We start from the raw sequence: 72,089 nt of genomic DNA, 5'->3' as shown, positions 1-72,089 counted from the left end.
AGAACTGCTTGTGCAATGTTAAATGCCAACACCGTATGCTGTCGGCATTCAGCGATGTCTGGTGGACAGGATCCACTATAGCGGATCATGTCCGCCAGACATTGATAAATCTGCCCCATGGTGTTACTGTGTTAGCCAGAAGATTTAATATTTTCTTACAAACTTAAATCATGATCACACTGACTTAAGAAGGTATTTTTATTCACAATCACTACAGCCCCATTAGGAAAGATTTTTTTGTTTGTTTTTTGCACCTACAGCCAAAATTACTGAACAAAAATGGAAGCAGAATATATACTTAAGTCTTCTAGGTCTTTTTATGCTGTTCAATAGTAGCTAAACTTTTGAGTTTCAAAGTCAAACTATTAAAATTGTCATGCTCAGGTATGCTGTGAAAGATATGATGAATAGTAGTTTTCTTTCTTAGTGACAATTTTTTAAAGGATGAAATCATATTTTTGAAGGTGTTTGTGTGTTTATGTATGTATGTAACTGTGCATGCTTTTTTGTAGATAAGTATTAGTAACAGAATCAAGTCATATCTAATTACTGAACAAATCCTTAAACTATATTCAAGGATCTATTTTTTAATTATTTTGGGTTCAAAATAAGCAACATTCTTGGAGAACATCATTGCATAATTGTACTGTATAAAAGAGGGTGTTTAAGCGACAGTAAATACCCTTTAATTACAAAACATTTATGTTGTGTTGCTATAGAATAGCATATTAGCCAAGTCTATACGTTTTAAAATAAACTATACTAAAACTATGACCATGGTTATCCTTGTATAAAGAATAAACCCAGATTGGCTCCTTCAAATAAGGCAGATGGGTGGAGTTTGGCTATTAAAAAACAATTAGTAATAAAGGTAAAAATAAAGTACATTGTTTTGCTGAAGTTATCAAGTAAGCCAATTAAAAAGGGACACTAAACCCACTTTTTTTCTTTCATGAATCAGATAGAGAACGCTATTTTAAGCATCTTTCTAATATACTTCTATTATCAATTTTTCTACGTTCTCTTGGTATCTTTATTTGAAAAGCAAGAATGTAAGCTTACAAGCCGGCCCATTTTTGGTTCAGGCCTTGGGTAGCACTTGCGTATATATATATGTAGTCAACAAACAGCAAGCGCTATTCAGGGTACTGAACCAAAAACAGGCCGGCTTCATAGCTTAGATTCCTGCTTTTTCAAATAAAGATAGCAAGAGAATGAAGACAAATTGATAATAGAAGTATATTAGAAAGTTGCTTAAAATTGCACGCTCTATCTGAATCATGAAAGAAAAAAAAATTGGGTTTAGTATCCCTTTAAGGGAAGATGTGGAGCAGAGATAGCTTTAAATTTGAGCAGGGTGCAATTCTAGTTCTGAAAATAAGGAGACATTTTTAATTTTAAGAGTTGAATTACGTGAAAGGGGGCAAAATAAACAATGAAAGTATATTGGTTTCATTACACATAACTGAACATTTTATTTAAAACAAAAATAATCAAAAGGTGGTTACTGTCACTTTAACCCCTTAATGACCAGTGCCATATCCTGCATGGTGTTGATGTCCTGAGCTGTTAGCGCACCTCTGAGTGCTCTGGCTGCACGCTTGGGCTATTTATGCATGCCTCAGGAGTGAGGTAGTGCACAAAAAGCACAATGGATGACACCCCAGGATAGCATTCGCAGGGACAGGATGTCCTTGTGATCCCATGCCTGACAGTGGGGTGCCTCCATACATGAGATGCACACTGTGATCAGCAAGTGAGGCGAGCCAGCAGCAAAATGACAGCTACTGTGTATGCAATCACTGTGACAGACAGCTACAGTAGTTGTATACTTAAAATGGGGCCTGATACCAGCATGCCCCAATGCATGTTGGTATCAGGCTCAGTGACCAATCACTGGATGCCTCAGGTGTGAGGCATCCAGTGATTGGCCATCTATCCAGCTACCCTATAATAAACAGATCCCTTAGTCAGTCAGCTCATCACATTATAGCTTCCAACTTTAAAACGTTTCCATATAACTGAGTAAAGAGAGCTTGCTTACCTAACAAGATATGGTGACTTTAATCGTTAACACAGATACTGATTTTATTAAACCTTTACCTACCAGAAAGTTTCAACATATTGCTATGCAACACTTTTACAGCCCTCTAGAAATTAAGGTGTTAAAAAATGTTTTAAAAGGAAGATCTTTATTAAAGGGACACTGAACCCAATTTTTTCTTTCGTGATTCAGATAGAGCATGCAATTTTAAGCAACTTTCTAATTTACTCCTATTATCAAATTTTTTTCATTCTCTTGGTATCTTTATTTGAAAAGCAAGAATGTAAGTTTAGATGCCGGCCCATTTTTGGTGAACAACCTGCTGATTGGTGGATAAATTCGCCCACCAATAAACAAGTGCTGTCCAGGGTCTAAACCAAAAAAATAGATTACCTTATTTTTCAAATAAAGATAGCAAGAGAAGGAAGAAAAATTGATAATAGTAGTAAATTAGAAAGTTGCTTAAAATTGCATGATCTATATGAATCACAAAAGAAAAAATTTGGGTTCAGTGTCCCTTTAAGCAATTGTTTTGAGTGGAATCTGTTAAAGTGAGGAATGTAAGATTTTTTGGCATTAAAGTGGCTTATGGTCAGTCACAAACAGTCAGTTTGATGTACAATCTAATTTAGAGGGACCATTTGATTATTAAGCCACATAATTATATCTGCCAGTAATGCATGTTTTTTTTTAGGACTTTATAGGCACCATCCCACATATGTTTAAAAGTATTAGGTGTCTTGCATCCCAGTCCTGAACTGATTCTTTTTGAACAAACAGTCAGTGATCACATGTCAAAAATGAAACAGAAAATACTGCTCTACATTTCTGTGGAATATATGTAATTATGCAATTTGCATTGCTGCTAAGATACCCGACTAAGGCCTAGTTTCATTGAGGTGGTTTGGAAACTGATGTTATAAAGATTTTTTTTTATATCACCAGTTTGCAAACTTTACCACCTCAATGGAAACTAGGTATAAATTGTGTGATAAATATATTTGATGTTATGCAATATGAAGATGCATTTGAACATTAATTTGTTTATTATAAAATGTTAGTATTTTGAGACTTTCTAGTTTAATTGGCAGCCATATGTAATTAAATGGTTTAGCCAAGTGGCTAATCTAGATGTTAAATTATATATCATCTAACCCTAGACACCTAAAGCTATATAAATAGATTTTCTGAAAATGTGTTCTGTAGAACAAACTGTTGAGACAATTCAAACAAGTTTCTATTGACATAGACAAAAAAATACAAGTGAATAGAACAAAGGAAACAAAAGACATCCCTGTACACGAATTGGAGTTGATGATCTTTGTGTATTCATTCTCTTTGTGTCTGCTGATCTAGGTGGCCACAGGCTATCCTATATCATGGTCACTCATTAGGTGTTATGGTTCCCAGGAGCAGTTGGTAGTTCACAAGGTCAAATGTCTTTCACATATCAATAAAAGGTTCTTGAACCTTATCCACAAGTGGAGGAATGGTATTTGTCACTATATTATGAGCAGTTGTTGTGAAAGGATCTTTAGCACAATCTGATCAGATGGAAGTTAAAAAAAATGCTAAAAGGTCATACAAATGTATTGTGACAGAGTGTCTTGGCAGATGGAGAAGAAGATCTTGACCCTAGAGCTGTTATTTCTTTTTGGGTACTGATCAAGAGTCTTAAATGATATTATTTTCCATTAAATAACCTCACTGAAAGTCAGCTAAGTGTTGCTTTCTGTTTTGAAACAATAAAATCAATACGCTATTTAAGATAGGTTGTAACTCTAAATTAGCTTTTATATATATATATATATATATATATATATATATATATATATATATATATATATATATACACAGTATACAATATACAGTATAATGACACGTGTATATTTTTATATGTTTATATAAATATATAAAAGCTATGGGGAAATATATATATATATATATATTGCCCTCTGATGAAGCGAATCGAAATTCACGAAAAATGTAAGGGCGGAGCTTATTCAGCGTGTGATGTAACATCCGGTCCAGTGGTCTAGGATTATTGAGACCAATACCGGAGCTGCTTTTCTCTACTGCCAGCAGGATTTCTTATTCAACAACCATCCAGGAGCCCCTCATTGAACCTACACAAACCTGACTACCAAGCGATAAGTATACAAGATTAACTGAAAGTATACTTTCTTGGCAAAGATTGGTTTTGTCAGTTTGTTTGTTAGCTTTTGCATAATTTCTGCTTTGGAACCAACATCTTTAGCAGATTGAATTAGGGGACAAAATATACAGGATTCATTACAATTATACTTTATTGGCACATATTGGATTTCATTACCTCAATTGTTCAATCTGTTTACCACTGCACTTTGAACTTTACCTCGAGTTGACAACCAGCTTATTGGAGGTTAAAAACCTTGGAAACGTAACTCGTACCTGCACTTTAACGTTAACCAGATTAAAGGATATTTGGCTACTTCAGGACCACTTATCGCCTCAGTTTTTTTTTTTTTATATTTTTTACCATTTTGCAAATCTTTTTTCACTGTGCCTCATAAACATAGCTGACTTTTTGTGAGTTTTAAGCCACAGATCCATTTCTACTATTTTTTGGAATCTACAATTTTGAACCATTTGTTAATAAATATTAAATATATTTTTTGGACAATTTACTACTAATATATTTTCTGGATTTTGTTTTTAATAATATATTCACAATAGAAAGTGAGATTAAATAACAACCGCAATTAGATTGTTATATAGATAGACAGGGATTTCAGCACACCTTTTTTATGTTATGGATGCTAAGCAAATGCCAAGATCCGCAGTTAGCGGTAAGTGAAGTCTATTCTCATTCACCACAGACCAACAGGCCATTCAGAGAGATTAACATATTAAATTATTTTATCAAATAAAACACATGAACCAATAAAGCAAAGGAAGCATAGATAGATTTATGCCTTAGCACAGTTAACGCTGTAAAAATTTATTAAATATATACACATAGAACAACAAATAGATCGATGAGACTGTGAACGATAAGTACTGACAACACCTCCACTAGAGGGTGGTTACGTACTAGACGTAAAATCCGCCACCATAGTGATCCTTGAGGATCTATGTCAGTGCAAGTATCAGTATAAGTAATCTAAATCAAGCAGCATAAACACATTAGCAGCTGAATCATACGTTGTGGAGTTAGAGTGTAGCTCTAAGTATTGAGCACAATACGTAAATTTGCCGGCATATTACATAGTCATCTCCAATTCACATAATAAGGAGCAGTTTAGACTGTAATGGGTTAGAAAACAACTCCAGTAACAGCGGACACCACCAATAAAATTAGAGGTATCAGGTGTCATGTTATTGTGGATCTGGATCTATGTTTGTCAACCCCAAATTACAGACTGACTGGATGCTAGCATAAAGATTTAGACATTCGTGTTCTTTTACAGAAATTATTTAAGACAAACAAGACTGTGGGGGTGGGAATAAACAACTCCAGTATTCAGCGGACACCACCAATACGGTAAGAGGTATCAAGTGTCATGAATATGCAAGTGTCTGGATCTATGTTAAAGCAGCCCCAAAGCGAGTCATTTTGTCTTTCACAGTAAATATTATGCAGATAGTGTTAATAAAGTATCTTGTGAAATCTATCAAACATAATGCAATAGTAATACAAGATGGATGGTTGCACACAAGTAATTGTTGAAGTGGTGTAAATAGAACACCCACAGACAGTCTTTGATTTGTCCAGTATATAGAGTCGTGTTAACAAATAGTGCATCAAGGCACCCTCCGGTATCTAGAGAAAATAACGGACTGAAATATCAAAGTTTTGAGTATTATAAGTTCAGCTTGTTATACAACCGTATTTTACTTTCAGCAAATGTACTTCCCAAATCCTTTGCTATGTAGACTGAATCAGCCTTAGGGGTTCACCATTGGATCAAGTTTAGAACAGCGTGAACGCCACAGCGAACTGTCCTTCAGGCACGTCCACCTCCACTTCCTACGTCACTGCCGACGCGCGTTTCACCCCCACGTGACCGCCAGTGATCACAGGGGTTTCCTCAGGGCAAAGCAGATCTCTCCATGCCATGGAACCACTTCTCAACTCCTCCATTATTATTAACCATAACCATGGCCTCCCATCACCACTATTAATTTTACTTTACCATGACCCCAAATGCAATTAAAAGTGACAGTATACTATGTATGGTAAGCAGCATATAAGAGTTTAATTTACTTATAGCTGATTCAGGAATACCTTTTATAAGAGAATTTCGCTTTAACCTCTGCAATCAACATGTTAAAGGGACACTGAACCCAAATTTTTCTTTTGTGATTCAGATAGAGCATGACATTTTAAGCAACTTTCTATATTTTGGTGAACAACCTGGGTTGTCCTTGCTGATTGGTGGATACATTCATCCACCTATAAAAAAGTGCTGTCCAGAGTCCTGAACCACAAAAAAAAAGCTTAGATGCCTTCTTTTTCAAATAAAGATAGCAAGAGAACAAAGAAAAATTGATAATAGGAGTAAATTAGAAAGTTGCCTAAAATTGTATGCTCTATCTGAATTATGAAAGAAAAAAAATTGGGTTCAGTGTCCCTTTAAGCCTCATTTTCAGTACTTTTTCAGATTAAACTGTGTGTGGAGATAAAGCATTATATATCTAACAATAGCATGTGAAGCAACCCATATTTAGAACCCTATAAAGGACTTTTAAAGGTCTAGAAGTCTCATTTTTATAGAAACTCTAAAGATCTTGAAATCTGCCCTTCTTAATTATCAGACAGTTGCACTTTGCTTATCACACAGACAGAGTCTTTTTATTTTGCATTTTTTATAGTGATATAGAGGAACTTAATTTTTTTTGCTTTGTAAGGCTTTGGAGGTGTTTTTGTAATGATGGTGTCCTTCACAATGGAACCTGTTCTATATCTCAAGAGGTGAACCATTACAAGAGCGTTACTTGTGATGAGAGGCAGGTACAAATCTTTATGGATTTCACAACATTTTAATTATGATGTTGCATCACGTTTTTTCCTGAGATATGGGAGGTAGTTATCAAGCCGTCAACCTCAAATACGCTGGAATTCCGCAGCGTATTTGTGGCGAGGCTGATTCGCCTTAGTTATCAAGCCCTAGATACCGGCAAAAGTAGAATTTTGTGACGTAAGCTTCGATCCGCCGGACTCAGTCCGACACAGATCGATTCTTACGTCACTCCAGATGTTCCGCACACAAGTGCGGCACAATCTGACTACTTTTGCTAGTTATCAAAAAACTAGCAGGTACGCTCGGCACTTTTCCGGCCCAGCGTACCTGGTTTCCAATCCGCCGCCCCCGAGGCGGCGGATCCCATAGGAATCAATGGGAGTGTGACCATAGCGAAAGTTCATGTTCGCTGCTGCCAGACATCCCATTGATTCCTATGGGAGCTGTCTACACCTAACACCCTAACATGTACCCCGAGTCTAAACACCCCTAATCTGTCCCCCCTACACCGCCGCAACTAAATAAAGTTATTGTCAGGGTAGGTAAAGTCCAGAGTTAGACCCAAATGCTAGAATGAGGTTAATAACACCCTAGCACAGTGAGTATATACCAGGATCTGACCCTGCGACAGCTATAGTATAATATACTCACAGTAATAGACTGGAAGATGGTACAGCAGGGTCAGGAGAAGAAACTTAGTGTAGATAGGGTTAATCAATAGAATAATCAAGCAAGCAATGTCCAGCAACGTGTAATCAGGCAGGTAGGGGTTAACCAATAGAATAGTCAGGCAAGCAATGTCCAGCAACGTGTAATCAGGCAGGTAGAGGTTTACCAATAGAGTAATCAAGCAAGCAATGTCCAGCAACGTGTAATCAGGCAGGTAAGGGTTAACCAGTAGAGTAATCAAGCAAGCAATGTCTAGCAACGTGTAATCAGGCAGGTAGGGGTTAACCAATAGAATAGTCAGGTAAGCAATGTCCAGCAACGTGTAATCAGGCAGATAGGGGTTAACCAGAAGAGTAATCAAGCAAGCAATATCCAGCAACGTGTAATCAGGCAGGTAAGGGTTAACCAATAGAATAGTCAGGTAAGCAGTGTCCAGCAACGTGTAATCAGGCAGGTAGAGGTTAACCGATAGAATAGTCAGGTAAGCAGTGTCCAGCAACGTGTAATCAGGCAGGTATCGGTTAACCAACAGAATAGTCAGGTAAGCAATGTCCAGCAACGTAATATCAGGCAGGTAGGGGTTCAGGGTTCAGAATAAAGTAGGCACAGGTTCAGAATATCACAGATATAAATGGTACTCACTTAGCCAACGAGAGAAAACAAACAGGCCCCGAGGAGAGGAGACGCCGGAATAAGAAGGCCTCCTGACGTCAGCAGAAGGGGCCGACAGGAACAGGGTTGCTAAGCAACCAAGAAAGCGCTACCGCACTGACACAGAGGAAGAAGGAAGCGATCAACAGCTGAGCGATCACGACAGTGCCCCCACCTCAAGGACCCCTCCGGGAAACACGAACAGGCGTTGAAGGATTCAGAGCATGGAACTGTTTGATCAAAGCAGAGGCACGGACATTAGAAGCAGGTTCCCAAGAACGTTCAGTGATGGGATATCCCTTCCAATGGACCAAATAATATAGACGGTTACCCTGTAATCTGGAATCAAGAATTTGACTGATTTCAAATTCTGAAGTACCATCCACAAGGAACGGAGAGGGAACTCTACATTTGGTGGAAAACCGGTTAGAGACTGCTGGTTTAAGAAGAGATATGTGAAAGACAGGGTGAATCTTCAATTTGTCTGGTAAAGCCACCCTGTAGGCAGTAGAACATACCTTGGAAACAATCCTGAATGGTACAATGTATTTGGGACCCAATTTAGCACAAGGTTGTTTGAGTCAAATGAATCTGGTGGAAATCCAAACCTTGTCTCCAGTCCGAAAAGAGGGTGCCTTCCGGCGTCTGCGATCAGCAAATAGTTTATACTTTTGAGTAGAGAGAAGAAGAATTTCCCAATCTTCTTTCAGTGTTTACAAAGACTTCTCACTGTACGATCTGCTCCAGGAACTCCAGAACCTCCCGAAGACATAGGAAAAGTCTGAGGTTCAAATCCATAGGCTGCCTTGAAAGGAGAAGTCTGTAATGAAGAATTGAAGCAGGAATTGTAAGCAAGTTCTGCTAAAGGAAGAAGTTGAGACCAATTGGAGTGCTGATGATTAACATAGTGCCTGAGATAGGACTCAAGAGATTGATTTACCCGCTCAGTTTGACCGTTGGACTGAGGATGATGAGCAGTAGAAAGAGATATGGTAACTCCAAACTGTTTGCACAGAGATTTCCAAAATCTTGAGGCAAATTGAACTCCTCGATCAGAAACGATGTCTAAAGGAAAACCATGTAATCTGGTGATATGGAGGATAAACAATTCAGCGAGTTTCTGGGCCGATGGTAATCCAGTTAATGGAACAAAATGAGCTGCTTTGGAAAACCTGTCTACCACAACCCATATGGTCTTGTTTCCGGCAGAATTAGGAAGATCTGTAATAAAGTCCATGGAAACATGAGACCAGGGATAATACGGAACAGGCAGAGGTTGTAAGAGACCAAGGGGTAAAGATGAAGACTGTTTATTAGAGGTACAGGAATGACAAGCTGCAACATAATCCTTGACATCTTTGCCCATGGAAGGCCACCAGACATGTTGTTTGAGTCTCCACAAAGTATTACGCACTCCTGGATGTCCAGACAGAACATTATCATGAGCCCAACGAAGAAGGTTTAGGCGGAATTCTGTAGGTACAAACAAGATCCCAGGAGGTATGTTACAGGATGAAGGAACAGAAGCTTGAGCAGACTGTTATGCTTGTAAAGGAAACGTAGATAACTGAGCCAGAACTTTAGCAGGGCGGAGAATGGGTTCAGAATCCAAAAATGTAGAATCAGAAGCCAGAAATTGTCTAGATAAAGCGTCTGCTTTCGTATTCTTAGAACCAGGAATATAAGAGAGGACAAAATTAAATCTGGAGAAGAACAGAGCCCATCGGGCTTGACGTGAGTTGAGGCGTTTGGCAGTATGAAGATACAGAAGATTTTTATGATCTGTGAGAATAAGAAATGGTTGAACAGTGCCTTCAAGCAGATGTCTCCATTCTTCCAAAGCCATTTTAATAGCTAACAGTTCTTTGTTACCAACGTCATAATTCAGTTCGGAAGTATTGAACTTCTTGTAGAAAAATCCCACAGGAAGAATCTTGCTAGAAACAGGATTTCGCTGAGATAGTACTGCCCCAGCAGCAATCAGAGAAGCATCCACTTCAAGAATGAATTGGAGAGTCGGAACAGGATGGCGAAGAATGGGAGCCGAAGTAAATGCAGACTTCAGAGATTCAAATGCCTGTAAGGCTTGATCAGACCAATGCTTGCAATCCTGACCCTTTTTAGTAAGAGCTGTAAGGGGTGCCGAGATGTTAGCAAAGTCTTTTATGAACGTACGATAGTAATTGGCAAACCTCAGGAACCTTTGAAGAGATTTTAAGGAAGTGGGTCTAGGCCAATCTAGAATAGCCGACAGTTTGTCAGAATCCATCTTGAATCCAGACGGAGAAATAATGTAACCCAGGAAAGGAATAGATTCTTGATGAAAAGAACACTTTTCAAGCTTGGCAAAGAGAGAATTTTCACGTAATCTCTGGAGTACTAGTGTAACATGATGAACGTGATCCTGTAAAGTCCGGGAATAAATCAGAATATCATCAAGATAGATAATAACGAATTGATTAAAATAGTCTCTGAATATTTCATTAACAAAATGTTGAAAAACTGCAGGGGCATTGCATAACCCAAAAGGCATAACTAAATATTCATAGTGTCCAAACCTAGTGTTGAAGGCAGTTTTCCACTCGTCCCCTTTACGAATTCTGACCAAATTATATGCCCCATGAAGATCCAATTTGGTAAAGATGGAAGCACCCTGGAGACGATCAAATAATTCGGGAATGAGAAGGAGTGGATAACAATTCTTGATTGTAATTTGATTAAGAGCTCGATAATCAATGCAAGGACGAAGACCCCCATCTTTTTTTTCCGCAAAGAAAAAACCTGCCCCTACTGGAGAAGAAGAAGGGCGGATAAAACCTCGGGCCAAATTATCCTTGATATATTCCTCAAGTGAAACATTTTCTTGATGAGAAAGTGGGTAAGTTTTACCCTTAGGTAGAGGTGCTCCTGGTAATAGGTCAATGGGACAATCAAAGGTCCGGTGTGGAGGTAATACTTCAGCATCTTTTTTAGAAAAGACATCACAAAAAGAATGATAATGTTCAGGCAAGGAATCAGGAATGTCCAAAACTGCCACAACTGTACTAGAAGTTTTGGGAGCATTCCGTAGACACTGTTTGAAACAAGAAGATCCCCAAGCAACAAGCTCTCCTTTAGACCAGGAAAAAACTGGATCATGTAGTTGAAGCCAAGGAAGTCCCAAAATGAGAGGAAACTGTGGGGAAGAGATTATGTCAAATCAAATGGTTTTGGAATGAAGTACTCCCACAGACATGAGAAGTGGTATGGTAGAATATCGAATGAAACCAGAACCTAAGGGTTGACCACTGACAGTAGTGACCTTAATTACTTGGCTCTTGGAAAGCAAAAGAATTTGAAAAGCATTGACAAACTCCGAATCCATAAACATTCCTGCAGCTCCAGAATCGATGAGTGCTTGAGCCTGAAATTTGGTGTTGCCAAAGCGGACAGTAACTGGAACAAACAGCTTGGGATTGAGGGTAGAAAAAGATCTTTGGCTTAACTCAGTCCCTCTTTCTGGAGTTAAGCCCTGGCTTTTACTGGACGAGTTGGACAATCTTTTAACATATGCCCCTTAATACCGCAGTAAAGACATAGTCCCAGATTACGCCTTCTGAGACGTTCAGCTTCGGATAATTTGATTGCATCAACCTCCATGGGTTCACTTGACTCAGAGATAGAAGTATTTGGAGTAGGAAGGTTTGGTGAATGAGGCATAGGACGGAAGGAAGATCTGATAAAGGATCTTCTGTTACGGTCACGTTCATGGAGACGCTCAGAGTAACGAGCATCAAGCTTGATACATAAATTGATAAGTTCTTCTAGAGAATCAGGAAGATCCCTATAAACCAATTTGTCTTTCAAACGATCACAAAGACCTTTACAAAATGCTGCACGTAGGGCCCCATGATTCCACATAGTTTCAGCAGCTAAAGTCCCGAATTCTATAGCGTATTGTGCTACAGAAAGAGATCCCTGTCTTAAATCTAAAAGTCCTGCTTCAGCAGCCGCTGATCTACCAGGTTTATCAAACACAGAAGAAAATATGGATACAAAAGTGTCAATATCCTGGAGCAAAGGATCATCCTTTTCCAACAGTGGAGAAACCCAAGCCAAGGCTTTACCCTTCATAAGAGAAATTAAAAAGGTGATCTTGGAGGAAGAGGAAACAAACATCTGAGGATTATTTCTGAAGTGAAGGCGGCACTGATTAAGAAATCCTCTACAGTCTTCAGGATTGCCGTCATATTTATCCGGTAGTGGAATTCTGGGGATAAATTGTTCTGCAGGTTGTGGTGGATTAAATGCAGGGTTAGAACTGGCCGCAGGAACAACAGGTGTTGCAGGGACTTGAGAAGGTGGAGAAAGATTATGCAAAAGAGCAGTAATTTGATCCAATTTAGAATTCAGGGATTGCAGGTGTGCAGAGTGGTTTCCAAGAAGCTGTCCCTGTAGAGCCACAGCTCTGGATAACTCACCAGGGTCCATTATATGGCCTGTTTGTAATGTCAGGGTAGGTAAAGTCCAGAGTTAGACCCAAATGCTAGAATGAGGTTAATAACACCCTAGCACAGTGAGTATATACCAGGACCTGACCCTGCGACAGCTATAGTATAATATACTCACAGTAATAGACTGGAAGATGGTACAGCAGGGTCAGGAGAAGAAACTTCGTGTAGATAGGGTTAATTAATAGAATAATCAAGCAAGCAATGTCCAGCAACGTGTAATCAGGCAGGTAGGGGTTAACCAATAGAATAGTCAGGTAAGCAATGTCCAGCAATGTGTAATCAGGCAGATAGGGGTTAACCAGAAGAGTAATCAAGCAAGCAATATCCAGCAACGTGTAATCAGGCAGGTAAGGGTTAACCAATAGAATAGTCAGGTAAGCAGTGTCCAGCAACGTGTAATCAGGCAGGTAGAGGTTAACCGATAGAATAGTCAGGTAAGCAGTGTCCAGCAACGTGTAATCAGGCAGGTAGGGGTTAACCAATAGAATAGTCAGGTAAGCAATGTCCAGCAACGTAATATCAGGCAGGTAGGGGTTCAGGTTCAGAATAAAGTAGGCACAGGTTCAGAATATCACAGATATAAATGGTACTCACTTAGCCAACGAGAGAAAACAAACAGGCCCCGAGGAGAGGAGACACCGGAATAAGAAGGCCTCCTGACGTCAGCAGAAGGGGATGACAGGAACAGGGTTGCTAAGCAACCAAGAAAGCGCTACACAGAGGAAGAAGGAAGCGATCAGCAGCTGAGCGATTGCGACAGTTATTACCCCCTAAACCGCCGCTCCCGGAGCCCACCGCCACTCTAATAAACTTATTAACCCCTAAACTGCTGCTCCCAGAGCCCACCGCAAGCTATAATAAATATGTTCATATTTGTTATCAGTTTAATACAAAGTCCATTTTATACATTATCTATCATTACCCTGTGTCCACTAGGGACTATCTATGTTTTTAACCAGTTTTTCAGACAGTTAAGGGGTTAAAATTTCCCTTCTTTCAGCCTATAAATTGTCTAGGTTGTAACATAGACGACAATCTATGAGTAAGCGCCACTAGGGGGCGCGAAACACGTAAGACCTCTGTCCACCCTGTCTGTCAGTCTGCCTTTTTATCTTTGTATTCGTCTTCAATAAAGGATTTATTTTTTACCCAATTTTTGTGGGTCTTTTCTGTAGTGCCTGCCACCTTTACCTTTTTTGCTGCCATTTCTACCGGTCTCATCCACCGGTTCTCGGCTACTGCTCTCCGTGAGTTACCTGGGGTCCTTCATCGTGTCCTCTCCTTGAGGAATCTACTTCCGGTTCATGCCGAGGACGCCTCAGCTGCGGCTAAACTCTCTCTAATAAATATGTTAACCCCTAAACCGCCTCTCCTGGTCCCCGCCGCCACTATAATATATTTATTAACCCCTAAACCGCCGCTCCCAGACCCCGCCACCACCTACATGATACCTATTAACCCCTATCCTGCCCCCCCTATACCATCGCCACCTATAATAAAGTTATTAACCCCTATTCTGCCAATCCCGGACCTCGCCGCAACTAAATAAATAGTTTAACCCCTAAACTGCCGCTCCCGGACCCCGCCGCAACCTATATTAAACTTATTAACCCCCAATCTGCCCCCCCTACACCGTCGCCACCTATAATAAGTTTATTAACCCCTATCCTGCCCCCCCTACACCGCCGCCACTGTAATAAAATTATTAACCCCTAAACCTAAGTCTAACCCTAACCCTAACACCCCCTTAACTTAAATATTAATTAAATAAATCTAAATAATATTTCTCTTATTAAATAAAGTAATCCTATTTAAAACTAAATACTTACCTTTAAAATAAACCCTAATATAACTACAATATAAATAATAATTTTATTGTAGCTATCTTAGGATTTATTTTTATTTTACAGGTAACTTTCAATTTATTTTAACTAGGTACAATAGCTATTAAATAGTTATTAACTATTTAATAGCTACCTAGCTAAAATAAAGAGATATTTACCTGTAAAATAAAAACTAACCTAAGTTACAATTACACCTAACACTAAACTATACGTTAATAAATTATTTCTATTTAAAACTAAATACCTGTAAAATAAACCCATAGGCCTAGATTTGGAGTTTGGCGTTAGCCGTGAAAACCAGCGTTAGAGGCTCCTAACGCTGGTTTTAGGCTACCTCCGGTATTTGGAGTCACTCAAAAAAGGGTCTAACGCTCACTTTTCAGCCGCAACTTTTCCATACCGCAGATCCCCTTACGTCAATTGCGTATCCTATCTTTTCAATGGGATCTTTCTAACTCCGGTATTTAGAGTCGTGTCTGAAGTGAGCGTTAGACATCTAACGACAAAACTCCAGCCGCAGGAAAAAAGTCAGTAGTTAAGAGTTTTCTGGGCTAACGCCGGTTTATAAAGCTCTTAACTACTGTACTCTAAAGTACACTAACACCCATAAACTACCTATGTACCCCTAAACCGAGGTCCCCCCACATCGCCGCCACTCGATTAAATTTTTTTAACCCCTAATCTGCCGACCGCCACCTACGTTATCCTTATGTACCCCTAATCTGCTGCCCCTAACACCGCCGACCCCTGTATTATATTTATTAACCCCTAACCTGCCCCCCACAACGTCGCCGCCAGCTACCTACACCTATTAACCCCTAATCTGCCGACCGCAAAGCGCCGCCACCTACGTTATACTTATGTACCCCTAATCTGCTGCCCCTAACACCGCCGACCCCTGTATTATATATATTAACCCCTAACCTGCCCCCCACAACGTCGCCGCCAGCTACCTACACCTATTAACCCCTAATCTGCCGACCGGACCGCTCCGCTATTATTATAAAGTTATTAACCCATAATCCGCCTCACTAACCCTATAATAAATAGTATTAACCCCTAATCTGCCCTCCCTAACATCGCCGACACCTAACTTCAAACATTAACCCCTAATCTGCCGACTGGAGCTCACCGCTATTCTAATAAATGTATTAACCCCTAAAGCTAAGTCTAACCCTAACACTAACACCCCCCTAAGTTAAATATAATTTAAATCTAACTAAATAAATTAACTCTTATTAAATAAATTATTCCTATTTAAAGCTAAATACTTACCTGTAAAATAAATCCTAATATAGCTACAATATAAATTATAATTATATTATAGCTATTTTAGGATTTATATTTATTTTACAGGTAACTTTGTATTTATTTTAACCAGGTACAATAGCTATTAAATAGTTAAGAACTATTTAATAGCTAAAATAGTTAAAATAATTACAAAATTACCTGTAAAATAAATCCTAACCTAAGTTACAATTAAACCTAACACTACACTATCAATAAATTAATTAAATACAATTCCTACAAATAAATACAATTAAATAAACTAGCTAAAGTACAAAAAATAAAAAAGAACTAAGTTACAAAAAATAAAAAAATATTTACAAACATAAGAAAAATATTACAACAATTTTAAACTAATTACACCTACTCTAAGCCCCCTAATAAAATAACAAAGACCCCCAAAATAAAAAAATGCCCTACCCTATTCTAAATTACTAAAGTTCAAAGCTCTTTTACCTTACCAGCCCTGAACAGGGCCCTTTGCGGGTCATGCCCCAAGAAGTTCAGCTCTTTTGCCTGTAAAAAAAAACATACAATACCCAAGCCCCCCAACATTACAACCCACCACCCACATACCCCTAATCTAACCCAAACCCCCCTTAAATAAACCTAACACTAAGCCCCTGAAGATCTTCCTACCTTGTCTTCACCTCACCGGGTTCACCGATCTGTCCAGAAGAGCTCCTCCGATATCCTGATCCAAGCCCAAGCGGGGGGCTGAAGAGGTCCATGATCCAGCTGAAGTCTTCATCCAAGCGGGGCAGAAGAGGTCTTCCATAGGATTGAAGTCTTCATCCAAGCGGCATCCATCCGGAGCGGAGCGGCAGCATCCTGAAGACCTCCGACGCGGAACAACCATCCTGGCCGACGACTGAACGACGAATGACGGTTCCTTTAAATGACGTCATCCAAGATGGCGTCCCTCGAATTCCGATTGGCTGATAGGATTCTATCAGCCAATCGGAATTAAGGTAGGAAAAATCTGATTGGCTGATGGAATCAGCCAATCAGATTGAGCTCGCATTCTATTGGCTGATCGGAACAGCCAATAGAATGCAAGCTCAATCTGATTGGCTGATTGGATCAGCCAATCGGATTGAACTTGATTCTGATTGGCTTATTCCATCAGCCAATCAGAATATTCCTACCTTAATTCCGATTGGCTGATTGAATCCTATCAGCCAATCGGAATTCGAGGGACGCCATCTTGGATGACGTCATTTAAAGGAACCGTCATTCATCGTTCAGTCGTCGGCCAGGATGGATGTTCCGCGTCGGAGGTCTTCAGGATGCTGCCGCTTCGCTCCGGATGGATGCCGCTTGGATGAAGACTTCAATCGGATGGAAGACCTCTTCTGCCCCGCTTGGATGAAAACTTCAGCCGGATCATGGACCTCTTCAGCCCCCCGCTTGGGCTTGGATCAGGACATCGGAGGAGCTCTTCTGGACAGATCGGTGAACCCGGTGAGGTGAAGACAAGGTAGGAAGATCTTCAGGGGCTTAGTGTTAGGTTTATTTAAGGGGGGTTTGGGTTAGATTAGGGGTATGTGGGTGGTGGGTTGTAATGTTGGGGGGCTTGGGTATTGTATGTTTTTTTTTACAGGCAAAAGAGCTGAACTTCTTGGGGCATGCCCCGCAAAGGGCCCTGTTCAGGGCTGGTAAGGTAAAAGAGCTTTGAACTTAAGTAATTTAGAATAGGGTAGGGCATTTTTTTATTTTGGGGGGCTTTGTTATTTTATTAGGGGGCTTAGAGTAGGTGTAATTAGTTTAAAATTGTTGTAATATTTTTATTATGTTTGTAAATATTTTTTTATTTTTTGTAACTTAGTTCTTTTTTATTTTTTGTACTTTAGCTAGTTTATTTAATTGTATTTATTTGTAGGAATTGTATTTAATTAATTTATTGATAGTGTAGTGTTAGGTTAATTGTAGGTAATTGTAGATAGTTTATTTAATTAATTAATTTATTGATAGTGTAGTGTTAGGTTTAATTGTAACTTAGGTTAGGATTTATTTTACAGGTAATTTTGTAATTATTTTAACTATTTTTGCTATTAAATAGTTCTTAACTATTTAATAGCTATTGTACCTGGTTAAAATAAATACAAAGTTACCTGTAAAATAAATATAAATCTTAAAAAATAGTTATAATATAATTATAATTTATATTGTAGCTATATTAGGATTTATTTTACAGGTAAGTATTTAGCTTTAAATAGAAATAATTTATTTAATAAGAGTTAAATTATTTCGTTAGATTTAAATTATATTTAACTTAGGGGGGTGTTAGTGTTAGGGTTAGACTTAGCTTAAGGGGTTAATATATTTATTAGAATAGCGGTGAGCTCCAGTCGGCAGATTAGGGGTTAATGTTTGAAGTTAGGTGTCGGCGATGTTAGGGAGGGCAGATTAGGGGTTAATACTATTTATTATAGGGTTAGTGAGGCGGCTTAGGGGTTAATAACTTTATAACAATAGCGGTGCGGTCCGGTCGGCAGATTAGGGGTTAATAAGTGTAGGCAGATGGAGGCGACGTTGTGCGGGGCAGATTAGGGGTTAATAAAAATAATATAGGGGTCGGCGATGTTAGGGCAGCAGATTAGGGGTACATAAGAATAATGTAAGTAGCGGCGGTTTACGGAGCGGCAGATTAGGGGTTAATAATAATATGCAGGGGTCAGCGATAGCGGGGGCGGCAGATTAGGGGTTAATAAGTGTAAGGTTAGGGGTGTTTAGACTCGGGGTACATGTTAGAGTGTTAGGTGCAGACGTAGGAAGTGTTTCCGCATAGCAAACAATGGGGCTACGTTAGGAGCTGAACGCGGCTTTTTTGCAGGTGTTAGGTTTTTTTTTCAGCTCAAACAGCTCCATTGTTTCCTATGGGGGAATCGTGCACGAGCACGTTTTTGAGGCTGGCCGCTTGCGTAAGCAACTCTGGTATCGAGAGTTGAAGCTGCGTTAAAAATGCTCTACGCTCCTTTTTTGGAGCCTTACGCAGCCTTTATGTGGACTCTCAATACCAGAGTTATTTTTATGGTGCGGCCAGAAAAAAGCCGGCGTTAGCTACGCGGGTCCTTACCGACAAAACTCCAAATCTAGGCCTAAGATAGCTACAATATAATTAATAATTACATTGTAGCTATTTTAGGATTTATATTTATTTTACAGGTAACTTTGTATTTATTTTAGCTAGTTAGAATAGTTATTAAATAGTTATTAACTATTTAATAACTACCTAGCTAAAAAAAATACAAAATTACCTGTAAAATAAATCCTAACCTAAGTTACAATTAAAACTAACACTACACTATCATTAAATTAATTAAATAAATTACCTACAAATAAATACAATTAAATAAACTAACTAAAGTACAAAAAATAAAAAAAGCTAAGTTACAAAAAATAAAAAAATAAGTTACAAACATTTAAAAAATATTACAACAATTTTAAGCTACTTACACCTAATCTAAGCCCCCTAATAAAATAACAAAGCCCACCAAAATAAAAAAAAATGCCCTACCCTATTCTAAATTAAAAAGTTCAAAGCTCTTTTACCTTACCAGCCCTTAAAAGGGCCTTTTGCGGGGCATGCCCCAAAGAATTCTGCTCTTTTGCCTGTAAAAGTAAAATACAACCCCCCCAACATTAAAACCCACCACCCACATACCCCTAATCTAACCCAAACCCCCCTTAAAAAACCTAACACTACCCCCCTGAAGATCATCCTACCTTGAGTCATCTTCAGCCAGCCGACCATCGATGGAACCGAAGAGGAGATCCGGAGCGGCAGAACTAACGACGAATGGATATTCCTTTAAGGGACGTCATCCAAGATGTTACGATCAGCCAATAGAATGCAAGCTCAATCTGATTGGCTGATTGGATCAGCCAATCGGATTGAACTTCAATCTGATTGGCTGATTCAATCAGCCAATCAGATTTTTCCTACCTTAATTCCGATTGGCTGATAGAATCCTATCATCCAATCGGAATTGAAGGGACGCCATCTTGGATGACGTCCCTTAAAGGAATATCCATTCATTGTTAGTCGTCGGGAAGAAGAGGATGGCTCCGCGTCAGTTCGTCTGAAGATGGCTCCGCTCTGCTCCGGATGGATGAAGATTGAAGACGCCGCCTGGATGAAGACTTCTATCGGATGGAAGACTTATTCAGCGCCACCTGGATGATGACTTCGGATGAGTGATAACTATCACAGTCCGCTGCTCATCACCCCGTAATTGGTGCGTGGCTTTTGGACATCGCGGCGGCGATGGTAAGCAGGCTTAGACGGGCGTATTGAACCGGCGAAGGCAGGTAAAGTAGACGGCTTGATAACTACCCCCCATTATGTTTACTTATGGGTTTTGTTAAATACATACCATTAAATTATTGGAGGCCTTTCTTTTAAAACAGAGTTCTTATGCCATATATCCGAGATAAGGGGTTAGTAGAATTATTTTGCTTTGCAAAACTCAAAAAAGCACTATTCATGGGTAAATAGAGGTGCTAAAGAAGCTCACCTGGTAATAAGGCAGTTGATTCCCATTACTATGTTAATCACCTGCATGTTAGAGGGGATGCTCCCCTTTAAGTAAATTAGGGGGCAAGAGATGAGCTCTGTAATATCCTCCTTCAACCCAAACATATTCATTGGTGTTCAGTCAAGCAGGTGATCATTATCTCCCACTGTAGGCATCTCCATACTAAAGGGACAAGTGTTCCCACCCAAAACAAATTATTCAGCTCTTTCAACTAGCAGGCTACTTTTATCCTGCAGGGTAAAACAAATCCTCCATTACAAAGCCCCCGACCCACTTTACTAAGTTTCCCCTGGTGTTCTGGTAATTGCCATTTTTTTTTCAATCACCAGCATCTTAAAGTGACAATGCATGATAAATAACTAGTTATATCTTCATTGGACTAGGCATGTCATCAGTCCATGACAGTGTACCTACTTCACAGAATGCCTTCTTACCATTAAAAGCACAATGGTGGCAACATTAAGCCTCAGGGGAGGGAACCAGTGTTGTTGCTACTTCACTGACTTAGAGAGGAGTAAACTGGAAGGTTTTTTTTCTTGCCTATCCTGTAAGGCCTGTAAATTCAGCAGCAAATGTAAAATATAAGAGAAAGAAGCACAGATGTGCCAACATGGCCTAGTAACGTCACGGCAGTCGGATACAAAACATCAGCAGGATAGGAAATATACTCACAAGCGTAGCGCACCCAAATGGTGCTATTGTGGCAGCCTGGAACATCAAACAGTGGTCCAGCTCACTGGTATCTCCAGCCAGATAGAGATGATCCTTGGCAAGGGCCTATCCTATGATGCCTATAAGGGCAAAATATAGCCTGAGGAAACAGCCTGTGGTGGCTGAGAAACATGTCGCTGTTTTTAAAATAAAAGTTTTTAAATATACACTTGCTTTATCACAATTATTCTGCTCCTGTTTGGGGGCAGAGTGTGTGTGCTAGTTCTATCTTCCAAAGTGGTGATTTTCTGCATCCTGCAAATTGGATTCCACAGTCCACTGGGCGGCTGAGAGGTCCCAGTACTGCTGATATTGCACCTGGTGGTGCTTTGTTTCCTGTAAGTACAACCTTGAATCCTTTTTTATCTGGTGTACAAACGTTACTGGGCTATGTGTGTGCCTTTTTTGCCCTTATAGGCATCATAGGATAGGCCCTTGCCAAGGATCATCTCTATCTGGCTGGAGATACCAGTGAGCTGGACCACTGTTTGATGTTCCAGGCTGCCACAATAGCACCATTTGGGTGCGCTACGCTTGTGAGTATATTTCCTATCCTGCTGATGTTTTGTATCCGACTGCCGTGACGTTACTAGGCCATGTTGGCGCCTCTGTGCTTCTTTCTCTTATAGATCACGCCACACCAGGATGACCGTCCTATGACAGAGAGCTGCCTTCTTTCTTTTGGATTATTCTTTGTGTGGACATTTTGTTATTTGATTATACCAATATCATCTGGGTCCACTTGTGAGCATATCATCTCTAATAATCTGATATAAGTGTGCTAGGTTTATTGTATATTCTCTTAATTATCTGTATATATCTGCTTACTGTTTGCTGCTTATTGTTAGCGCCCCCTAGGAGTGTGGTGTATGTTCTATATGCACCACCCTCCTTATATCTTTTGTTAGCAAATGTAAAATAGTGAATTCTAGCCAAACAGATTTTAGATTTAAAATTAGAGATATTATTAGATGTTCTGATAGAAATATTGTTTATCTAATTCAATGTCCTTGTAAAAAACAGTATTTGGGACAAACGGGACAACCCCTACGTGATAGAATTAGACAACATCTATTAAACATATGGTATGGTATGAAGACCATCTATTATCCAAACTTTTTAAAGACCATCATAATTAAAAAACAGATGGTCTTTTATATTGGGGTTTAAAAAAAGTAAAAGCAAATAACTCTAGTGATAAAAATAATAACAAAGATCTTTTATATAATGAGGCAGAACTAATGGTTCATTTTAATTCTTTAACCCCTAAAGGATTAAATGCAGAACTGGATCTTAATCCTTTTATTTAACTTAAAACAACAATAAGACCTATATTATGAATTAGTGTATACATAGGCGGTTACTCTTTTATTATTCATAATGTTTTATTATTCATTTTTAATACCAAAATAAGATACCGATATTTACACAATTAATTCTCTGATTTGTATTATTCCTCCAAGTTTATATATGTAGTTTTTTATAAAGTTTTTAAATATTAAAATACTGATATATATATATATATATATATATATATATATATATATATATATATATACACAGGGAGTGCAGAATTATTAGGCAAGTTGTATTTTTGAGGATTAATTTTATTATTGAACAACAACCATGTTCTCAATGAACCCAAAAAACTCATTAATATCAAAGCTGAATAGTTTTGGAAGTAGTTTTTAGTTTGTTTTTAGTTATAGCTATTTTAGGGGGATATCTGTGTGTGCAGGTGACTATTACTGTGCATAATTATTAGGCAACTTAACAAAAAACAAATATATACCCATTTCAATTATTTATTTTTACCAGTGAAACCAATATAACATCTCAACATTCACAAATATACATTTCTGACATTCAAAAACAAAACAAAAACAAATCAGTGACAATATAGCCACCTTTCTTTGCAAGGACACTCAAAAGCCTGCCATCCATGGATTCTGTCAGTGTTTTGATCTGTTCACCATCAACATTGCGTGCAGCAGCAACCACAGCCTCCCAGACACTGTTCAGAGAGGTGTACTGTTTTCCCGCCTTGTAAATCTCACATTTGATGATGGACCACAGGTTCTCAATGGGGTTCAGATCAGGAGAACAAGGAGGCCATGTCATTAGATTTTCTTCTTTTATACCCTTTCTTGCCAGCCACGCTGTGGAGTACTTGGACGCGTGTGATGGAGCATTGTCCTGCATGAAGATCATGTTTTTCTTGAAGGATGCAGACTTCTTCCTGTACCACTGCTTGAAGAAGGTGTCTTCCAGAAACTGGCAGTAGGACTGGGAGTTGAGCTTGACTCCATCCTCAACCCGAAAAGGCCCCACAAGCTCATCTTTGATTATACCAGCCCAAACCAGTACTCCACCTCCACCTTGCTGGCGTCTGAGTTGGACTGGAGCTCTTTGCCCTTTACCAATCCAGCCACGGCCCATCCATCTGGCCCATCAAGACTCACTCTCATTTCATCAGTCCATAAAACCTTAGAAAAATCAGTCTTGAGATATTTCTTGGCCCAGTCTTGACGTTTCAGCTTGTGTGTCTTGTTCAGTGGTGGTCGTGTTTCAGCCTTTCTTACCTTGGCCATGTCTCTGAGTATTGCACACCTTGTGCTTTTGGGCACTCCAGTGATGTTGCAGCTCTGAAATATGGCCAAACTGGTGGCAAGTGGCATCTTGGCAGCTGCACGCTTGACTTTTCTCAGTTCATGGGCAGTTATTTTGCGCCTTGGTTTTTCCACATGCTTCTTGCGACCCTGTTGACTATTTTGAATGAAACGCTTGATTGTTCGATGATCGCGCTTCAGAAGCTTTGCAATTTTAAGAGTGCTGCATCCCTCTGCAAGATATCTCACTATTTTTGACTTTTCTGAGCCTGTCAAGTCCTTCTTTTGACCCATTTTGCCAAAGGAAAGGAAGTTGCCTAATAATTATGCACACCTGATATAGGGTGTTGATGTCATTAGACCACACCCCTTCTCATTACAGAGATGCACATCACCTAATATGCTTAATTGGTAGCAGGCTTTCGAGCCTATACAGCTTGGAGTAAGACAACATGCATAAAGAGGATGATGTGGTCAAAATACTCATTTGCCTAATAATTCTGCACACAGTGTATATATATATATATGTGTGTGTGCAAATATAAAAATATATATGCATATTCTATAGATTTCTTAATTTTATTCATATTTTTATTTTTATTTGTATTTTTATCCAATTAGATACCTTTTATATGTACATAGACTTGCGCCTTATAGCCGACTTTCTATAAAAAAAGAATACATATATAGTGACTCATGTGGAGAGGTATCATGTTTATTCTAATAAAGAACACACGTTTTATTATAGATTTTATAGATGTTATTTATAGTATAATTATTCTTATAGTAAAACTTTTAATCATTACATTTATATATCGGTGTTAGATTAAGGAGTTAATATCTGACCCGGTGATAAAAAGTTAAAGTACCAGTATGATCACACCAATGGGGTTAACATTTGACCCAGAGCTTAAAGAGTAAAAGAATATAAATTTCCTAAGAGAAAATAATGGAGTCATCTTGATAAAGGCTCATTACCGAGCAGAAACGCGTAGATTTGACTCCAAAAATCTGCACACCTATGGAATACAAATATCTATCTTTTATGATAGATCACACAAAGTAAAGAACACTGGGAAAATCAACAATCACATTGTAACGTCTGCAAGAAGTAAAGTTCCTGATAGGCTACATTCGAGACCGAAAGAATCTAAGGATCAGCTGTTGACAAAAAGGATATGCTGTCTAAACCCCTAGAAGGTCATTAGCCCAGCATTCAGAAGCGTTTACAGACTTCAACGATTAGACGGAGATACCTCTAAGACCGAAGGAGAACAGAATTTGTAAGTTACATCTAACAGCTGATAACAAATTTCGCTGTACGGTTCCATAAAGGTTGGTAATTTACTTCATAAAACAAACTGTTACTTTCTTCTGAAACCAAGTCTATGAGCGCTCCTACTTTCTGGAACTTTGTATGCATACGAAATTGACATTATTTTGTTGTATTGACACTTCTTATATTTCTATTATCATGGAACTGGTATATCTGCTGTATACGCTGTATACGCTATATCACAGAGAAAACTTTAATATCACTAATAGCTACATGTTTTAACACAGCATTGTTATTTTTATCTATGGAATTGCACAAGTGTACGCAAATTGATCTATGAAATTGCACAAGTGTATGCAAACATACTGTGAATTGCACAAGTGTACGCAAATTGATCTATGAAATTGCACAAGTGTACGCAAACATATTGTGAATAATATTGTGGCCAAAATTTATATCAATTGATATTGTTATAATCTATGTTTTAGGTTTAGTTTTTTACCTATTAAAATTTTAAATTTAATCCATAGTTTTTTCACATATATTATACTTACCTCAGCTCATCTATTGAGCGCCCCACTCACAAATACCTTTTGGGTATACATTTTTTAATAACTTATTCCTAACCATTTGTGGGAGAATAACGGGATACTGAGAGGAGGCATTTTAAGATTTCAGCTCTAGGGTGAGAGTCCTTGACTGATTTTACCGGTGTTGTTGGTGGCAGGGTTGGCAGTAGAGCAGAAAGGCATCAGGAACTGGGCTGTCATTCTTATCTTCTACACACTAAGGTTATGGATTGACAGCATACCTCAGCTCATATACTGTCATCCTTCCAAAAATGCTGGTATAATGGATTAGAGAAAAGGTTGGGACCCACGTTAACACAGGTTTCGTACTTACAGAAAGAGGTGCTAATATTGTCAAAACCAATAGAGATGGGGGATATGTTAGTGTGTGCTGTGTGGAAAACATACTCCATCTTATAGTAAGAGCCTCTCTCTCCCAACCGAGGGTCATGGCAGGCTAGCCAACATCATTTAGCTGTAATTTAAGATTGCCAGGCATTGGCAGTCCTCAAGCAATTCAGAAATGTCACTGAAAATCTAAGTCAAGCTAAGGCAAGCCTGGGCAAGTTATTACCACTCTTTACTTACCTAATCAACAAACTTGACAGTTTAATTAATAATGGCCATGATGCTGTACCCAGTTACAAGCCCTATGTCATGGTAGCCTTTTTGATGAAGAAGTTGAAGAAGGAGTTGGAAAATTACTTCTATTCAAAGAAAAAGGAGTATGTTGAAAGAGGGAAAATAGCATGAGGAAGCACCTTGCAGCTGCTGTTGCAGCACTATACAAATTTCTAACTCCTCATCTTCCATTTTTCATCCTCATAGAAGCATTGAGTCCCAACAGATTGGAGCAGGAGCATTCTGGGCCAAAGCCCCTTCATGAGTAATGCTTCAGAGATGGGTAAAGCATTTCTTGCTGAACCTCCATTGCCACTTACATCAAATCCTCTGCTATTCTAGGATCAGAAAAGACTTTACATACAAGTTGAATATAACACAAATAAAATATGAAATGTGTCTCAATTATGTGCCACTTTTAGAAGAGATAGTTACTTTAATTTTTCAGAAAACCCACCTAGGGGAACCTGGCTGGGAAAGAAATTCCTTAAAATAACCAAAGGATCTGTCTCTTCTATTCTGCATTGTGCAACCTGTCAAGGTCTACATTTATTCCCCTCAAAACAATAGTTTATTTTCATTCACCAGGGCATCTCTTACTAGTGTCTAGTCTGGACTTTGTCTGCATGCTTGGCCTCATAGTCTTTTGTCCCCTATCATGCTATAGTATGTATGGGACACAATGACAAGAAGACAGCAAGCTTTCAAATACAATCAGGCCACACCAAATCTGAACTAACACAGAAAGCTTCACATCACACATAAAGTTAATATAAATCATTCCTACTCTGTGTATTTGTGTTACTGGGCATTGATACTGCTGGACTGCCAGCATTTGATCTTGTTGCAAAATTTTGTCATCATACTCAACACAAACCATGCTGCTGCCCCTCCTCTGTTGGTGCTTTCTCCCAAATATTTCACCAAAAGATGCTGCTGTACGGTAGAAACAGGGCTCCACCTTTTAATCTGTGACAAAATCCTTCACTCATACTAGTATAATAGTCTATCAATCTTGTAATAGCATATTCTTTTTTTGGATGCTGTAATAGCAGATTTTGCCACATCACAACTTTCTTTGCGGTCATAATGGCTAAATTTGTAAACCGTCCGAAACATTTTTTTTTAACCATACACATCTTTAATATTCAAGTCAGTAAAATAAAAAAAAATAGTCTAAACAGAAGTTTAGAAACAGGGATGCGATGGATAACAACAAGAAAAAAAGGTGTCCAGTGCAGTATTTTAGTATCCGTTAATTGTACAATGTATTTTTATGTTTAAGACTTTTATGTCCAATCAGCATAGGCATAGGTGTGCCCAGGAACACCCTAATGCAGCCGACACTAGCAAGTCACTAGACTAAGCTGAATGACACAACTGTGTGATCTTCTCAGTGCACCACTGTCACCTAGGGCAACTTGGAACGTTTAATACCTGCAAGCCCCTCTCCATTCAATCTACTGGACGCAAAAAGGAGAGTGTAGAGAGGGGTCACTGGCATCAGAGGCCTGGGGCTATCCCCACCCGCCTGCTAAACTAGGGCTAAATTAACTCACTGCCATTGCTGTAGCTGCCATAAGTCTTTAATTTGAGCATTACATGATGGCAGTCTCCATCTTGTGCATAGTTTTTATTTTGATGTCAACAGCTTCAGCAACACAAGGAGGCAATATTTTATTGCCCCTGGCAGTTACTGTCTGCCTACACGGCACCAGGAAGCCTGTGTAGGCAGGACTGGTAGCCACTGCTTCCACGCCACATGTAGAGGGTTTGAGTTCTCAATTGAAATTGAAATAGTTTTTTTTGAAAATTTTTACAACGTAGATATAAAGTAAATCTATTACATTCTTATTACCTCTAAGATAAAGGCATTTAAACCACATCAATAGATAATAATCCTGCCTGAATATCTTTGTGAATATTCACTGTTTCCAGTGTGAAATTTCTACATCTTAGTGTATTTTCCATTTAACATTTATCAGAATTTGCACACAAAAGAATAACGAAGCTGTGTAATGAGTTGCAATAAAACTACACAAAACAGATTTAAAATTAAACATAAAGGAAGATTGTTAGTCATCAAGTTTTGTTAACAAACATCAATACAAAGAGAAGGAAATAGGGGAAGGAAGAAAAAAAAGAAAAAAAAATAGGCGGGGGGGGGGGGGAAGCAGCAAAAGAAACAGTGACTCTTTTTGTAGGTAGCGCATTACCTTGTAAATAAAGACAACTGTTCCACGGCACACCCCGTCGTCCTGAAATCGGCTCAATCTAAGTTAGATTCCTAGATGATTTTTCCTGTCTACCTATCCAGTAGAACCATACCTTATGCATTGTCTCCCTATTGTTTAGGATTCCCGCTGCCTCTTCATACATGGTATATGTGAGTTGTATTGTATTGTATATCTCCGTCCATGATGGTGCCCCTATCTTCCAGTATCTCGCTATACATATTCTGGTGATTGTACATAGAATTCTAATGAAAGTGTTCAGGTGTCTGTGGTAAATATCTATGGGTTCGTGTAGTAGTGCCTGTTGTATGGTAAGGGTAAACTCCTCGTCCACCAGCTGGCCTATAAATGAGTTCTCAATTTAAGCTAACTTTGTGTGCCTGGTTATCACTACTAGGAAATGTTGGTATTTTTTGTTAAATATTTGAGCATGTATCTTTAATTAAAGTTCTTCCATTGAAACTCTGTTTTGTTTTGTTTTGATTTCATTATAATTTTTAAAATGAATGTCTTTTCTTTTAACGTATTTTGTCACCTAAAAAAACCTCTGGGTGCACATTCTAATGAAGCTCTGTGGAATTTACAAAAGCTTCTAATCTTACTGTTTACTATAAATATTGGAATATTTCTTATCGGTCTTGCCAGCAAGATTATTGGCTTTGGTGTTCATCTGATTTTTGTTTGGCCTGAATAAGGTATACCCCAATATACTGCATGCACACATAACTTAAAGTAACTGGGCCCCAATTATTAAAGGGACAGGTAACCCCAAAAATATCTTTCATGATATGGATAGAACAGACAATTTTAAACAACTTTCCAATTTACTTCTGTCATAAAATTTGCTTTGTTCTCTTGTTATTCTTTGGTGAAGGAACAGCATTGAACTACTGGCAGCAAGATGAACACATTTAGTCAGCCACTCACAAAAGACAAATGTGTGCAGGCACCAATTAGCAGCAGCTCCCACTAGTGTAGGATATGTGTATATTATTTTTCTACAAGGGATACCAAGAAGCACATTTGAAAATAGAAGTGAATTTAAAAGTGTCTTAAAATTATATGCTTTAACGGAATCATGCAAGTTTAATTTTGACTTTCCTATCCCTTTAAGCTGCAGATGTAGCTTCAAGGCTTTAGCATTTCAGGCTCATGCAAGGTTAGTGGAGTGAAATCATCCCTATCCAATCTGATCGTGATGATTGACAAGCCCTGCTCTTGTGCTATTGGTTGAGCAGGGGTGCAGCTGCACAAGCTATTGCATGTGCAATGTTAAATGCAGGCAGTGGATGTTGCCTGTTTACTGCAATGCCAGGAGGATGAGGTTCCTGAGAGCGAATCTTGTTAGACCAGCATTTGATAAATGGAGCCCACAGTGTCATCTTACCCAGGACCTCTTAATTTATTAACAGAAGGTTCCCAAAACATTTTTTTGAGTTAGTAGTGTTGAGATCAATTTAAATTTCCATTAATAATTTAGGAATTTCCAAGCTTTTCACATTTCATTTAGATGTTAAATTCTCACAAAAAAAAGAGTATACAATAGGATAGTTACTTCCCTTTAGTTAGAACCGCTGCCTTCCAAACAGTCTATCTCAAAGCTGTACAAACGATGTATATTGGCAGATAGAGGCGCTGGTTCTAAGGGATCTCCAAAAGATTTTTCCCTATGTTTCACAATCTCTCTCAAAAGCTGCTCAAATTAAACATTTTATTTAAAAAGCCAGCTTTTTCCTTTCCTGACCGTTGTTTTTTTTGTGTGAAATCACCTGCTGTTTTTTTGTGATACCACCTGTGGAGCTGTTTGCCTGATATCATTCTGTGAGTATACTGCACTTAAATATTAAGGTGCACAGACATACTATGTCAATGTGATGTTCTTTGAACACAGATACAGACAGAACCCCTTTTTGGGAAGATTGCAAAATCACCTGTGGAGCCTCTTGTCTGATATTACTCTGTGAGTGTACTGCACTTATGTATTAAGGTGCTCAGGCATACTATGCCAATGTTATATTCTCTGAACACAGATACAGACAGAATTCTTCTGGGAAGATATTAAACTCTCCTCTGACATTACCATAAGTTTTTTTTCCAGTAAATATCCCTTGTTTTTTGTTGTTTTAAATTATTATATATAAAATTGCTCTAACAGTTGAAGGAACCCTAACATGCAAAAAATAACATTTATTTTTTTTATTTAATGCATTTGGCCGAAAACAAGAATCTAGCAGTCTCAAGATTTAATGCATTTCTCTGCAAAGGGACTATCCAATAACAATCGGTCAGTTGACTGATTCCTATGTCAGCCAATACATTTTGTTCTTAGTCAACCCTGACCTCAGGATAACTATATTATAAGGGTCTCCACCAGTCAGTTTTTGTTTTCACATACTGGTCACCTTGCTTGCCTTTATGAGCCAGGTTTTTCACACTGTCTTGTTGTTTACTACTGAAATCAATCATCATATTATACAATTACTGGTTGTTTACTAGGCAGGTTCTAATGTTTATAGTATTTGTATGGATTACTTCAGCATTTTCTTATCATCTTATAGAAGCTGATAGGCTATTGTTATTCAGAGTGTCTTCTTTAACTCTATTGGGCTGGGTACATGAAAGTCTGTTCAAGGAAAAAGATTTTCCTCTAGTGAAGCATATTTGTTAATAATAAAAAAGACAACTCATCTTAATTTGAGGAAGAATAGATTCCGTGCCCTATGAAGGGGGGGGGGGGGTGCTCTGTCCAGCTGTGGGGTAGCATATTCTTTGGGCTTTATTTATCAAGCCCTTCTCCTCCCTTTGACTGCAGGTTCTCACAAGCAGACCCAACACTAAAAATTTTGTGGTCCCTGACTAAGCCAGTGGTCAGCCCCCCCTCCCTCCATGCTTACTTATATTTTGCTAGAAAAATATCAAGTCTGCCACCACGTCAAGGTAGGCTCTTTAAGCAGGACCATACATTTACCTAGCGTTTCCAAGCTGCCCTTACTAACTGGGGAGGCAAGACAGAGCAGGAGCGAGCTGCACTTAGTGTTATGGCGCGGTCGGGCCGTGCTGTGACTATACAGCTGGCCCGATGCACTGTGGAATAAAAACAGACCCGCTCAGCAGAGTACAGAGAGCGGGTCTGAAAAACTGGCATATTTTAAAAAAATTTATAGGGAATATAAGTTTTAATAACGATAGCACTAATGTAATGTTATATAATTCTGCACTATGTGCAGAATTATATAACATTATTTTTAGGTTTACTGACACTTTAAGTTTAAATAATGCTAAAGTCTTTGACCAATACAGTGAATGTGTTTGCTTTGCTAAATATCACATAACCAACACTTTTTTTTAAAATATATTTTAATGTTTATTGAATTTTCAAAGAAAGAAATGTTACAAATAAGTACAATAGCTGAAGAGAACTCGCAGGTTCAGAAAATATAGATTACATTTTACAATATACTCTTTATATTGATTAATCTACAGAAGATGGAGAAGTTAAGTCTCTGACTGCCAGTTCATCTCTGGCCTGTATAAATTCAAAACAGGTATATTCGGCTATTTGATGAATAAAAGTCCAGTATAGTCTTATATGTATAACACGTAACCAGGTGGGCTATCAACTGAGATGTAAACATCAAATAAGAAACAAGACAAATAAAAGAAAAATACCAATCTAAAAGAAACGGAATAATCCAAGGATAAATACATTAAAAAAAAGATGGTAGGAAGCCTTATTGACCTTCCAAAATTTTTTTGTAATCACTATATTTCAATGTGTGTTTTTGTGTTGTGGAAGATACCCATGTGTTTCTTCAACCCTACAACTAAACCCTAGAAAGCATATGAGTATTGTTCCCAAAGAAAGAGCATGTCATGGTAAAAAGTCATTTGGTTTGTTTTAAAATAGTGGAGTCTTTCCAATATCAGTGTGTTCTTTACAGCTGCTAATCATTCCATAATGGATGGGATGTGCGTGGATTTCCAGTTTATAGGGATTAGGCATTTGGCTGCATTGATCATTATCTGAGAGAGGCATCTTCTAATTTTACAGGTTATATCCGTGTACATGCTGAAGAGAAATCTATCCGAAGTCATATCTAGCTGCAAGCCAATTACATTACATACTTGTTTGTGAATCTCTTCCCAAAAGGGACGTAGCTTACTGCACTCCCACCAAATGTGCCACATTGTGCCCTCTTGGTCACATCCCTGCCAACATTTACCAGTGGTGTTAGGGAACATGTGTTTCAGCCTATTTGGTGTTAAGTACCACCTAGTAAGGATTTTTGTGTTAGTTTCTAAGGCAGCTGCTGAATGGGCAGATTTAGCCGTCATTTTGAACCAATTTTACCATACTTTTGGGGGGATTTGTTTATTCATTTCTTTTTCCCACTTTAAGGTATAGCTGGGTACAGGGGGCAAACAAGCTTGGAGAACTCCGTTATACATTAGTGAAATCACTTTTTTCGGCTGATTTTTCATGTGGCACAAGGTTACAAATGGTGTTAGCTGACGCAACATGTCTGACTGCCGTATATGCGTATGTAAATAATGCCTAATTTGGTGGTGAAAAAAACCATGAGTTAAAGTGAGTTAATCCCTTATCAATTAGCATTTGTCTCTTGGCCAAGTTACCATTCTCTACCAACTCGTGCACAGGTAGACAACTGTCCTGATGCTTAGGAATGGATCAAGCAGGGATCTTTTTATTTGATGAGGTGACCAGCACAGCCTCCCAATATGGGTGGTATGTAACACCTGTGTTTCTAAGTGTATATTTATTTTATAGGAATTCTGTCCCTGTCTGCACCACTCTATAACTTTATTTAGTGATATTGCCCATTTATAGGCATGTAAGTTAGGGACTCCAAGACCTCCATCCTCCCTATGTGCATATAATGTGCTTTTTGCAAATCTAGGCAGTGCGGAGCCAGATATATGAGTCTACAATATTCTGTAGTTTGCCTATTTCTACAACTGCCCCGGAGATTGGCATTGCCTGCATGACATATAGGGCTTTGGGCAATAATATCATTTTGACCGACGCTATTCTGCCCAACCATGAAATATGTTTGGGTGACCAGGATGAAATCAAGAAGAGAAACTCCCCCTGAAGGCGACCATAATTGAGTTTGCATAATTTTTCAACATTGGTATATATATAGATATATATATAGATTCCTAAATATTTCAGAGCTGTATCTTGTATTTTAATGGGATATTTTTGTTTGATCTCGACGAGATCTGTTTCTGTGAGATTGATTGGGTAGATCTCAGATTTCAGGCAGTTTACTAAAAAGTTTGATACTGTCCCATAATTCTCTAGTTCAGTTTTAACAGCTGGAATAGAAATTAGGGGGATGTCAAAGTCATCAAGACATCATCTGTGAACATTGCTAATTTGTATGTTTGGCCTGATAAGGTGATTCCCTCTACATGTGGGTTTTGCCTCAGTTTTATGGCAAGGGGTTCTAAGGAGAGGACAAACAGGAGAGGGGAGAGTGGCCAGCCCTGCCTTGTACCATTACGTATTTAAAAGGACTCTGAGAGGGTGCCATTGACTTTCACTTGCGCGGTGGGATTAGAATATAGCGCCCAGATTTGATCTATAAATTTTGTAGGGAATCCATATTTAACAAGAGTGGTTTGAAGGAATGTCCAGTCTAACCTATCAAACGCTTTTTCAGCGTCTGTGGAGAGATATATGGAAGGGATTTTTTATGTTTATTATAGTCTAGGAGGTTGATTATTCTGCTTATATTATCTTTGGCCTCTCTGCTCCGGACAAAACCAACCTGGTCACCATGAACCAGGTCCAGTAGGAATTTATTTATTCTATTGGCTACTATCCTTGCATAGATCTTCACGTCTACGTTAAGCAGTGATATGGGTCTAAAATTTGCTGGTTTCTCTGGGGGTTTGCCTGGTTTTGGAATAACAGATATATGTGCTTGAAGCATTGTGTCCGGGAAGAGGTTTGTATTTGATGTATAGTTGAATAAAGTTAATAGGTGTGGGGTTAATTGAGTTGCAAATGTTTTGTAATAGCGATTCGAGAAGCCGTCTGGGCCTGGTGCTTTATAAGGTTTTAAGTCTTTAATAGTGTTTGTTATTTCAGAGATGGTGATAGGGGATTCTAAGCTCTTAGCTTCCTCAATTTTTTGTTTGGGTAGCTGGATTTCTTTCAGATATGTCTCACAGAGCAGCTTGTGTCGGGTGTGATCTCTTTCTGGAAAGAGGTTGTATAACCTATGGTAAAAGGATTGGAATGATTTGCTTATCGACAGCGTGTCCTCTATCTGTCTCCCCCGCTCTTGTGTGAGGGCGTGTATATATGTTTTTGATCGTTGTTTTTTCAAGGCTCTAGCCAGCATTTTGCCAGTTTTATTCCCTTCTCCATAACATTTCTGTTTTAGATATAATTGATGTTTTTGGGTTTCAAGCTGAAGATCGTTGTTTAGTTTATTACGCTTATCTTTTAATGCATCCTGTAAGGACTGGTCTAAGGGATGGAGTTTCAGCAGAAAATCTGCTTCTATTACTTCTTGGGCTAAGGCATTATATATGCTTGCAGATTGTTTAAGTTTTTGAGCTTTCAATTTAATGAGTTCCCCTCTAATATAAGCTTTATGTGTTTCCCAGATTGTTGTTGTTTTCATATCAGGGGTGTTATTTACAGAAAAATAGACATCTAATTGTTTAGAGACCTTCTCAGCTAGTAGCGGGTCCAATTATAGTGAGTCGTCTAAATTCCACATAAAGGGTTTTAGTGGGATTGAGGGCCATCGCATTATACATTCTACCCTAGAGTGATCAGACCATGAGGTGTGTTTGATGTTGACTTGTTTAATGAGTGATAAAGCCAGATGGTCTATTAGGACATAATCTAATCTGGAGTAGCTCCTTTGAGGGTTAGAAAAAAAGGTGTAGTCCCTAGTGTGAGGGTGCATGTATCTCCACGCATCATGGAGTATGAGAGTTTTAAAATTTTCCCATATATTACGAAGCGCCTTTTGGTTAATGCGGGTAAGTGGGTTTGAGCTGTCTACTTTGGGGACTAGCGCTATATTAAGATCTCCTGCGACTATAAGAGGGCCTTTAACCATATCTAAAATTTTGTTAGTGATGCGAGAAATAAAAGCCTCTTGGCCTATGTTGGGGGCATAGATATTTAATAAAGTTATCAGCTTCCCAAACAGTAACCCTGTAATTCCCAGATAGCGTCCTTCTCTATCTCTTTCTAAGTGGATTAGTTTAAAGGATAGGGATTTATGTATCAAAATACTAACTCTGTGTGTCTTTTTATTTTCATTGGTGCTATGGTAGTGTTGTGGAAAATAGTTGGGGAAGTACCTTGGAATCTTATGCGTTTTGAAATGTGTCTCTTGTAACATTAAAATTTTCCCTTCATTTTTCCAGAGATCTTGGATCCCTAGAGATCTTTTGTTAGGACAATTAAATCCCTTTACATTTTGGGTAATTATATGAATATTCTGTAAAGTGCTACGTGTCATTTTAGTTGGGTATGGTGTGGGACATTATGTTGAGCAGGTTTTGGCATCAAAATAAGTAACATTTCAAGAATATTCATCTTAAAGGCTTTCTCTCCTTGGGAAATAATAATATATTGTGAAAAGATAAACATAACATGGTAAGCATAATATTATTCAGAACATGTGGTACACAACAGGTGTACAAATAAATATGCAATGACATATTTCTAATAATAGGGGAAGTATCCCCTTTTGGGCAAAGTCGTTGTCCTTAATCTAAAAAAAAAAAAAAAACTTTAATAAAACAAGCTGTAACATTAACAAATCAAGAAACAGCGTATCAAAATACCTAAAATTAAATTAGGAGAAGAGGCATGTATAATAATAGACACCAATAACGTACAAACAGAAGAACAACAAGGTCTGAATTGTAATTAAGTAGATATACACAGCCCTTCACAGGGAATTTTATCGTCCTTCAGTAACAGGCTTGACTTTCTTATTATCTCTCTGAGCAGTCTTCTTTGCAGGAACTTTTTGCCATTCCGATCTTTGAGGGAGAGGTGTAGAGTGGTTTTTCTCTCTGGGACAGTTATGCTGTGTTGGGTCCTTAATGACAGGGGGTTATATTTCCAGGTCGCTGCAGATTCTTCCAAAATCTTCTGGTGTCTTACAGATCCATCTTCTTCCTTTCCAAACAACCTGCAGGTTAAAAGGATGTCCCCATCTATATGGGATATTATGTTGCCGTAACTTAGAAGTCAACGGACGAAAGTCCCTTCTTTTCTGCAGGGTACTCGGAGTCAAGTCTTCGAAAAGTTGTAAAAGGTCAGACCTGAAAGTTATAGGGTGCTCTTCCCTTGCCTTCTTCATGATGTTCTCTTTGATTGGGAAGCAGGACACTCTTACTATGATATCCCTTGGCTGCTGGTCTCCTAGGGGTTTTGCTCGGAGAGCTCTATGGAATCTATCTAGGGCAATGGTGACTTCTGCATCTTCATCTGTCAAATATGAAAATAAACCTTGCAAATAATCCTCTAAGGCGTCAGGAGAAATGATCTCTGAGACTCCTCTTATCCTTATGTTGTTCTCTAGCTGGATGATGGTCTCGTCTTGCTGAGACATTTGTGATTTAATGGAAGTAAGATTGGCATTGAATAAGTCTTAGTCTCCCTCGAGCTTTTCCACCCTTTGTCCGACCTCTGTCAGCTCTTTTTTTTTTTTTTTTTTTAAACAATTTTATTGAAGAAGATAATTTTGCATACATTCGGTAGTCATATATATCTTAGGCATGTCAGTAAACTGTGTATACAATTTTTAAACATACAATAGTGGAAAAGATTTTTCTACATCATAGTGCAATATATATTATTGAATGCATATATAGACTACAAAGACTACTATCGTACCAGAGTATCGGCCTTAACCCAGAATATTTATCTTAACCTTGTGATTAAGGGGTTCAAACAGACATGTGCTATGGGGGTCTAACAGACATTCAACTTACATAAGGCAGGCTACGTCTAAATAAGGATTTGTGTCTTGACTGTTTGTGCATATGATACCTAGTCTAGCTATTAGCAGGGATCCCATTCAGATATTCTTCCCACAGGAATTGCATTGAGTGATAGTCGTCCTGTCTATATGTTTGTGTATAATGGTATTTTTCTAACATTAGATTATGAGTGACTGTATGCCTCCAGACCTCTGTAGTGGGGAGGTCCAGACTTTTCCAGTGTAATGGTATTAATCTTTTAGCTGTATTAACCATTATTGTCAATAATGCCAGTCTTAACTTACACTTAATCTTGGGGAAGTGGTTAAAGAGCAAGACCTGTACCTCAAGAGGGATAGGAATATTCATCACCTGCTCTATCTCTTTCCGGATGGTTCCCCAATAGCATGTGGCCTTTGGGCATTGCCACCAGATATGGAGTGGAGTTCCTACGTCTTGACAACCCCTCCAACAGTTCACAGGGGTGTTAGGGAATAATTGATGTAAGCGTACAGGGGTATAGTACCACCGGCACAGCAGTTTGAGGTTCATTTCTAACATGGAGATGGACGAGGAGGATTTACTCATATGTTTAAATATATCATACCATGTTTGTTCTGGGATTGAGCTATTAAGTTCTTTTTCCCATTTGTTAACATAAGATGGGAGGGTTTTATAGTGGGATAATTGGAGCTGTTTATGTACAATAGAGAGTATCCTTTGTTTGGCAATGGGGTTATACACAAATTTTCAAAAGGGGTCAGGGAACGAGTATAATGCATTCTATGCGGGTGTTGCGATAAGAAATGTGCTAATTGTGAATATACTAACCAATTTTGAAGTTTAGGCCCCAACTTAGTTGTAAGGTCTAATTGTGATTGGACCCTTCTATCCTTATATAAAGTATAAACAGGAAAAGTGTCTAGAATGGTTACCATTTGTGATTCACGCATGTTAATAGTTAATGGAGAGGCTGTATTGCCTGCAATTGGAGTTAGAGGGGAGTGTAATGTAGAAATATTCTTATGGTGACGTATGACTTTGTCCCATATTTTATATGTTTCTCGGATTGAGACTGATGTGGTGTCTGGTAGCGATCTCTGGTTAGGGGGAATCCAACAGTTCCCACATATATTGTTATTATTGGTCAAATGGTTGTCTAACTGAACCCACTCTTTAGTCATAGCATGTTTACACCAGTCTACCACTCTAGACAGGAAAGTAGCTGTCCTATAAAGGTATATGTTAGGTGCGCCTATGCCTCCTAGTTCTCTTGGCCTATATAGTGTAGCAGTAGCTATGCGCGGGCGTTTATTTGCCCAGATGAAATTATTTAATACTTTTTGTAATTTATGTATAAGCGAGTCAGGAAGGGGTATAGGTAGGGTCTGTAATAAGTACAGTATTTTGGGTAATATGATCATTTTTAGTGCGTGTAGTCTTCCTAACCAGGATAGGAATTTATTATTCCAACTTCTCAGTAGTGAATTAATATTTAAAAGGAGGCTATCGTAGTTTAAAGTTATGACATCTTGTATTTGTGGGGTTAAGTATACTCCTAGATATTTAATTGCTTTGCTCTGTGCCTTAAATTGAAATTGTTGTTGGAGATTAGCTAAGGTATTTGGTGTGAGATTTATATGTAGTAATTCCGATTTCGAAATATTTATACTGAAGTTGGAGTATTTCCCGTACGCCTGTAGTGTATCCATCAGGGCTAGGATGGTGGAGTCTAGGTTCGTAAGGGTAAGGAACACGTCGTCAGCATATAGCGTGATTTTTGTATTCTATTGGGCCTATTTGGAGTCCTGCGATAGTGTTGTTATTCCTGACATAAGAAGCAAGTATTTCTATTGATAAGACAAAGAGTAATGGAGATAGGGGGCAGCCTTGCCTGGTGCCATTATTAATTTGAAAAGGGTGTGAGAAGGAGTCGTTCAATTTAACTTTCGCTTGAGGTGCGTTATAAAGCGCAAATATTTTCATGATTAGTTCCCGGTCGAATCCAAATTTAGATAAGGCTTGTTTCAAAAATGCCCAATCGAGCCTGTCAAAGGCTTTCTCCGCGTCCATAGAAATGAACGCGGAGGGGGTCTGGTATTTGTGGGCGTATTCCATAAGTGTCAGGATTTTAGTGGTATTGTCTCTAGATTCACGAGTGGGTGTAAATCCTGCTTGATTAGTATGTATCAGGGTTGGGAGAATCAAATTAATACGGGTCGCAAAGATTTTGGCATATATTTTAATATCTACATTAAGTAGGGAAATTGGTTGAAAATTGGCCCGGTGTGTTTGGAGGCTTACCAGGTTTTGGGAGTACCGTTACTTGGGCTTCAAGCATTGAGGGCGGGAATGGGTTCTCTTCAGTCACTTCATTAAAGAGTTGGACAAGATATGGGATTAAAAGTGAGGAGAATGCTTTATAGTATTTGGCCGATAGGCCATCAGGGCCCGGGCTCTTGCCATTAGGTAAGTTGGTTATTGCATAAAGGAGTTCCTGTGCGGTTATGGGCCTTTTTAGTGTTTGTAGTTGTTCTGAGGTGATTTTAGGGACCTGACAATGGTCTACATAATCATTAAGGTTAAGGAGATGCTCCATAGTTGGGGGGGGGGGTTTAGAGATGTTATAGAGCTCTTTATAGTAATCATGAAAGACCTGGAGAATTTCTTTGGTAGTGTACAGGGGTGTTTTACATTTTGGCTTCTGGATCTCATAGATATATGATTTAAATCTTTTCTTTTTCAGTGCGCGTGCTAATAATTTGCCTGCCCTATTGTTCTCATAATAGAATTTACTATTAGTCTTTTTATGTAGAGTTTGATACTCTATTTCTAAGAAATTATCTAACGCTTTGCGGGCCGTTTGGTATTCTCGAATTAGTGTTGGGTCATTGGGGTTGCACTTTAAAGCATGATCTAGATTTGTAAATGAGTTTGTGAGATCTAAGTACTGTTGGCGGGTTTGTCTTTGTTGAATGGCTTTTAGTTTTATCAGCTCTCCCCTAACCACACACTTATGGGCTTCCCATACAACATAGTTATCTGTGACTGAGTTAATGTTGTGGGTAAAATAGTCTGTAATGAGAGATGACAGTTTATTTAGAGAATTTGAGTTGTTTAGTAAGGTTTCGTCTAATTTCCAGTGAAAGGGTTCTAATTGTGTTTCTGGCCATACAAAATGTAGGAGTACCGCTGAGTGGTCGGACCATGATGTAGGTGAGATTTCACAGCGGCGTATGTTGGCTAAACCTTTCTGATTGGTGAAAACCTAATCTAATCTGCTGTAAGACCTATTAGGATTCGAAAAGAAAGTGTAATCCCTTTTGACTGAATGTATGAAACGCCAGACGTCGTATAAATTAAGGTCTCTCAGATTTTTCCACAAGGTCGTGGAAACTTTTTTTGATACCAAAATTTTAGGGTTAGAGCTATCTTTTTGCGGTTGCAGGGGGACATTAAAATCACCAGTTAAATATATGGGGCCAACTGCTAGATCTAAAATTTTCCGAAATATGTTCTGAAAAAAGGGAGCTTGTTGTAGGTTTGGGGCATAGATATTTACTAGAGTTACTGGTCTACCATATAGGAGGCCTGCTAATCCCAGGAACCTGCCATCTCTATCTCTACTAACGTTAGATATAGTGAATGGGAGATCCTTTCTAAATAGAATACTAACTCCCGCTTTTTTATTTGGTCCAGAACTGTGGTAATGTGTTGTGAATAATTTCCCAAAATATTTGGGTTCCTTGTTATGTTGAAAGTGTGTTTCCTGTAGGAAAAGGATATCCACTCCTCTTCTGGACAAATCAGATAGTGCTTTAGAGCGTTTGTGGGGTGAGTTTAGACCTTTGGCATTCTGTGTCAATAATGTGAGTGAACGTGTGTTCTTACCTAAAGACTGCGACATCTTAATTTATATAAAGGACTTAGCTGCCTGGAATTTGGCACGGTACCTGGTACGTAGTCTATGCACTGCAACAGTAGAGAAGCAACGATTCTGGAAAATAGATCAATAGTGATATAGGCATTGTAAACAGTAAATGCAATCAACATAAACAAACAAACATAGTAAGAAACTATAACTTGAACAAAAGTCAAAACTCTCTTCCTAATATAGGGCATATTGAGAGTAATATTAGGGGGATTTTACAACAACTTGTAATCGCAAGCCCTTTTGTCATAACTAACTGGAAATTATCTTTCTGGCAGTAACAGTATGGACTATTCAGTCACACTTTATAAAGACTCATACAACTGGCAAACATACAACATGAAAATTCAGATTTTCACTTAGATCTTAAACACTTCTTGAACTCCCATATAGGTTTTGAGTCTAGGTCAAGGGGATGTGCTAGAGTTGCTTGGACTGGGGGGAATGTTCCTTTGTGGCATATCAGCCGCAATCTTTCCTTTCTTGGCAGACACCAAACACCAAGCTGGAGTTTTTCCAAGCTGTCTCTTGGTAGGGGGTAAAGTCATGTCTGCTGCTGGTTCTGTTTCTATAGGATCCAGTCCCAAGGATAGACAGAAAGCAGAAATGTCTTCTGGTGATTTGCAGATAAGTCTGTTATTATTACTTAGGACCCAAATTTGTGCTGGGAAACCCCATCTGTATGGGATCCTTTTGTTCCTCAGGTATGTCGTGAGAGGCACAAATTCTTTCCTCTTCTGTAAGGTTTCATAGGATAAGTCTTGATAAAACTGGACTACTGTGCCTCTGAATCTAATTGGTTGGTTCTTTCGAGATTGGTTCAACAGCATTTCCTTCTCCAAGAAATTTTTAAACCTAATAACTATATCCCTTGGTGGGGCCGTGGCTGGAGGCTTGGGGCGAAGGGACCGGTGTGCTCTCACCCACTGTATATCTGTTGTATGCGAGGATTCTTTGATGTGCTGGAACAATGCTTGTAAATATACTGGAAAGTCTCGAGGTAGCACATCCTCAGGCACCCCTCTGATTCTTAAATTCTTTCGCCTACTGCGATTCTCCAAATCCTCTAACTTTTCCTGCAAACTGTGTATAATATCATGCTGCGATGCGACTTGTTCTGTCAGGACATGTACTTCCTCTTTTAATTGGTCATGATTGTTTTCCAGAGATTCCACCTGAAAACCAAGAGTATGAATGTCTTGTGCCATTGTGGCTAGTTCTTCTCTAATGCATGTGCGTACTATATCCGCTATGTCTTTTTTAGATGGTAGGTCTTGCAGCATTGATACAGAAAGTGGGGGCTCAGGAGTTTGAGGGTTGACAATATCATCCTGTTGGGAGCCTGAAATAGGAGATTTTTCCCCCGTGTTGGTAGATAGGCGCACATTGTTTGCAGGGTCTGTGGCATGCAAGAAAGAGGACATAGTCAGTGTTTTAATAGCAGTAGATTTCGTGGCCTTGTCAGGTTTTACAGAGCGCCTGGAGGCCATGTTTGAGGTAGCAAATGCTCTGAAGGTTGCAAAATGTCCAGTGCAAGTTGATATCGTCAGTGATATCTAGTGTTCAAATACTCAGTACTTTATAAACTTCCAATTGCAGGTGAAGTGAATCAGTGATAATATCCCATAGAACCAATAAAACAGCAGAGGCGGTCAGAGGTGATATCTGAGAGTCTGCAGTACAGATGTACTTTTACACACACTTATATGCTGAGTGATAATGATGTGTCCCTCAGTTTAAAGAGAGGTATCTATCCAGGCAGGGAAGCACTTCAATTGCAAGATCTTTCTCTAGACCTGTGTTATAGAAAACTGCCTCCACCTTTTCCAATCTTTGTATTATTATTAAAGGAGCTGTTGAAGTTACGGGGTGTTTGTGACGCAGTTACTTTAACAGGGCATCTGTAATGCTGTTGCGGGTCTCTCACTCCTAAATTCTGCTGACAACTGGCTTGCCCAGTTTACTGGGTAAAGATAGTGTGCCCGCTACTGTTTAGCGTGGTGTTTATATGTCCCCCGGGGTCAAAAAAGTGTTGGTGCTGTGAGGGTCGTGACAACCACGTGGCTTACTTGCTTACCCGGGAGCGGGGACACAGTTTACTTAGTGTCTGGCCGATCTCCTGTCGTAGCTGGACGATGGAATATGGAAGTACTGTGGGAAGTGGATCTCTATTGCTGGCCGTGTTACCCTGCTATTCAATGTCATCTAACGGCGGTCGGGCTTCACTTCCGGTCTGGAGGTCTGCGTATACCAGATAATGAGCTCGGTGAAAACAGACAAGTTCTCCCAGATTTTTTCGCCGCCTCGCAGGGCAAGATACCTTGTTATGATCATGAGGGTTTCATTCGATATATCCCATGCTTTGTTGCCTGAATATCTATTGGATTTGCCAGAATTTAGAACTTTACTGGGCTGCTTGTACGGAGCTCCGGTTTTACGCTGCTCTCATGGCAGCTTCCGGCTCCGCCCCCTGTCAGCTCTTTTTTTATCTCAGAAATTTCTTCTCTGATGCATTGTTTAACCTGGCAGACAAGATCAGAAAAGTCTTTTTTAGAGGGGAGCGATTTTAGAAGTGCTCTAGGTATTGATATAGCTGAATCCATAGTGTCATCTACCGATTCCGAGGATGGTGAGGAATCTCTGTTGTTAACAACTGGAGGGTTTTTCTGCTCCTTAGAGGGAGCTTCTATATGTTTTAAAAAAATCATTAACTGTTGGTGTGGAAGGGGGTAGTTTTTTAGTTTGCTTGTCCATCTTGTTCCCTTTTTTGGGGGACATGTTTGTTAGAGGGTAAATGATGTAGCCCTATGCCCCACTCCAAACAAGGTAGAGACCCCTGCAGGTTCCCTTTACTAGGGAAGGAAAGGGTAGGTCAGCAAATATTTCTATATTGGGCTGAGTCTGTTTTGTTCACAATTCAGCGTATTGATAAAATCATAAATAGTGAGAAAGTTCCAAACCCAGAGACCTGAATTTGCAGACCCTTCTAGCACTTGTATAATTATAGGTGTGAGGGGTTATGCCGTGTTTTCAGCCATGCAATGCTCATGATGTCTCTGGTGCAGTTTTACTTTCGGTTTATATGAGTGACGCAGCTGCAATGTTTAGAAGGCCAGATGTGCGTAATAATTATCTGTACCATTTTCTTTTTGAGTCCCTATTTCAGGTTCAGTGATTATGTAAATTTATGCAGTCAGGTCTTTATCACCACAGGCCCTCCATAACGTCATAATCTGCTATATGTAGTGTCTCTAGGCCGTGCATCAGTGTGTCTTTAAACTCAGATACCTGGTGTTGCGTGATGCAGTTCTACGATCTGGTGTTACGGATCATATTTGCCTTCTGTAGTGCTCCAACACAGCCTGCATTCATATCCACGTGTCTTGCTCCGTATCCTAAGAAGCTTGCGGGTGCCGGTCTAAGTCTTTACCGGGTAAGATTCACCTGATGCACATCGCTGCACTCAGCTATTATGCCCCACTGCTTCCCATACTAAAAAGCTTGAGATCTGCGGCCACAAAAGCTACGAAATTTAAGTTTTGCCCATTAGGGATCCAGGAGCTCACTTACGTGCAGCCTTCTCCATCGAGCACTGGCTCCGCCCCCCTGCACTCACTATAACCAACACTTTTAACACTGAGAATTGCCCACTCAGTATAGTTATCTCCAAATGTTTTATATTTAAAGTCTGTGTCAAGAAAGAGAGAGAAAGAAAGAAAGAAAGAAAGAAAGAGAAAGAGAGAGAGAGAGAGAAAGAGAAAGAAATAGAAAAAAAGAGAAAGAGAGAAAAAAAGAGAGAGCAAGAAAAAGAGAATGTTATTGTAGAAATTCGATTTACATGATAGAATGTTGATAAGAACGAATATTCTTAAAAATTCGATTTTCAAATGTTATTTACAGTTTTCGATGTCACATTCGAATTCGAATGCTACATTCGAATATCACATTCGAATTCGATTATTACATTTATAAAACACAATTGTAGACTAGAAACACTATTTCGAATGTCACATTCGAATAGAATATCACATTCGAATCGAATGTCACATTCAAATTCGAATATTACATTTATAAAACACAGTATTAGACTAGAAATACTATTTCGAATTTGAATGTCACATTTGAATCGAATATCACATTTAAATCGAATATCACATTCAAATTGAATATCACATTTAAAACACAGTATTAGACTAGAAATACTATTTCAAATTCGAATGTGACATTCGAATTTGAATATTACATTTATTAAACACAGTTGTAGACTAGACATACATTACATTTCGAAATTGAATGAATACATAGCTAAACATTCTATTATTCGAACGATGAAAATTCGAAAATAGAATGTTAGAATGTTATATAAACATTTGAAATTCGATTAGAACGAACGAATGTATCAAAATTCGTTTTAAATTTCAAATTTTTAGAAACATTCGCCCATCCCTACCCCTGATGGCGGCCCTGCTCACAAGAACACTGCTTCCTACCTTCTTCTTTACCTCTTAGGTTGAGAATTTTAATCTCCCCGGTCTTGCCCGACCAGGGAGAATAACAGCTCCTGCCCACGTGTGATTGGCTATGTATGGAGAAGGGGTGGGGATGCACATGAGTGCAAAATAGCATTCAATGTTATATTTGGGCAGCAAATTGCTGCCCGCCAGAGGAGAGCTCGGGTGGACAGGGGTGAATACGTACGCCCCTGTCCACCCTTAATTAATAAATTGAGCCCAAAGTGTGTCTTTTCCTGTGAACTTTGATCACAAGATAGCTTTGTAGTGTTATAGAGTACATCATCTGCAATACATAAAAGTCAAATGTTCATTACCAAGATAAGTTTTGCCCTTCCTGTAAGTGTTATAATGCAGGGAACCATAAATAAATAAAAAATAAGTTTACCTTTTCAGTTTCTAAACAAATATAGTTCTCTTTAATATGCATAAGATTTTTGTTGACTTAATGCTGCTTTAAGCAGCAGTAGGCAGCACATTTACTGAACTAGGAAGGTCTCACAGTACATAAACCTCATAAATACATCACCAAGAGAGGTATTGGCATTTTTGGATAAAAACCACTAGAAACAGGAAGGGCAGAAGCAGGAGTAGCAGCAGCAGGCAACAGAGTCATCGAACTAGGTAGGTAGGCCACACAGTATAGAAACCTCAAAAATAGACCTCCAAGGGAAGAGGAGAACAAACAGGTGCCTAGAGCCCCCTGGACACTGTAGTTCACTGAGGATTTGGCATTGACAGATGAAGACCACCACAAATCAGGAGAAGGAAGGAGCAGGAGTGGAAACAGTAGTAGCAGGGAGCAGATTTTTTTTTAACTTTATTTATTGTCTAGATCCAACACATCTATAAATACATGCTTGTGGTAATGACAAATCATCATCTCAAAAAGGATTAACATAATGCTACAACACAAGACATGATAAAGCATTGTTGACATATTTTTCTCTATACAGAGATAAGGATTTAATATCCCAATTTTAAAATAAAATAATAACAATGAATAAGCGCACATAGACTTACATTAAACTGGTTCTAAAACCATTACGCATTTAAGAAAACAGGCTTGTGGTAACTCCAGTTACCATAAAAAGAGAAATATCACAAAGCTAAAAAAGTTTTCCTGTTCTTATATAAGAATGAACCATCTGATTATCGTGATTCCTAATATGATATGCTAACAGTGTCACACAATAGACCTTAAATTAACTAGGTATTAAGATATTACTAATGTAAACAATATATGAATTGAAATGTCATGTCATACATAATAAAAATAGTGATTCTCCTTGTTTAAAATAATCTGAAAAAGGAAAGAAACAGAGGCACCAAAATGGTCTAGTGCCACCAAACCAGGTAATAAAAAATATGTGATAAATGGCTACTCACAAGCATAAAGCACCCAATGGTGCTATTGGGACAGGCTGGAACTTCACAGTAGTCCAGCTCACTGGATAGAAGCAAACAGCTGCCCAGATAGGGATAGTTCCAAGGTGATCACAACTGATGCCTGTATAAGGATAGAAAGCGAACTACCATATCCCAGTACAGTTTGGTAAACCTGAGTTGTTTATAAAGATCACACTTACAAGATGGAGCCACCCAGCAGACTGAGCTCCAGATGCCAGATTGTGCTCCAATCCTCAAATATTGGGATAATAAAATCCCAAAAATTGCAGCAAGTGTATATAATAAAAACAATTTCTTTACAGTGCTGAGAAACGCGTTGCTTTTAATAAAGAAATTGTTTTACTTTTTTATACTTTTAAACTAGTCAGAGTCAGACGATGTCCTCTAAAGGTTGTATCATACCTTATGACTGTTGCTCCAAGAGGGGGGGGGGAGATTTTGGGTGAGACAAACGACCCACACCTTCAAACTTATTATCCAACTGTTCACCATAAATTGGCGAACTAAAGGTTTTTGAGCAAAACTGTGGCTTATCTTGTTGTCTGCCTATCCTGGATTAGTACGTGAGGGACACCACCTACTGCACAAATTCTCGGAATGTATGATGAATTTTGAAAGGGTTGTAATATTTTATCTTTTAAAGAGATAGGAATGAATAATAAGTATGGTTCCCATTTGTTAACAAATGCTTTCATTCTTTTTTCTAGTTTACCTTGGACATCTGCTTGTTCATTGAACATTTGAGATTTTATAGCATTTACTAGTTTTTTTATAGGGAGGTGATTTATGTGAGGTCAAATCCAAGATTATAAGAGCTTTCTAGTCATTAGTATTATAAGGTTTAAAAATATACAATGTTGTGCTTTACTATGAATATCCTTAAAAAAGATTATGCATTTTGCTGATAGCATAATATTTACTTTGAGAAATTTTAAGCCACTATGATACCTTGCATCATAGTCTTTCTAATTTGGGACAATCCCAAAGTAAGTGTATGAGATCTGGGCAATTAGCCGAGCATTTATTACACTGGGACCCATTTAACATGTAATTTAGGCAAAATATAGGCTTGATCGACAAATTTACCATGGGATTCTCTTAAGTATGCTGAAAGTATTGTTTCTCTAACTCTTGAGAAACTTAAAGATCTTTCCTGTTGATCAACAGTTATAGTCCTCATTTTTTTTTTAAACAGCTTTATTGAAAAAAGATCAAGTTACAGTTTGCACATTGCAAGTAGAGAATTTCCATACATAGTATAAACATGTTGCAAATATCATATTTTGCTGTCATCATTTTAAATTAATTATTAACATAACAACTAACATAAACAAAAAACATTGTCAGAATTAATTAAGTGAATCTGGTGCCTCTTCTCTTTGTTAACTGAATTAATATACACGTCAGCAAATTTCGCCAACCAAGAAACCCTTCCCCAAGAAAAAACAGTTAAACCCCTCCTCCAATCTGTAAACCTTGAGCTCTTGAGCTTATGTATGACTCCCAAATTACCTTCATTTGGGTGTATGTATCTCCCCGTTTGTTAATAATATATGCATATTCCTCAAGGTCCAATATCTGACTAAATTTATGATGCCATTGTGCCAAATTAGGGATATCTCTGCTCTTCCATTTCTTTGCTATCCATAATTTAATACTGTTGCTACCTATAAATATTAGGTTCCTTTTATATACTGGAAGTTTGTTAGGGATAATATTGAATAGCCAGATAGATGGATCAAGTGGAAGTATTATCTCCAACATGTTCGACATCTCTTGTGTTATCACCTCCCATATTTTTACAATTGGAGGACAAGTCCACCATATATGTGACATATTTCCTGGTGACTCTCCACATCTCCAGCATTTCTCACTACTGGATTGGAAAAACTTGTGTATTCTAGAGGGGGTAAGATACCACCTCTGGATTATTTTGAAGTTCAACTCAATTAATTTACTAGAGGCCGATATCTTGGTTATGGAGGAGTACATGCATAACTTATCTTTATGTGTCAGCTCTATATTGAGTTCTCTCTCCCAGCTATCTATATAATGTGGTATGTTTGACGATGCTTGTAGAATAGAATATGTAAGGGTGAGGGTCCTTCTAATGGGAAAAGCAGATTTGCACAGCGCCTCAAAAGGAGTTAGTGGCCGTACAAAATGATTTCTCTCCTTATGTTTGTATATGTAAGAATGGCATTGCCGTAATATATACCAGTTGTTAAATATGGAAAACCCATCCTCAATCAGATCTTTGGATGAGTAGAGTATTTGTTCATCTCCCAAATGTACCATCATCACGACTCAGTGATTTTGTATGGCTTGGGTCTCTCTTAATAAACCAGCTCCTGGAGCAAAATCTACATTGTCAGATAAGGGGGACAACGGGGAAGACCTGGAAAAGCATCAAGATCGTCAAATGTTGAAATGTGTGACGTTATATATGCTCCCGCGATATCAATCCGACGCAGATCGATTCTTGTGTTATTCGAGCGGAATACTGATCATCCGCGTCACATTCAACTCGATTTTACAAGTCACACTCTCCGCTTCGCACCAAATTTGACGCAATACTCAAACTCCTAAACAACCCACAAACTGGTAAAGTTTTCCACAACTTATTATTGGTAAATGCATAATCACGTGATTAATTAAATCAGCTAATCTGATTGAAATATACATTTTCTACTATCACTAACAAATCAATACGTACTTGAGTAATTGGTCACTCTTCAGAACTTCTAAGTGCCATTTGTTACATTGTGTATTATTATTAGGAAGAATTTGCAAGGTGGTAGGGTTTAAGAACTGTGCAAAAGATGTGAGGCTGTGTGTTTCCCAAATTTTAAAGACTTGTGTTGTATACCCTGGTATGAATTGCGGGTAGCCTTGTAAGCCAAGTATTTAATCACTTGGTGCTCAATGCCACAAGTCTACACAATTTGGCCCAAGCATTTAATGGGTCCCTAAACAGAATGTCCTGAGATATATGATGAGGAAGAGTTGATGCATTAGCATGTGGTAAATACGCTAAATGAATTGGTGTCACAAGTCCCTTTGCAGGGAGCAGAGTTACTGAACTAGGTAGGAAACACAGTACATAAAACCCAAAATACAACTCAAAGGGAGGAGCTTAAGAAAAAGTGCTTAGAGCTCTTTGTACACACCAGCCAGCAGTTCCCTAAGGATTTGGCTTTTACGGATGATAACCATAACAGAACAGGACAGTCAGGAGCAGGAGTGGTAGGTCTTACAATACATAAACCTCAAAAATACACCTCCAAGGGAGTAGAAGCACAAACAATTGCCTAGAGCCCCTTGAACACAGCAGGCAACAGTTTGCTATGATTTTTTTACTTTAACTGATAATGACCACCACAGAGCAGGAAAGGCAGGGGCAGGAGTTAAAAACATTTCAATCAGTGTCAAAGCTAAGCTCAGGGTAACCTAGCTTTGGAATGTTATATTTGAGAAATGCCATTTGCTCCATGAGCTGTGGTGACATTTGTGAATGCTGAGGGTTCAGTATGTTACCAGTTAATGAAAACACTCTCTCACTTTGCACGGTGGTTAGGGGACAAGAGAGGTGCTCCTGAGCTACTGTAGCCATGGGAGGCCCCAATAGCTCAGAGTCTGCAGTAGGGGAAAAGGAGGTTTGCAAAGATAAGCCTTTACCATGCTGAGGAACTTGTACTCAACTTATTAAGAGGGCTTTAGTGGGTCCCACCAAACAGTCCACTGCCTGCTCAACTCATCTGTGTTGTGCTGTTACAGCTGCTGGTAGGAGATGAAAACATTATATGTGTCTCCTGCTGCTGCACTTTTCACTCATAAAGCATGCCCTCCTTTCCTCAGTCGTGCATACCCTGCAAATAAGTTTTTCCCCTTCAAGCTGGCAGGTTACCAGTTTGGAAAGCTATTTTCCCCTTAATTCTGGGATTGCACAAGGTGGCTGGTATCAGTTCAAGTCATTTCTCCAGACGGTCCCACATGCAACATTTCTGCTGCTCCTTCAGCCTCCTGATAAGTGCTACTACCTCACTGCTTAGCACTCCACCAGGAACTACTTCAGTATTTTTCAGGAAGGCATCCATATTGCTCAATAGGTGAGTGAACAAGGGTATGACTTGAACTAGACTGGTAATATTGGCTTCTCCATCGGTGACTACTAGAATTGTGGATTTTCTGAACTAATGCACTAACTCGTTTAAAGAAAACAAAAAAATACTGACAAAATGTGTCAATATTCATTTTTTTTCCTTTAAATTTGCGTTTAAGGGTTAAATACTTACCCCTAATGCCTGGAGAGCCGCACTAATCTGGACCCTTCTTAACAGCGTCCAATGCCATGCTATTACGGGGCTTAGCGCAGTGGATCCCAGAGACTGCGTTAAAGGAGAAAGTCTTTTAGCACAGGCTCTGGGTTTTCCTATGTGTGCTATATAGCCAGCCACTGAAAAATTATTATTATTGTTGTTAAATATTTTACAGTAAATGAAAAGGTATGCTATGTAACTACTATGGTACTGTAGACAGCCTATAGCAAACTGCCATGTACCCATGGTGCCCCCACTGTAGTAACAAATATGGTTTCAATTAGTTGAGAGATACACTGTACTATGATATATGTGATACTGATAGTATACTAGTAACATTATATGGAACAGGCATGCACTGTGAGTTAAAAAACACTGTTGGCTAGTTGACATATAGTAAGTGCCTGGGTGCTCTTTCCCTGACATTCTGCTGGCTACTACTGTTTATCTATTTATCCAGGGATTACATGTTGTAAAATGCAGTGCTACAAGAGAAGACGTGGGGCAAAGGAGTTATTTTTCTCAATTTCCTAACCTGCATGTCTAAATGCCACCCCTGTTGCCTCCTAAGTGTCTCAAATCATGAGTACAATATGTTGCAGCTAGGGTGAACTGTGTGAATCATAAAAGTGAGCAGCCATATGCAGGTGTGATTTAAACGAGGAGATAGATATTAACCTGATCAATTGAACAACCTGAGGATGTGAGAACTAGCCACACGTTGCTTGAAGAGAAGCAGGGAGCATGGGATAGCCTGTTTGAGGGAACTCCAGAGGATAATCCTATTTGTCATGCTGATATTCTATTTGTTCTCTCTCTCTCTTAATCTTCGCATATTCCTTCTTTTTTTTTTCCCCCTCCCTTCTCACTCTTTCTATTCATTATATCTCTGTCTCCACTCCCTCCTTATTTCTCTTCAATTCTTTTCATGCTTTTACTTATCTCTCTCTGCCCATCTCTATTCTCTCCTCCATTCTCTTTCGTATCTCTTTGATTTCTTCTTTTCTCTCCACTCTCTTCCCTTTCTTTTCTGTTTTTATCCACTCTCTTTCTCTTCCCTCTCTTTTCCCACCATCTCCTCTCTTTCTTTCTCACTCTCTTCTTCTCTCTTCTTTTTTCTCTATTCTCTCTTTCTGTCTCTCCACTCATCTTTCTGTCTCTGTACACTATCTGTCCTCTTTTCTCTGTCTCTACTCTCTCCTTTCTATTTTATTTCTTCTATCTTTTTACTTCTCTCTTCACTCTCTCATTTTCCCTTTCCTATTTCCTTTCTCTTTTCTCTTTACTATATCTTCTTTCTCTCACTCCTTCTTTCTCTCGCTATGTCAGGATTGATGTAGAATAGGAGCCCAGTAGTTGAGAATAGCTAGCACAAACACTAGAAAACACAGGAGTGTGTGGTTCAGAAGGAAAATCCAAAAGCAAGATAAAATGTTCCCGAGGTCAGTGCAGGCAGCAAAGGTTCATAAATGGTATAGCAAGCAAGAGGTCAAGGCAGGCAGCAATAGTTCATAAATGGGAAACCCGGAAAAAATTTCAGGTAATTAAGATTCATACACAGTATTTCACTCAAGGATAGCTCTTTGAAAACTGAACACTGAGCTCACCAAACATCAGTGCTTTATAGAGTTGCTAAATAAGTGAAAGCTGGTAAGAGGTGTGGTGTTGGCTTGAAATCTCTTAAATCTCCCATGCAATACTATTTGTCCAATACTGCATTTCTGCCACTAGGTGCTTGTGTGCTTGTGCAACATCTGCAGGAATCTAGGTAAACATCACTGCTGCTGCAGTTTGTAGGGAAGAGAAATAATGTTGCATCAATATGGAGGATTCCAACAGCAGCACATGGAGGGACAGCTGTGTTCTGCATAGTCTGGTTATGAATGGAGGACCAGCAGGAGCCTCCTCTGCAGCATTTGTACAGTTAAGTATTACAGTGCCCCCCTTTAGGTACACCCTCTGGAGGCAATCAGAACCAGGCTTTTCTGGATGACTTCCTGTGAAACCTTGAAACATGTAGAGGGGATAGACATTCTCAGCAAGAACCCAAGATCTCTTTTCTGGTCCATAAACTTGCCAATGGATTAGGTATTTAAGGTGTCCCCTCATCCTTCTGGAATTAAGAATCTCCTGTACTTCATACTCCTCCTCTCAATCTATAATCACATGATCGGGTCTATGAGGCATTGTTGATTAAAAGGGATCAGGAACCATAGACTTTAATAACGGTGTATGAAATACAGGGTCTATTGAGTAATCATTTGTTAGGCATACTTTTACTGCATTAGGGGATATTATTTTAATTTATTTTAAAAGGCCCAATATATCTAGGAAACAGTTTCTTTGAAGGACATTGTAGTTTTAGGTGGGAACTAGATAGCCACACTTTGTCTCCTATTTTATATTTGGAAGCTGGACTTCATTGTTGATCAGCAAAATAGTTATATCTTTCTTGTACTTTGACCAAAATTCTTTTGATTACTGAAAAATTTGTCATTAAGTGTTTAATTTGTTTATCTGCCTCAGGAACTGCATTTGAAATAGGTGATCCAGGCAACATTGCAGGATAGTAACCTTAATTAGCAAAAAGTGAGCACTTTCTGTAGAACTGTGTATTTGATTGCTTTAGGCAAACTCAACTAGAGTTATATATTTATTCCAATCAACCTGTAGATGAGATATAAAACAATGCAGATACTGTTCCAAAGTTTGGTTTGTACATTCGGTTTGACCATTGGTTTGGGGATGGAAGGCAGTGGATAATAATCTCTGAATATGTAACACTTGGCAAAAGTCCAAAACTTAGAGGTTAATTGTGTGCCTCTATCTTTAACTATAGATTTAGGTATGCTGTGCATTCTGAATTACTCTTGGAATGCCTTTGGTAGGTATAACATTTGCCACTTAAGTGAAACTGAAACACCAGCAATGTATCATACCTTTGATATTTAGATAATTCTATTATAAAGTCCATTGAAATATCTGACCTTGGTCTTTCAAGTATGGGTAGTGGTTTTAGCAACTGTTGAGGTTTTTTATGGGAACCTTTAGATCTGGCACATACTTGACAAGCAATTACATATCTTGTTACATTTTTAGTGAGAGATGGTCACCAAAAATTACAGGTAATCAGGTTGTTGGTCTTTTTTATCCCATCATGACCACTTATGACGTGATGATACTAAAAGACATCCATAACAACTGAAGTTTTTTTGTTTGTTTAAATAGATCCCGCCTTGTGATACCAATGGTGGCACTATATCTGGTATGTCTCCAATAGTACTGCTCTGTTTAATCTTACCCCAAATTGAAGATACAGTAGCGAGAAACACTCTTGAGATAATATTTGTTTGGGTTCTTCTTTAGGTATGGGTAATTCTTCTTTCATGCGAGAAAGAGCATCAGCCTTTCCATTATGAGAACCAGGTCTATATGTTATGATCAAATAAAATCTGCTGAAGAATAGAGCCCATCTGGCTTGTCTTGACTATAATCGATGTGCAGATTGCAAGTATCTTAAGTTGCGATAGTCTGTGTATCCTGTGACAGGATTTTTTGTTCCTTCTAATAGATGTCGCCATTTTTGAAGAGCCAATTTTATGGCTAACAACTCCTTATCGCCAACCTCATAATTCCACTCAGATATAGATAAAGAGCAAGTGAAGAAAGCTACTGGATGCATAATTTCCTTAGGTCTGTAGTGTTGCGAGAGAATAGCCCCAACTGCCATTTCAGAAGTATCAACTTCTAAAAAATAGGGGTCATTGGGATTTGGTAGAATCAGTACAAGTTCTGAGGTAAATCATCTTTTTAAATCTTTAAATGTATTCTGGCTTGAGAATTCCAATTAAATGGAATATCTTTCTTGGTTAAGGCAGTCATAGGTTATACAATTTTGGAAACATTTTGAATGAATTTTCTATGGAAGTTGCAGAACCCTAAAAAGCATTGTACCATTTTCTTATTAGTAGGTACTGGCCAGGAGAAGATAGCTTTTATCTTGCTAGAGTCTGTCTCTAAAGTGCCTGGAGAGATTACATAGCCAATAAATTCTAGTTTTTAAACATTGAAAGCATATTTTTCCAGGTTTGCATATAAATGATGTTTACTGAGAAGAGGTATTACAGTTTTTACATGGGTAATAGGTTCTGGAAGTGAAACAGAGTAAATCAGGATATCATCCAGATAAACAATGAATATGTCCAAAATATCCATTAGTATATTGTTAACAAATCCTTGAAAAGTTGTTCGGGCATTGCATAAGCCAAAGGGCTTAACTAGGTATTCAAAATGCCCATATCTTGAACTAAATGTATTTTTTCATGTCTCCCCTTCTCTGATTCCCAGATTATAGGCCCCCACGAAGATCTATCTTGCTGTAAATAGTGGCTTCTCGTAATTAGTGATGTCGCAAACCTAAAATTTTCGGTTCGCGAACGACGGACCCAAACTTCTGCAACTGTTCGCGAACGGGCGAACCGGGGCGAACCGCCATTGACTTCAATAGGCAGGCAAACTTTATAACCAACAGGGACTCTTTCTGGCCACAATAGTGATGGAAAAGTTGTTTCAAGGGGACTAACACCTGGACTGTGGCATGCCAGAGGGGGATCCATGGCAAAACTCCCATGGAAAATTACATAGTTGATGCAGAGTCTGGTTTTAAGCCATAAAGGGCATAAATCACCTAACATTCCTAAATAGTTTGGAATAACGTGCTTTAAAACATCAGGTATGATGTTGTATCGATCAGGTAGTGTAAGGGTTATGCCCACTTCACAGTGACAGACCAAACTCCCCGTTTAAAGGGACAGTCTACACCAGAATTTTTATTGTTTTAAAAGATAGATAATCCCTTTATTACCCATTTCCCAGTTTTGCATAACTAACACATTTATAATAATATACTTTTAACCTCTGTGATTATCTTGTATCTAAGCCTCTGCAAACTGCCCCTTTTTTCAGTTCTTTTCACAGACTTACAGTCTAGCCAATCAGTGCCTGCTCCCAGATAACTTCTCGTGCACGAGCGCAGTATTATCTATATGAAATAGGTGAACTAACACCCTCTAGTGGTGAAAAACTGTTAAAATGCAATCTGAAAGAGGTGGGCTTCAAGGTCTAAGAAATTAGCATATGAACCTCCTAGGTTAAGCTTTCAACTAAGAATACCAAGAGAACAAAGCAAAATTGGTGATAAAAGTAAATTGGAAAATTGTTTAAAATTACATGCTCTATCTGAATCATGAAAGTTTATTTTGGCCTAGACTGTTCCTTTAACGCACCGCAAACAACCGCAAACAGTCCATTTGCACAACGCAAACTCCCCATTTGCACAAGTTTGGATACCAAGCTAGCCATGTCCCGTTCCTTGTCCTCACTGATGTCATTGAAGGTCTCTTCCTCCACCCAGCCACGTACAACACCAAGGGTCCCCGAAAGGTGACAACAAGCCCCCTCGGATGCCGGCTGTGTTTGGTCTTCCACCTCCTCAAAGCCACCTTCCTCCTCTGACTCCTCTTCTTCTTCAGACTCCTCTCTCTGCGTTATTATAAGGTGTGTTAAGTAGTACTATTCCTATCAGTTTAATCCCTGTTACGTCCCCTATCAGGATTTTAGGAACCGGGAGATGAAAAAAGATGCTTGGTCGGTCCTCCTACTTCAAATTTGGGGCACTGCGCATGCAATCTACTGTGCCACCAGATATGGGTGGTGTGTTAAGTAGTACTATTCTTATCAGTTTAATCCCTGTTACGTCCCCTATCAGGGGACGTGTATATGGCATGGATTTTAGGAACCGGGAGAAGGAAAAAGATGCTTGGTCGGTCTGGCCACGAGATAGATAGATTTGATAGATATATATATAGATACATAGATTAGATAGATAGATCAATAGATGCAATAGATACATTTGATAGATTTGATAGATAGATAGATTTGATAGATAAATAGATAGATTTGATAGATAGATAATTTCTCAGACAGAGAATTACAAGACGTGCGGTCTGGGACCCGTGGTAAGGTTCCCAGAGGCAGTTGCGGCACCCTAGGCTCTGATTAGAACAGAGCACTCTGGAACGTATCTGCCCTCGGCCAAAATCGGAACATTCTTTAGCTTTCTGTCTGTTGGCCAAATGTCCGTCTGCCAAATGTCCTTCTGCATTTTGTCAGAGCACCTCGTGCAATCTACTGTGCCACCAGATATGAGTGGTGTGTTAAGTAGTACTATTCTTATCAGTTTAATACCTGTTACCTCCCCTATCAGGGTACGTGTATATGGCATGGATTTTAGGAACCGGAAGATGGAAAAAGATGCTTGGTCGGTTCTCCTACTTCAAATTTGGGGCACTGCACGTGCAATCTACTGTGCCACCAGATATGAGTGGTGTGTTAAGTAGTACTATTCTTATCAGTTTAATACCTGTTATGTCCCCTATCAGGGTACGTGTATATGGCATGGATTTTAGGAACCGGGAGATGGAAAAAGATGCTTGGTCGGTCCGGCCACGAGATAGATAGATAGATACATAGATTAGAGAGATAGATCAATAGATACATTTGATAGATTCGATAGATAGATTTGATAGATAAATAGATAGATATGATAGATAGATACTTTCCCAGACAGAGAATTACAAGACGTGCGGTCTGGGACCCATGGTAAGGTTCCCAGAGGCAGCTGCGGCACCAGGGGATGTGTATATGGCATGGATTTTAGGAACCAGGAGATGGAAAAAGATGCTTGGTCGGTCCGGCCACGAGATAGATAGATTTGATAGATAGATACATAGATTAGATAGATAGATCAATAGATACATTTGATAGATTTGATAGATAGATAGATAGATAAATAGATAGATAGATTTGATAGATAAATAGATAGATTTGATAGACAGATAATTTCCCAGACAGAGAATTACAAGACGTGCTTCTGGGACCCATGGTTAGGTTCCCAGAGGCAGTTGCGGCACCAGGGGACGTGTATATGGCATGGATTTTAGGAACCGGGAGATGGAAAAAGATGCTTGGTCAGTCCTCCTACTTCAAATTTGGGGCACTGCGCGTGCAATCTACTGTGCCACCAGATATGAGTGGTGTTTTAAGTAGTACTATTCTTATCAGTTTAATACCTGTTATGTCCCCTATCAGGGTACGTGTATATGGCATGGATTTTAGGAACCGGGAGATGGAAAAAGATGCTTGGTCGGTCCGGCCACGAGATAGATAGATTTGATAGATAGATACATAGATTAGAGAGATAGATCAATAGATACATTTGATAGATTCGATAGATAGATAGATTTGATAGATAAATAGATAGATTTGATAGATAGATAATTTCCCAGACAGAGAATTACAAGACGTGCGGTCTGACACCCATGGTAAGGTTACTTCCTTTTGCACAATCGAGTACAGGTTGGGGATTGCCTTTTGTGCAAAGAAATTTCGGCCAGGTACCTTCCACTGCCGTGTTCCCTATCAGGGGATGTGTATATGGCATGGACTTTAGGAACCGGGAGATGGAAAAAGATGCTTGGTCGGTCCGGCCACGAGATAGATAGATTTGATAGATAGATAGATAGATACATACATAGATTAGATAGATCAATAGATGCAATAGATACATTTGATAGATACGATAGATAGATAGATTTGATAGATAAATAGATACATTTGATAGATAGATAATTTCCCAGACAGAGAATTACAAGATGTGCAGTCTGGGACCCATGGTAAGGGTACTTCCTTTTGCACAATCGAGTACAGGTTGGGGATTGCCTTTTGTGCAAAGAAATTTCGGCCGGGTACCTTCCACTGCGGTGTCCCCTATCAGGGGATGTGTATATGGCATGGATTTTAGGAACCGGGAGATGGAAAAAGATGCTTGGTCGGTCCTCCTACTTTAAATTTGGGGCACTGCACGTGCAATCTAATGTGCCACCAGATAGGAGTGGTGTGTTAAGTAGTACTATTCCTATCAGTTTTATCCCTGTTAATTGCCTTTTTTTTGTTTGGTTTTTGAAGCCACAGTGCAGCACCAGAGGCCAGAAAAATTTGTCATGTACACATGCCTTAAAAATTAGGTATTGTTGCAGCCGCTGTAGCAGCGGCAAGAAAAATTGATGTTTGTTTCCCAGGCAGAAAGTGCCCTAAAACATTGCGACTTGAACCCTAGTTGGTGGTGGATAAGTCACGCAAGTCATCCAGCATTCGAAGATAGAATACAGCATCGTGTGGACCATTTTTAGCCCAAGGCAGCTCATCTCATCAGGCCTTTTTTACTCTAATGTTGTGGGATTTGTATTTGTAATTTTCCCAAAGTGTAAATATACTTTGAAGTTTAAACTACCCAAGTAGTTGTGTATCTCTTTGTTGCTTTTCACCAAGGAACAATAGCTATGTTTAAATGGTGAACGAACAGTGAGACATATTACTGAAGAAGATTTAGGTATTGATAGACACAATGTCTGTGGATAAACAAGAGATAGATTGTAACTAATGCCTAAGCATTAAAGATAGATATCATAAAGATAAACACTGTGGCTCATTAGAGTTAGTGAAGATAATTTTGCAAAGCTAACTTGGATTAGATAGAGTTCCTGAGACTTCAGGGGTTAATATATGACACCAGTATAGATACAATAGGTTTTAGCAAGGTTAGTAAGCAAAGTCCTGGATACAAGGAGTTAATACTGAGGTAACTCATTAAGGTTAGTAATGAATTCTCACACGGGTTTGAATATTTCTCCAATTGAATTTATAATCCACAAAGATAAACTTGGTGTTGCCGTTTTCAGGATGTAATATCTTCACACACTCACACATAATCATTCAAAGGTAAAATATTTACAGTTCTCCATTCACTCAAATAATTCTTAAACAGAATATTTGCAGGTTGGTTAGTTTGCGTGTTAATGCAAGGTAAAGATATACAAATAGCAAACAGAAGCTGCGATAACTCAGTTGCACATAAATAATGTAAGTACAGCCAGTTTACAAAGAAGCAAGCATGATTATCCTCTTAGCAATATACAAATTTCCTCTGGAAGAGATAATACATGAAGCGGTACCTTGATAAAAAGTTTCCGCCAGAGCGATACTTTACCAACCGCTACAGTGTCCAGTGTGAGTGTGTCTGACTTCCGGAACGCCGGGGAAATGAGATCCGTCACAGCTGATAGTGGAGTGATCTGGAGGTGGATAACAGCCGGTCCTGGCTGTAAGGTGGAAATAAGCTACGAATGGATTAACCACAGGTACAATGATCAAATGAATAAGAGTTATACAAGTATAACCCGGTTATAGCGATTAAGATGCAGAATTGACCTGAAGAGAAAATAACTAATAAGACAAAGTTATTAGCTGAACACATTACTGCAATTTTCAGGCAAGGTATCCTTGTATTGAGCTCCTTAAATAGGGTGGAGTTGTATAATGGCGGGGATATACCTTAAAGGTATATCACAAATGTATCACCCAATGTCAGTCCCTTTGAGATCCATACCTCATTCATCTTAATAAAGGTGAGGTAATCTAGACTTTTTTGACCTAGGCGACTTCTCTTCTCAGTGACAATACCTCCTGCTGCACTGAAGTCCTTTCTGACAGTACACGTGAAGCGGGGCAGGCCAGAAATTCTATTGCAAATTGGGATAGCTCAGGCCACAGGTCAAGCCTGCACACCCAGTAGTCAAGGGGTTCATCGCTCCTCAGAGTGTCGCGATCTGCAGTTAAGGCGAGGTAGTCTGCTACCTGTCGGTCAAGTCATTCTCTGAGGGTGGACCCCGAAGGGCTGTGGCGATGCATAGGAGTTAAAAAGCTCTGCTTGTCCTCCATCAACAACACGTCTGTAAAGCGTCCTGTCCTTGCCGGCGTGGTCGTGGGAGTCGCAGGATTACTTTCAGCTCTTCCCCTGTTAGATTCCCGTTGTGCTGTGACATCACCCTTATACGCTGTGTAAAGCATACTTTTTAATTTATTTTGGAAATGCTGCATCCTTTCCGACTTGTGGTAATTCGGTAACATTTCAGGCACTTTATGCTTATACCGGGGGTCTAGTAGCGTGGACACCCAGTACAGGTCATTCTCCTTCAGCTTTTTTATACGAGTGTCCCTCAACAGGCACGACAGCATGAAAGACCCCATTTGCACAAGGTTGGATGCCGAGCTACTCATGTCCCGTTCCTCATCATCAGTGATGTCACTAAAGGTATCTTCTTCCCCCCAGCCACGTACAATACCACGGGTACCAGATAGGTGACAACGAGCACCCTGGGATGCCTGTTGTGGTTGGTCTTCCTTCTCCTCCTCAAAGCCACATTCCTCCTCTGACTCCTCTTCCTCACAATCCTCTTCCAGCGTTGCCGCTGGTTCAGCAAGCAATGCTGATAAGGCTGTTTCTGGTGGTGATGAAGACCACAACTCTTCCTCTTCACGCTCATCTACGGCTTGATCCAGCACTCTTCGCAGGGCACACTCCAGGAAGAAAACAAATGGTATGATGTCGCTGATGGTGCCTTCGGTGCGACTGACTAGGTTTGTCACCTTCTCAAAAGGACGCATGAGCCTACAGGCATTGCGCATGAGTGCCCAGTAACGTGGCAAAAAAATTCCCAGCTCCACAGAGGCTGTCCTAGCACCCCGGTCATACAAATACTAGTTAACGGCTTATTCTTGTTGGAGCAGGTGGTCGAACATTAGGAGTGTTGAATTCCAACGTGTCAGAATGTCGCAAATCAAGCACCTCACTGGCATGTTGTTTCGCCACTGGATATTGGAAAAGTGCGCCATGGCCGTGTAGGAACGCCTCAAATGGCCACACACCTTCCTGGCCTGCTTCAGGACGTCCTGTAAGCCTGGGTACTTATGCACAAAGCGTGTATGATCAGATTACACACATGTGCCATGCACGGCACATGTGTCAACTTGCCCAATTTCAATGCCGCCACCAAATTACTTCCGTTGTCAGAAACCACTTTGCCGATCTCCAGTTGGTGCGGAGTCAGCCACTGATCCACCTGTGTGTTCAGGGCGGACAGGAGTGCTGGTCCGGTGTGACTCTCTGCTTTCAGGCAAGTCAACCCCAAGACGGTGTGACACTGCCGTATCCGGGATGTGGAATAGTACCTGCGGAGCTGGGGGGGTGCCGTTGATGTGGAGCAAGACGCAACAGCAGAAGAGGACTCAGCCGAGGAGGTTATGGAAGAGGATGGAGTAGGAGGAGTAGAGGAGGTGGCAGCAGGCCTGCCTGCAAGTCGTGTCGGTGTCAACAACTCCTCCTCTGCAGAGCCACGCATTCCATGCTTGGCAGCTGTCAGCAGGTTTACCCAATGCGCAGCGTAGGTGATATACCTGCCCTGACCATGCTTTGCAGACCAGCTATCAGTGGTCATATGGACCCTTGCCCCAACACTGTGTGCCAGACATGCCATTACTTCCTTTCGCACAATCGAGTACAGTTTGGGGATTGCCTTTTGTGTAAAGAAATTTCGGCCGGTTACCTTCCACTGCGGTGTCCCAATAGCTACAAATTTTTTGAACGCCTCAGACTCAGACTCCACCAGACAGACACCTGACTGTGGGCAGATGAGCAGGAACTGCTCCGGAAGAGAGACGGAGTGGCGGATGGTTGAGAGGGGGCAAGGAGGACAGCAGTGGTTGACGTGGCTGAAGATGCTGGACCAGGAGGAGGATGGCGGCTTTGAGTTTGTGTGCTGCTTGTACTCATGTGTTGATCCCATAGGCGTTTGTGATGTGCGATCATGTGCCTTCGCAAAGCAGTTGTACCTAGGTGGGTGTTGGACTTCCCATGACTCCGTTTCTTTTGGCACAGGTTGCAAATGGCATCACTGTTGTCAGAGGCAGACACACACAAAAAATGCCACACTGCTGAGCTCTGCGATGACAGCATTCTGGTGGTGGCAACAGCATGCGTTGATTGGCGTGCTGTCTGGGTGACCCCGGGTTCTGATGCATGCTGTCTGACTGTGCCACTAGCTCCTTGCGACAACCTCCCCCTGCTTCCAACTTGTCTCCTCCTCCTCCTCTCTGTCTCCCCATCTGAACTTTCCCCCTGTTCTTCTTCTCGTCTAGCGGGCACCCACATGACATCCACGGACACATCGTCATCATCAACCGCTTCACTTCTATCTGACAAATCAACAAAGGAAGCATCAGCGGGTACAACATCATCATCATCACACCGTACGTCCATGTCTGTAATGCTGCCTGACTGAGACTTATCACTGTTATCTACATCCTCTGTCAATGATGGTTGCGCATCACTCATTTCTTCCAACTGATGTGTAAAAAACTCCTCTGACACATCAAGTGAAGCAGCTGTGGTGCTAGTGTTAGTGGTGGCGGCAGGCGGGTGAGTGGTAACTTGAGAGGTGCCCGAAGATAAGCTGGAGGAGGATGGTGCATCAAGGTTCGGAGCGGAAGCTATAGAAGATTGGGTGTCCTGTGTTAAAAAGTCAACTATTTCCTCAGGATTTTCCGAGTTCATGGGACGTGGCCTCTGAACACTGGGCATTATTCTATGGCCAAAGGGAATCACAGCACCATGACGGCACCTGCGGGGTGGCCTGCCTCTGCCTGTCATTTTTTTTAAATGTACACTTACACTACTATTAAACAAGATATGAGTGGTGGCACAGGGCAAGTGGGCACAGTATACGCTGTGAGCCTGACACAAAAAAGCAGACTGATGTTTCACAGTCAAAAAAGTTTTTATTTTTTTAAATGTACACTTACACTACTATTAAACAAGATATGAGTGGTGGCACTGGGCAAGTGGGCCCAGTATAAGCTGTGAGCCTGAAACAAAAAAGCAGACTGATGTTTCACAGTCCAAAAAAGTTTTTTTTTTTAAATGTACACTTCCACTACTATTAAACAAGATATGAGTGGTTGCACTGGGCAAGTGGGCACAGTATACGCTGTGAGCCTGACACAAAAAAGCAGACTGATGTTTCACAGTCAAAAAAGTTTTTATTTTTTTAAATGTACACTTCCACTACTATTAAACAAGATATGAGTGGTAGCACTGGGCAAGTGGGCCCAGTATAAGCTGTGAGCCTGACACAAAAAAAGCAGACTGATGTTTCACAGTCCAAAAAGTTTTTTTTTGTTTTTAAATGTACACTTCCACTACTATTAAACAAGATATGAGTGGTGGCACAGGGCAAGTGGGCACAGTATACACTGTGAGCCTGACACAAAAAAGCAGACTGATGTTTCACATTCCAAAAAGTTTTTATTTTTTTAAATGTACACTTACACTACTATTAAACAAGATATGAGTGGTGGCACTGGGCAAGTGGGCACAGTATACGCTGTGAGCCTGACACAAAAAAGCAGACTGATGTTTCACAGTCTAAATTTTTTTTTTAAATGTACACTTCCACTACTATTAAACAAGATATGAGTGGTGGCACTGGGCAAGTGGGCACAGTATACGCTGTGAGCCTGACACAAAAAAGCAGACTGATGTTTCACAGTCCAAAAAGTTTTTATTTTTTTAAATGTACACTTCCACTACTATTAAACAAGATATGAGTGGTGCCACTGGGCAAGTGGGCCCAGTATAAGCTGTGAGCCTGAAACAAAAAAGCAGACTGATGTTTCACAGTCCAAAAAAGTTTTTTTTTTTAAATGTACACTTACACTACTATTAAACAAGATATGAGTGGTGGCACTGGGCAAGTGGGCACAGTATACGCTGTGAGCCTGACACAAAAAAACAGACTGATGTTTCACAGTCAAAAAAGTTTTTATTTTTTTAAATGTACACTTCCACTACTATTAAACAAGATATGAGTGGTGGCACTGGGCAAGTGGGCCTAGTATAAGCTGTGAGCCTGACACAAAAAAAGCAGACTGATGTTTCACAGTCCAAAAAGTTTTTTTTGTTTTTAAATGTACACTTCCACTACTATTAAACAAGATATGAATGGTGGCACTGGGCAAGTGGGCACAGTATACGCTGTGAGCCTGACACAAAAAAGCAGACTGATCTTTCAGAGTCCAAAAAGTTTTTATTTTTTTAAATGTACACTTACACTACTATTAAACAAGAAATGAGTGGTGGCACTGGGCAAGTGGGCCCAGTGTAAGCTGTGAGCCTGACACAAAAAAGCAGGCTAATGTTTCACAGTCCAAAAAGTTTTTTTTTTTTTTAAATGTACACTTACACTACAATTAAACAAGATATGATTGGTGGCACTGGGCAAGTGGGCACAGTATACGCTGTGAGCCGGACACAAAAAAGCAGACTGATGTTTGACAGTCCAAAAAGTTTTTATTTTTTTAAATGTACACTTACACTACTATTAAACAAGATATGAGTGGTGGCACTGGGCAAGTGGGCCCAGTATAAGCTGTGAGCCTGAAACAAAAAAGCAGACTGATGTTTCACAGTCCAAAAAAGTTTTTTTTTTTAAATGTACACTTCCACTACTATTAAACAAGATATGAGTGGTTGCACTGGGCAAGTGGGCACAGTATACGCTGTGAGCCTGACACAAAAAAGCAGACTGATGTTTCACAGTCAAAAAAGTTTTTATTTTTTTAAATGTACACTTCCACTACTATTAAACAAGATATGAGTGGTAGCACTGGGCAAGTGGGCCCAGTATAAGCTGTGAGCCTGACACAAAAAAAGCAGACTGATGTTTCACAGTCCAAAAAGTTTTTTTTTGTTTTTAAATGTACACTTCCACTACTATTAAACAAGATATGAGTGGTGGCACAGGGCAAGTGGGCACAGTATACACTGTGAGCCTGACACAAAAAAGCAGACTGATGTTTCACATTCCAAAAAGTTTTTATTTTTTTAAATGTACACTTACACTACTATTAAACAAGATATGAGTGGTGGCACTGGGCAAGTGGGCACAGTATACGCTGTGAGCCTGACACAAAAAAGCAGACTGATGTTTCACAGTCTAAATTTTTTTTTAAAATGTACACTTCCACTACTATTAAACAAGATATGAGTGGTGGCACTGGGCAAGTGGGCACAGTATACGCTGTGAGCCTGACACAAAAAAGCAGACTGATGTTTCACAGTCCAAAAAGTTTTTATTTTTTTAAATGTACACTTACACTACTATTAAACAAGATATGAGTGGTGCCACTGGGCAAGTGGGCCCAGTATAAGCTGTGAGCCTGAAACAAAAAAGCAGACTGATGTTTCACAGTCCAAAAAAGTTTTTTTTTTAAATGTACACTTACACTACTATTAAACAAGATATGAGTGGTGGCACTGGGCAAGTGGGCACAGTATACGCTGTGAGCCTGACACAAAAAAACAGACTGATGTTTCACAGTCAAAAAAGTTTTTATTTTTTTAAATGTACACTTCCACTACTATTAAACAAGATATGAGTGGTGGCACTGGGCAAGTGGGCCCAGTATAAGCTGTGAGCCTGACACAAAAAAAGCAGACTGATGTTTCACAGTCCAAAAAGTTTTTTTTGTTTTTAAATGTACACTTCCACTACTATTAAACAAGATATGAGTGGTGGCACTGGGCAAGTGGGCACAGTATACGCTGTGAGCCTGACACAAAAAAGCAGACTGATCTTTCAGAGTCCAAAAAGTTTTTATTTTTTTAAATGTACACTTACACTACTATTAAACAAGAAATGAGTGGTGGCACTGGGCAAGTGGGCCCAGTGTAAGCTGTGAGCCTGACACAAAAAAGCAGGCTAATGTTTCACAGTCCAAAAAGTTTTTTTTTTTTTTAAATGTACACTTACACTACAATTAAACAAGATATGATTGGTGGCACTGGGCAAGTGGGCACAGTATACGCTGTGAGCCGGACACAAAAAAGCAGACTGATGTTTGACAGTCCAAAAAGTTTTTATTTTTTTAAATGTACACTTACACTACTATTAAACAATATATGAGTGGTGCCACTGGGCAAGTGGGCACAGTATACGCTGTGAGCCTGGCACACACGCTGGCAGGCAGGCAGGCAACTGCAATTAGATTACACAAGCAGACTGATGTTTCACAGTCAAAAAAGTTTTTGTTTTTTTTAAATTATTTACACTACTGTTACACCAGATATGAGTAGTGGCACTGGGCAAGTGGGCCTGGCACAAACCCTAGCAGGCAGGCAACTGCTATTAGATTACACTAAGCAGAATGATGTTTCACAGTCAAAAAATTTTTTTTTAAATTATTTACACTACTGTTACACCAGATATGAGTGGTGGCACTGGGCAAGTGGGCCTGGCACACACGCTGGCATGCAGGCAACTGCAATTAGATTACACTAGCAGACTGATGTTTCACAGTCAAAAAGTTTTTCGTTTTTAAATTATTTACACTACTGTTACACCAGATATGAGTGGTGGCACTGGGCAAGTGGGCCTGACACACACACTAGCAGGCAGGCAACTGCAATTAGATTACACTAGCAGACTGATGTTTCACAGTCAAAAAGTTTTTCGTTTTTAAATTATTTACACTACTGTTACACCAGATATGAGTGGTGGCACTGGGCAAGTGGGCCTGGCACACATGCTGGCAGGTAGGCAACTGCAATTAGATTACACTAGCAGACTGATGTTTCACAGTCAAAAAAGTTTTTTTTTTTAATTATTTTACACTACTTTTACACCAGATATGAGTGGTGGCACTGGGCAAGTGGGCCTGGCACACACGCTAGCAGGCAGGCAACTGTAATTAGATTACACTAGCAGACTAATGTTTCACAGTCAAAAAAGTTTTTTTTTTTAATTATTTACACTACTGTTACACCAGATATGAGTGGTGGCACTGGGCAAGTGGGCCTGGCACACACGCTAACAGGCAGGCAACTGCAATTAGATTACACTAGCAGACTGATGTTTCACAGTCAAAAAAGTTTTTTTTTTTTAATTATTTACACTACTGTTACACCAGATATGAGTGGTGGCACTGGGCAAGTGGGCCTGGCACACACGCTGGCAGGCAGGCAACTGCAATTAGATTACACTAGCAGAGTGATGTTTCACAGTCAAAAAAGTTTTTTTTAAAAAATTATTTACACTACTGTTACACCAGATATGAGTGGTGGCACTGGGCAAGTGGGCCTGGCACACACGCTGGAAGGCAGGCAACTGCAATTAGATTACACTAGCAGACTGATGTTTCACAGTCAAAAAAGTTTTTTTTTCAAATTATTTACACTACTGTTACACCAGATATGAGTGGTGGCACTTGGCAAGTGGGCCTGGCACATACGCTGGCAGGCAGGTAACTGCAATTAGATTACACTAGCAGACTGATGTTTCACAGTCAAAAAGTTTTTTTTTTTAAATTATTTACACTACTGTTACACCAGATATGAGTGGTGGCACTGGGCAAGTGGGCCTGGCACACACGCTAGCAGGCAGGCAACTGCAATTAGATTACACTAGCAGACTGATATTTCACAGTCAATTTTTTTTTGTAATTATTTACACTACTGTTACACCAGATATGAGTGGTGGCACTGGGCAAGTGGGCCTGGCACACATGCTGGCAGGTAGGCAACTGCAATTAGATTACACTAGCAGACTGATGTTTCACAGTAAAAAAAGTTTTTTTAAAAAAAATTATTTACACTACTGTTACACCAGATATGAGTGGTGGCACTGGGCAAGTGGGCCTGGCACACACCCTAGCAGGCAGGCAACTGCAATTAGATTACACTAAGCAGAATGATGTTTCACAGTCAAAACATTTTTTTTTAATTATTTACACTACTGTTACACCAGATATGAGTGGTGGCAATGGGCAAGTGGGCCTGGCACACACACTGGCATGCAGGCAACTGCAATTAGATTACACTAGCAGACTGATGTTTCACAGTCAAATAAGTTTTGTTTTTTTAATTATTTACACTACTGTTACACCAGATATGAGTGGTGGCACTGGGCAAGTGGGCCTGGCACACACGCTGGCAGGCAGGCAACTGCAATTAGATTACACTAGCAGACTGATGTTTCACAGTCAAAAAGTTTTTTTTTTTAAATTATTTACACTACTGTTACACCAGATATGAGTGGTGGCACTGGGCCAGTGGGCCTGGCACACACGCTGGAAGGCAGGCAACTTCAATTAGATTACACTAGCAGACTGATGTTTCACAGTCAAAAAAGTTTTTTTTTCAAATTATTTACACTACTGTTACACCAGATATGAGTGGTGGCACTGGGCAAGTGGGCCTGGCACACATGCTGGCAGGTAGGCAACTGCAATTAGATTACACTAGCAGACTGATGTTTCACAATCAAAAAATTTTTTTTTTTTTAATTATTTTACACTACTGTTACACCAGATATGAGTGGTGGCAATGGGCAAGTGGGCCTGGCACAGACGCTAGCAGGCAGGCAACTGCAATTAGATTACACTAGCAGACTGATGTTTCACAGTCAAAAAAGTTTGTTTTTTTAAATGATTTACACTACTGTTACACCAGATATGAGTGGTGGCACTGGGCAAGTGGGCCTGGCACACACGCTGGCAGGCAGGCAGGCAACTGCAATTAGATTACACTAGCAGACTAATGTTTCACAGTCAAAACTGTTTTTTTTTTTAAATTATTTACACTACTGTTACACCAGATATGAGTGGTGGCACTGGGCAAGTGGGCCTGGCACACACACTGGAAGGCAGGCAACTGCAATTAGATTACACTAGCAGACTGATGTTTCACAGTCAAAAAAGTTTTTTTTTCAAATTATTTACACTACTGTTACACCAGATATGAGTGGTGGCACTGGGCAAGTGGGCCTGGCACACACGCTGGCAGGCAGGTAACTGCAATTAGATTACACTAGCAGACTGATGTTTCACAGTCAAAAAGTTTTTTTTTTTTTTTTTATTATTTACACTACTGTTACACCAGATATGAGTGGTGGCACTGGGCAAGTGGGCCTGGCACACACGCTGGCAGGCAGGCAACTACAATTAGATTACACTAGCAGACTGATGTTTCACAGTCAAAAAAGTTTTTTTTTTTTAAATTATTTTACACTACTGTTACACCAGATATGAGTGGTGGCACTGGGCAAGTGGGCCTGGCACACACGCTAGCAGGCAGGCAACTTCAATTAGATTACACTAGCAGACTAATGTTTCACAGTCAAAAAAGTTTTGTTTTTTTAAATTATTTACACTACTGTTACACCAGATATGAGTGGTGGCACTGGGCAAGTGGGCCTGGCACACACGCTAGCAGGCAGGCAACTTCAATTAGATTACACTAGCAGACTGATGTTTCACAGTCAAAAAAGTTTTTTTTTTTAAATTATTTACACTACTGTTACACCAGATATGAGTGGTGGCACTGGGCAAGTGGCTTGGCAGGCAAGCAACTGCAATTAGATTACACAGGGGGAAAAAATGATGTTATAGCCATAAAAAGGGCTTTTTGGGGTGCTGTCCTTAAAGCAGAGATCAGATGAGTCCTTCAGGACTGTAGTGGACACTGCATACCCTAGCCTAGCTATCAATTTCCCTATAAAATCACCAGCAGCTATACTGTCCCTCCTCTCACTAACAATGCAGCTTCCGAATGAATCTAAAATGGCTGCTGTCCAGGAGCTGGGAGGTTCTGGGAGGGAGTGTCTGCTGCTGATTGGCTGGAATGTGTCTGCAGACTGTGAGATACAGGGTCAAATTTTACTCAATGATGACGAGCTATGTTCGCCGGGAACTATTCGCCGGCGAACAATTCGCGACATCACTACTCGTAATCTTTCTAACAATTCTGGTATCAAAGGCAGAGGATATCTTTTTTGATTGTTACTGCATTCAATGCCCTATAATCAATACAAGACCGAAAGCCACCATCTTTTTTGCCTAAAAAGAGTCTCCCAGAGGAAGAAGTAGAAGGTCTTATGAACCCTTTAGTGAGATTTTCATAAATTTAACTTTTAATACTTTAAGTTCTGGCTTAGAAAGAGGGTATATACGACCAAACGAAACTTGAGCACCAGAAAGTAGATCTATTGGACAGTCATTTTCTCTATGAGGTGATAGTTTTTCTACCCCTTTCTTTTCAAATACATTATAGAATTATTCATAACAAGTAGATAACTGACTCTGAGAACTGTTGTTAGATGGTTCAAGATTTAGGTAAATAAAAGTATCTGACGATTCTGAGAAAATCTGTATAATTCCAGTATCCCAATTGATTAAAGGAAATATTGATGAATGCACTAGGTTAAAAGAAAGCTTCTCTTTATGTCTCACTCCAATTAAAATATATAATGGTTCTGTTTCTTTAGTAATCGGACCTGAACTAGGAGGTGAGTCATCAATCAACTGAATGTAGGTAGTCTTTTCTTTGATAATTGTAGGAACAGATAGTGCTTTAGAAATAGTAGTATCCA

This window comes from Bombina bombina, chromosome 2 (assembly GCF_027579735.1).
Source record: "Bombina bombina isolate aBomBom1 chromosome 2, aBomBom1.pri, whole genome shotgun sequence".
NCBI classification, from domain to species: Eukaryota; Metazoa; Chordata; class Amphibia; order Anura; family Bombinatoridae; genus Bombina; species Bombina bombina.
Note: the sequence above shows the minus strand (reverse complement) of the source record.